Genomic DNA, 71,805 nt, shown 5'->3' with positions numbered 1-71,805 from the left:
GACTCCTTCCCTGCTCCACTGAGGATAGGAATTTGCTACCTCTCAATAGATTTACACCAGCGTAATCCCGTTCACACTGGTGGAGTTATACTGGTGTCAATCAGGAGATTTGGGCCCCTGATGTCATAGGGGCGACTCCATTATGGTCAATGGGAGTTTTGCTTAAGTAAGGATGTCCGGATTTGCTCCAATGCGAGTGATGAGTGCAGTCTGGGTGAGGAAAGGACTTAATTCACAGTTAACTGTGAAGACATCACACTGGCTGTTCTTTGGGAGCAGCCAGCACTAAAAAAGGAACACTCTTTTCTCCATCCTTAGAGTTCCAATGAAATTACAAGCCTGTGGCTTCACTCTTAAAGGAAAATTAAAAAACAAGTACAGTGACCACCAAAATAACCCAAACCTAGGATGTGCAATAAATAACGCAGGGACCAAAATGCCCTTTCAACAGATTTTTTTAATCTCCTCTCCCCTCCGCTCATAATGTCGCTTTATTGTTTTCTGATTTGGTGTCTGATTCTTACGAGTGTAATGGATGCTGACAGCGAAGTAATGGAGTGGTGGCAATTTCATCTATGCAGCCCTCACAGGATTTAATATGTCTGCAGAGACTGAAATAAGGGAAAGGTGACTACGGAGGACTGGGTGTGCTGGAGAAAGAGTTGCCATATAATAAACTGCAAGAAATCCAGGGCGATAAACAGCCTGACATGCAAAGTGGGGCTCTGGGATTTTCAGCAGCAGGTTAGTAGCTTCCTTTGATATAAAGTCCTTACCTAACATTGTAGGTGTCTTCAACATGGCTTTGCATATTTAAAGATCAGATTTCAATTGGAGGGGAATGTGCTAACTGGGTGAAAGTCAATAGGGATGATGGGGCTTCCCAGTCTCTCCCCTTTCCAGTGCCTGTGCATAGCTTCAGCCAAAGAAAGGCCACTTATTGCTGCACCCCCTGGCATGGGATAACCAGCCAGTCTCCACAAATCCCTATGTTCTGGCTGGACAGTCCAGCGTCCCATCTGGCTCCCTGGCTGCTATTTAGAAGTGTTGTTCCCAATCCAGGGGACATTTGGATGTTCCACAAATGCCCCCTCACAGCCAAGACCCAGCTTATTTGGAAAAGCGACTAGTAAGACCCATACTGATCGGCGCTGCATAACGTTAGTCTTAGGCCTGAGCATTGGCCCAAATTTCACCTTAAGGAGATGATGAATTTCAGATGCACTGGATTCTGACAGGCTATCTACACATTTGCCACTGTGAGCAATAATCAAGTAATCAAACCAGCTGGGTTCATCAGCCTTCCATTTGTTGATTTCTTGGTCCCGTTAGACCCTGCTGCCCCAAAGGTTTCCATTTAGATGGACCAGACCTGCAAGGCACATAGAAACAGACTGGATCCCTCTTGACACAAATGCAGGCAGTCCAATCACTTCCTTTGGCCCAGTTCCTTGTTTGAGCTCCACCATGGGATCATTCCAAACTTTCACAGCATCCTTAGCAGGCAAGAATGAGACAATCTTGGCAAGCTTGGAGTTACTGACTGTGAAGAACTGAACAGTATGGTCACAGATGTGGGCAACCCCAGAGTCCATGCTGATGCAGCTCCCTCCTTGACCATGCTTCCTTGTGTCAGACATCACAGAGTTGGTTATCCCAAGCTGGAACAGTCTGGCTGCACACACCAGACCTGATATACCTCCACCCATGACAGCAGCCATAGCGCTGGGTCAATTCATCGTAGACCCCTCCAGCAAGTCTGAAGACTTCTGCTGTATTCTGCAGTGAAAAAAAAAAACGTTTAGGTCTGAAATGCTGGGGATACAAGAAGGCAAGGTGTATTTGGATCCATTCCCTTGTAGCCCCAGGTCTGCTCCATCATGGTAACTTCAGCTCATTAAAGTTGCTTTGTCTTCCCAAACAAATTTTATATGGTCATTTAAAAGTGCCCCAAACCAATTTTGAACAGCGATATGACAGTAGTAGAGGTGAAAGATACTTAAGAGAAACACTTGATGGCAAAACATAAATGAAGAAGAACATGGAATTATGTGCTGCAAATGGTGTCACGTAAGAGCTAAATCATTCATTCTGAGCCTCCCACACCCATGCAAGAGAACATACTTCAAGGGAAAAGATTTCCAGAGGCCACAAACCTTGTACTGTCTGTGTGTGCATGCCCTTTCGGCTGACAGCTGGACACATGACTGCGGCTGGTGTGATAGATGAGGACTGGAGTCTCTTTAATAGTATCTCACAGTGGTTTCCGTAAGTTAATGGAGATTGCACAACACTGCTACCAACTGCCATGCCGGATATATTTTGCAACCAAGGCTGCTGTGCCACATCTGTAGATGATATGCCAGAGCCTTCTGAGGAGGCCTTGAGGAAGTCTGAATTAAAAAAAAAACAAAAAAACCCAAACCTCTTTGAATAGCAGCTTGTTGGACAAGTGGCTTTGGATGATGTGAGCAAGCACGAGCAGACGTCTGATGTGAAGCAGCATAGCAGGTTTGATTACCACATCTCCACCAGAATGTCTAGAGGAAGGTCCACTTTGCCTACAACACCAAGGGTCCTGAGATACAACCGTACCATACATGGTGACATGAGCTACCGTGAGAGAACAAGCCCATGAGGATCATGTGATGGGGACAGCAGAGATGCAAGTAATGGCTTGCATTAAGGAAGCCTCAATGTTAACTGTGCAACACATTGACAACAGTTGTCTCTGAACCCCCTTATGGATGATCTTCAGCTGGCTAATGCTAATGAACTGAATCCTTTAGCTCAAGTAGCTGGGGTCTGTGCTAGAGGGTACAGGTTCTGTCTCTACTAATGTCCCAGCCAGGTGTTGTAACATCAGTGAAAACCCAGGCCAGTGCATCAAGGGGCTGAGTTCCAATCTACCTCCTTCTCCATCTGTCTTCTTAATGAAGTAGTAAAAACAGGAAAGGAAGGCTAAATGAAATGGGTTAAACTGGTTAGTGACGTGTGTTGGCAAAAAAAACCCACACACACAAAAAACCAAGATGAAGTGGGATCTGCTTAACACCTTTGAAGGTCACAAAATATTTTCTTAAACAAATGGTCCTAACAAAGTTGATTGATTTCATCCCCATGCTGTCCAATAAGCAGAGACTTGGAGATGGTAAATTCATTTTAGAAACCCATGATGGTGACCCAATGGAACACAGAGACTTTCAGTTTGTATCGAGCATCTCTTATTAAATCTCTAGACTCCTGAACAGTTTTCAAATACCTGCACAATCACAAATCTAAGTGGTTATGATGCCAACAGGACCCTTAAATAAGACTCTGCGGGTCACAATAAACTCACTCCCTCTGAAGAAGTTTGGGCCTTGCAACATGCCCTGAAACTCAACAGGCAGCTCTGTCTCATCAAGGCACCTAGGGAGAAAGATAACCCCAGAACATCTTTCCCCCAGCACCAAGTATACAAATTGAGGGATCATTGGACTTAGTATTCCAGCTGTTCTCAACTGCCAAGTCAGGACACAAGGAGAAAGGCAGCCTCTAAGATACACAGAACCCAAACTACGAAGGGCCCTATAGGTCAAACCCACCCACTTGGAAATGAAGTGGAACACAATGCAGTCTCTGTAACAAAGGTGTGTGTGAGACACACCACTAAGTAAACAGGCAGCTGAATTCTGCGCCAGCTGAAGTTTCTAAGTATCTGATGTCTCCCCTCACCAGTATGCAGAGACCAAAGTAGAACCATGTAGTTCCAAGATTTATAGCAATTAGTAAAAGGATCATAAGACCTTGGAAAACCATTGACAAAGACACTCCAATGGAGTCTTAGCTTCCAGGGTGGATCTATAAGGCTCAGAGCCGACCTCATTCTTCAAGAATAGAAGGAAGCTGGAGATACTTGGAACAGAAGGGAAACAGAGGGCCAACTTCAAAAGAGCTCAGGGTCAGATTTTCAAGGGCTCAGCACTCAACACTGGGGCTAGATTTTCAAAAAACCCTGAGCGCTTTTGAAAATCTGGACCTGCTTGTGGGTGCTAAGCCATGTTGAAAATTCTGTCCACAGAAGACGTTTACTGTGCTAAGCTCCAGGGCAGCACCATCCAAAAGGCAGAGGCAAGTTTTAATGCAGAACAGTTGCACTGCCCTACAGGTACCCCAAATAGCATGACCTCAGGAACAATGTTCCCTCTAATTTTTTACACTCATGTGCGGAATTAATTTTGTTATGTGACCAATATGGAGGTGATGTGTGGCAGGGGTGGGGCCGAGGGTTTTGGAGTATGGGAGGGGGCTCAGGGCTGGGGCAGAGGGTTAGGGTGCTGTGGGGTGAGGACTCTGGCTGGGGGCGCGGGCTCTGGGGTGGGGCCAAGGATAAGGGGTTTGGGGTTCAGTGGGAGGCGGCTCAGGTCGAGGGCAGAGGGTTGGCATGCAGGGGGTGAGGGCTCTGGCTGTGGGTACAGGCTCTGGGGTGGGACCAGGGATGAAGAGTTTGGGGTGCAGGCTGCCCTGGGGCTGAAATGGGGAGAGAGGACTCCCCCCAAGCCCTCTCCGTGGCCACAGCAGCTCCGGGGCCTGGGCCAGAGGAGGGGCGTCTCTCCTCACTGCGCATCTGCGCAGTCCTTGATAGCCTGCTGCACAGACGTGCAGCTTAGAGGGCACTTAGCTCAGGAATCAAATGCCAGGCCCTAATTATTCAGCACTGCTCTGGTGGTGAGTGGTTTGTTTTTTTAAAAATGAACGTAGTAGTGACTAAAAGTGCTAGAGCAACAGCCCTGGAAACCAAAGTCCCCTATCCACAGGGCACATAAAACATAATATAGCACATAAGCAGGACCAACACTCTGGTTTGCAAAAACATTAGTAGTAATGGAAACCACCACTAAGGGAGACAGGGAGCTCAGATGTCACGGCTCATTCGGTCTTTGGCCCCTCTGCTGAAATTGCCCACAAGGGGGTAAGTCATTGCCAAAACGTGATGTTGAGCCCTGCCCTTTAGGAAATGCACTGAGACAGACTCATTTCCCATCAGAGCATGGGCGGTGGGTGGATCCACCCTTTGGGGAGGTTAGTCCCAGCCCACCCCTGCCCCTTCTGCCCAAGGCCCCCATGGGCAGAGCCCCGAGACCCCCTCCCCATGGCCAGAGGAGACCCAAGTCCCCTGTGGCTGGAGGAGCAACTGAGGAGGTAGGATGTGCTATTCAGCTTCCTGGGTTCATCAGTAATCTCCCTGAAGTCCAGGGAGATTACTGATGAGCCCAGGAAGCTGAGTAGCAGATACCACCTCCTCAGCTGCTCCAGAACCTGCATGACACATAATAAAAACTTCCTCTGGCAGAAGCCCAGCCTATGCAAACTGCCAAAACCCGCTACCCAGCATCCAGTGGCGGTGGCTGCTTCAGGGGAGGCCTAGCCTCCCCTGGCCTATTATACCCACCACTTATGCACCAGGGCTACTAAACAATTGCAAATGACTTTTAAACACTACTGGCTTGGGGTGGAAATGGAACCAGTGGCTTATGGGTGATCATATTTCTGAACTCCCTGAGCTATTCAGTCCCCTTCAGTGTAAATTTTACTATTTCCATAGAGAGAGATTTCCTAGCAATCTGCTTTCCCACATGGGAAATAATGGTGATAGTAAGCAATTCTGACACTTCCAGAACTGTTCTCTAGTTCCTGAATCTGGTGGGTGTTGGTAGTCCATCGCTGTTGATGATATTGTCGCAGTTCTTCTCTATGGCTAAGCATATGACTCCAAAGTCCGAACCCTGATGCACAGAGTCGGCCGCACTGAGCACATGGGAAGTCTGTATCTATGATGTTTGATGATACAGCTCCGTGGCGCCTTTCACATGCCGCCTGTAGATGATTTGGCAATCCTGCTCAAGCCTGTTACATGCTGATTTTGTCAGAGACCGCCAGTAAGTCCTGTTCTGGTGGGTACGGGACAGCTTAAAGCCATGACAGGTGCTAGCTGGCACAGCTTCTTCTCACTCTGGCACTGCAGCATCAGTGTTTCTCCTGGTGACCCAAGAATGTTAAAGGATCCTTCAAAATCAATAAAATGTGGGTGGATTTTAGTGCTCTAAAGTGCTTGCTCGGCATTATGTAAATAATCCCTTTTCCCTATCTCTGCCAATACACCTCGGTCCTGCCCTGCAGCCCCCTTCCTATTCCAGGCCTTGCCTCCACTCTCAATCCTGACCTTCTGCAGTACCTGCTATTCCAACCTTAGACCTCTTCTGAACAGATTGCAAATCATGCTGAATTATACCGAGCTGCATGGCAGTCACTGAACAAGCATACATCAAGAGTATTACCCACATCCGTCTCACTGCCATGTACCTGGGCATCTTGCTTATTTTGGAAGAGATTCATAAACACCATGTTGGGGTAACTGCTGGACCCTGTTTAATAGGGGGCTGTCACTGCTTGCAGGGCTTTAAAAATAGTCCTGAAATATAGCCAGGGGCTGACCCAACCTCACAAGGGCATAACACACACAGCACTGAGCAGCGAAGCAATCTCAGTGTGGTAATGGGGACATCCCCACATTAGCTTCTGGGAGAGGTTTCCTTGGAGCAGAATGTTAATATGTTCCTTAAATCCTGTGCTTTGAAGCCTCTTTTACTCGGCAGTCAGCAATAAGGTGGAGGGGAGACTTTAGCAACCAGGGAGCTAGCAAAAGCAGCTGTTGCTACAGTTGCCAAGGAGCACAGTATTCTCAGTCTCAAATGACTTCCTAGACCTACCTGATTGCTGGATTATCTGCTTTTCATGAACTGCCACATCAGCAGCCGCCCTGCAATCCCTGCACTGCTCACTTGACACAGTCTGGTTTATGCTTTGCAACTGGCAAAGTCAAGACCACAGTAATAGAGGTAAAGGATCAATCCCCTGTTGCAACTATTTTCCTTGCAGACACTGATTTTGAGTGGTGGAATTTGAGAACTTTTTTTTTTCTTTTTTTCCACATAGACTGTCAGGTCTGGGTTCATGCAGAATCAAGCAGCAAGTTAGGGAGTAATTTTATTTTAGTCTCCTGTTGTAGTTTCTGTAGCTGTCCCTCAATGCCTGGCCCTGGTGTACCCCTGCCCACCACTCACCAGCACAGCTGGAAACCTGCAAAGCCTGAGCTTATAGGGGCAGCACCCCAAATATTTAGTTCACTAACTTTAGCTTTTCACTCAGTAGTCAAACTGCTTCCAGACACCAAGGTCAGCTTCCTAACCTGCCCCGTTCTGTCTGGCCTCATTGCTCCCAGAATTCCTTGTTTTGTAGTCTTCACTATAAACTGATTCCTCCTTACTAATCACACACACATGTATGGGCAGAACTTTTTCTAGTCATAGTTTTTCAGGGAATGGCTTATCCTGTACCAAATCAAATACATGATCATCTTCACCTGCTGCTGTGAAGCTCAATCTATACTCTTGCTTCCTCTCTCTCATTTAAATCTCAGCCTCTGTATATCAATCACTAACCGACCCAAGTGCCACATTTACAGAAGTGGCCTCTAATTTCAGGTTTCTCTGCTTTTCGGTGCCTAGTGTTAGACAATTCAGTATCTCAAGCTGATGTTAGAAAGTGAGGCACCCAAAATTAGAAGCTACTTTTGCAAATGTGGCCAAAAATTAATTTTCACAAGTGCTCCTCCCCTTGTTTTTGGGAACCCAGTTTCAACCATCACGACATCTGAACTGACTGTCTTCAGTGGGATGGATCTGTGTATGTGCAGCACCTCTGAAAAATGAGACCACTTCTCTTGGCGTCTACATACGGACATAGATCACTAACTTAAGGCAGACATGCTTGAAAATGTTGGCATAAGTAACTTGCCAAAGGCCACAGAGAGTCAGGTTTAGAACGCAAGTTCCTTTAGCCACAAGACCATCCTTCCTCAGTACAACTGTGCTAATTCCTACCAAACCAACAGCACAATCAACTCAGTGTCCAATACACTGTTCAGTCTGTAATAACACAGGAATCTATTATTATTATTTATTTTACAGTTGGCCAAAGTGTGCTACCTGCCTCCCAGTGCAGACAAGAAGACACAGTACCTCCTGCAAAGAGCATACAGTCTTAAAGTGAATATTTGTAAAGTTTAGCGCAGGCATTAGTGTTTGCAGGGTGGGGACCTGAGCATGCACACACAAACATGGTGACAATTTTAAAATAAAACAGAACAATAGAGAACACATTGGTCTGGAGCTTTTCTCACACATGCAAAATCCATTTTACAGCTTGCATGCAGTAGCCCTGAAACAGCCCTTTGATGACATGCAAGCCACGACATGGAGGTGCTGGTTTTTGCCAGCAGGAAAGGGAGATTTTGTGGTCTACCTTAGTTAATGAAGAATTCATTTTACATATACATCCTTATGGTATTGCCAGGAGGCTATATTTTACAGCTGTGACACTGTACCTATTCAAGAAGGCAGCACTATCTAGTGGTCACCACCCAGGCCTGGAAGCCTGCACTCCTGGGTTCTATGACCAGTCATCTCTGCCATGGAGTCCTCGTGTGGCTTTGGGACAGTGGTGCAGGAAGTGCTCCGTGCCTCGGTTTCCATGTCTGTAAAGCCACGATAATACCTCCTGCCTATCTCAGAGCTGCATTGTGAGGCTTTATTAACATTTGCAAAACACTTTGGGATCCTTGGACAATAGATGCTGTGAGGTACAAATTGTCAAGGCTAAACATGGCATTTTCAAAAAGCCTGAGGAAACCCCCAAACTGTGTGTATAGTGTTCCATCATTCACTCAGCATGATCATCACACCACAGGTTGGTCTGTCGAGCTATCCACCCTTGGCCCCGCAACAATTGCTCTTTTCCCTCCTCTTGTTCCTCCTCAGGCAGTAGATGGGGCAAGACTAATAATTCAGATGACAGAACTAAGCTGATCCTGATTAGAAAAGGCCTTACCCCCAAAGAGAGCCGACTCAGGCTCTGTTCTGCCCTGTAATCCAATAGTCTCTCCTGGCCTCAGCAGCAAACTCAAAACCTGCCTCCAGGCAAAGACACTTTGTCTTGAAATAAGGGAAGTTAAATGTGTCTTAAATGGGAACTTTGACACGCTTTGCTTTGATTTTACTAAAGTTACAAAAGTAGCTGTTAGAAAATATTTCAAACCTTCCCTCCCCCCCCCCCCACCTCCCGTGAGGGACTCACTCCTGATGCATGTCAGCTTTCCAAAAGGAATCAACGATTGGAGAAATTAAAAGCCTGGGTGCCAAATCTCACTCAGCACCCCCTCCCTGAGGGCACAATCTGACTATTTAATTACAGCTTTATCGGGAAACAGGCATCCCACAATCTGAAACAACAGTCGTAGTTTGACAGGCGAAGAAACACACCTGCCTTGGCTCTGAACAGACAGCTGACGAGCTGGCACTGGGGTGCCAGTATCATGATCTCACAGTACACTGACCAGTCCAGGAGCCCACGGGAGTGGGAGAGAAGGGTGGGGGCAGGAGCTGTCAAGTGAAGGTTTGACTACACCATTCCAGAACATCTTGTAAACCTTAAAGGGGCGGTTAACCCAGTGAAGAGACTCCTGGGTCCTGCTACCCCAGAATCATAGAGTCTGTCACCGGGCTGCACACAGAAGGTAACTGAAGACACTGGAAGCTGGAGGAGGGGGAGTGGGCAGCCCAGATTCTGTCTAGACAGAGGGTCCATATCTCCTATGAGACAGCCCTGCAAACCTTAAGTGAAAGAATGTTTCTGAGGCACAGGGAACACCATAGAGGGAAATGAAGCCACTTTCCACAACAGAGATGGGCAGATGAGGCCTGGCACAGCTAGTTCACTGTGTCTAGGGTGGGGATCATGTCAACAAACTGGAGTGCGGGTATGTGCCACTGCCCTCTGCAAGATAGGGTTCGAACCATTCAACTGTGTACATAGGCCTTATACAGCTAGTAGCTAATGGAGAGTTTCCTCTAGTTCAAGTAGCAGGAGGTTTGTCCTTTTGGAGCAGGAGGATCTGAATTTTCACCTTACTGGGGCTGTGAAGATCCCAGAGGCCACAGATTTGTTGCATTAACTTTGTCACTTTCTTACCTGTTCAACACAGGCTTCATTTCACTGTCAGGAATGTCATTTCAGCCTCAGAGAAGTTCCATGAACATGATGACCCTTCTACCCTTGAGTCCTAAAGCAGCATTGCTGATATCACGCAACGTCATGCAGTCTGGAGCAAGGAAGAAGCACACATTGCAGGACAGACCACAAAGACTGTCTGACACCAGAAATATACATATAGAGAGGCCTGGCCCTACAGAGACAACACTTGGGAATATACACATTATGCAGGTTACACAGGATGTTTGCTGCCCTACAATATGCTGATTCCTAGCCATATAGGACTCCTCCCTCTGATCCACTATTTTTAGCCCAACACATCAGTACAGTGTTAGGAGAATTGTACTGAAGCAAGGACTGTCATTGGATTAAGATGAGTTACAAAACCAAGGTCCATGTAAGGTGATCTGGATTCCATGGCATTTTTTGTAAGAGAAAGGGTCTTAGCCCCAGTGCCCTGGCCAATCTCCACTTTGGGTAATTGTCCTCCCTGTCTAACTAACTTCTGCCTTGTAACTTCAAGTGGACATGGGATTTGGCATCATTTCCTTTCGTCATGGCTGTATCGTGTTGATGTCACCCAGAGTGACTGCCTTTCAGAGGTGGGTGAAATGACCCCTCTGTATTGTACAAGCCGTGAAGCACTACAGAATAAATGGGGCCACAGAAATATAATACTTCCATGCCCTGCCCTGGCTATTTTTGTTCTCTTCCTCATTTGGGGTTTCTGATCAAACAAGGGAACCCTGTATCTTGCTTCTATCTTTGGGCCATGGCAGGCCCCAGCGTCTTTGTCTGGGCATATACATGTACCTGTGATTACATGACTAGCAGGCAGCATCTGAATTCTGGCCTGACTCTTCTTCCAAGGTCGTATACTCTTTGGGGTTTTCCATTATTATTTCCAGCTCTGGTTTCTGTGATGGAATCTCTCATCTCCCCCGATCACAGCACAGAGGGATTCAATTTGAAAAAGGCAAGATGATGACATGAGCATGTTATTAATTTCCTGAAGTTTCATAAACTCAGCTCCATTTGGCTCTGAAACAGTGGCCAGTAACCTACCTGTTTTCACTGACATGATCAGTCTTGCACAGGGAACGTGCTGTATGCTGCGTAAATCTCACTGCATGATTCATGAAACTGTTCGTGCAGTGTAACGACTGAATAGCACAAGTCAGTCCTCTATAAAAAGACTGTTAATGATCAGTTGATACCTGGCATTCAATAATTGCATGAATGCATGTAAAGCGAGACTCTGCAGTCTCTATTTTAGATTATCGTCAGCTCACTATTAAAGATGGGCCATGAGCCAAACACCTCTCAGCTCTGGGGTGTTCAAACTTCACCTCCCAATTTTGCAGCTGGGGCCCCTCTCTGACAAACTTATTTAGTCAATTGTAATAATTATCCAGATAAAATTCACCTCTGCAGCTGCTAACCCTGGGGAAGGGATTTCATAGTCTCTAGGGCCCTATTTCACCAAGCTTTAAGCATGTGAGTAGTCTCCTTGGGCACGTGCTTAAGTACCTTGCTGAGTTGGGGCCTACAGTAATAGAGTCAAACAATGGTAGGTAGAATGAAGCATCCCCTCTACAGTCTGACTCCATCTAGTCTGTGACATTGTGGGGGTCAGGTACTACAGTGATTGACATGACACGACAGGATGGATGAATAGAATAGGGGCAGGAGGAGGGAATGAGGGTCTTGCTAAATATGCATAGACAGGGACATCAAAGTAAATAAAACGTTTCTCTATCACCTTCCATTCTGCAAGATTCCAAAGCACTCTTGGGTGGAATGGTCAAAAGGAGTTTGCTTCCTAACTTCTGTTTAGGCAACTAACTTCTGTTGAAATCAGTGGAAGTTAGGCACCTAAATAGAAGTTAGGAAGTGAACTCCTTTTGACCATTCCACCCTTTACAGACTTTCTATCGATCTGTTCATCCGCTGCTGAAATGCAGCCCACTCTAGGGTGGAACCTATCAGGTATTTAACAGTGCACAGCAATGCTACACAAGAGTTTAAGACAGGAAGCGAAGAAGAATCCTGGATCCAATCAGCACTGCAGGGGGAATCATTTTAGGGAGGTAGAATGTAAATACCCAAACTGGAATAAATTAAACAGATAAACAATAAGGGTTCTGAAATTACAAGTGGAGGCTCTTGCACTCATCCGCAAAGGCAGTGTTTACATGCTATTGTGGCTGGTGAAGCCCCATTCTTGCCCTGACACACATGATATTACATTTGTAAGCTATTTTTTGTTGTTTTAAAGCAACGCTGCAATTTTAACCCAGAGTCTCAGATTGTCAAATAGTTTTTCTTTTCTTTCTTTTTTTTTAAAATACAGCTGAACTAATTTGATGAAAGGAAAAAATAAAGCGTAAGCCAGACTAAACATACAGAGTTCCTACCTACAACCAGCGTTCAGCTTCTCACTGCCAAAATCAACATGTGTCAATTTTTAACATGACAGGATTTTAAAGAGGAGGTTTGATTCCAGGACAAGGGGTGGCTGGAAAACATTAATAATGGGCCCTGTCCAGGCTGATATGACAAGCTCTTACAAAGGGTTTGGACTTTTATTTGGTGAAAAAATTATTTATGAACTTTGTCTATTAAGCTAAAACAACAGCATTTTCTAGCCTGTACACACCTTGTGCTGGCCAGCGGGGTAAACGTACCTGTGTGTGTACGAGTGTGCATGTCTTTGTCTGACTGTGTATAAATTCTATGAGAATAGATAGAGTGTGTGTCTATGTGCATCTGTGGTGTGATGTGTGTGTGTGTGTAGATGTATTTATATTAATGTGGCTGTGTGTGTTGTGAATACTATATGTAAGTAAAAGCATGTTTGGGAGAGTGTTTGCCTCTGGGTGTGTAAGGGGTGATCTCTCTGTGTTTGCAAACACATTTTTCTCTCTCTCTCTCTCTCTCTCTCTGCAGGAATACTTATCTCTGCTTGTGTCTGTATCTTGGACTGCTTGGGTCTCTATGCAAGTATGTTTGTGTGATGTGCATGTATGAGCATGAATCTCTGCGAGGATATTAGTCTCTGTGCGAGTGTGTCACGTGCGGGTTTCTCTGCATGGCTGAAAATTTTACGTTTGCATCACATTGCTAAATTAAAGAAAAACTGGTTATTTATTTAGGAATCTGGAGAACTGACTGGTCACTGAGAGTCAGGAGTAAAAGGTCAAGGATGAACTTTACCAAAGCTCATATTCCTGCCCATCCCATGCCACGCACCAGGCCATTTTACCTGATTTTGTCTGGACGAGATGAGCAACGGGCTGGCTGGCCCAGCTCACTTGACAAGCCTGTCTTGTCTTGAGTCTGCCTTATCAGGGAGCATCAGTGTCAGCCAGACTTCATAGAATTTATTGAGCCGAACTGACTTTTCCAGTGATGTGCCTGTCACATTGGAAATGGCAGTTTTGGGTTATAACGAAAAGCCACTTTTATCGGCCATGCAGAAATAGCGTATCGCTTCTGTGAACGGGGTGTGCTTTTCATAACAAGGCATCCACGCATATTTAAAATAGGTCTGAAAGTGAATGAAAGAGGTGGAAGCTTGAATGTCCTTGAAAAGTGTCTATTAAACTATACGGTAGGACCAAATATACTGAAATATGGAAACACAAACCTCATCCTAAGAGATGTTAACATTTGGCTGGTTGGCGTTATCTTTCAAATACGTGGCTTGGCATAATTCAGCACAGGGCCTGATTCTCCTCGCTCTTGAATTGGGGAGAATCAGGAGTTAACATCAGAATAAGACCAGTTCTTCATTACCCTGCCCCTTGTGCAGTCACCTAGACACTGTAAAAATATGAGAGATCATAGCCCTCTTAAAGATCAAGATGACACCCAACATGGGGGACAGATGATCTCACACCGGACAACTGAGGGATTCTTACACCTTCCTCTGAAGCATCTGGCACGGCCGCTGGCCGAGATAGGCTACTGGGCTAGATTGACATCATGTCTGATCCAGTGTGGCAATGCTTATGTCTCTCTCTCTCGGTAAATGACTTTGTGCTTTGCTAGGATATCTGAAGAGATGATTCACTTCGCTCAGTGTGAGGCAAACGCAGAGTCACAAAGGGAAGACAAGTCAGCTAATGCCCCCCACTTGCTGCTGTGCTTCCCCTCCTCCCACGTACCCCTTCTCGTGGCAATGGCAGCATTTACAGGGGCATCACCCCATGACACAGGCTGAGAGGTGCCTAGGATTTTCCCATGGAATTAAAATAAATACAGAGGGTCTTTTGAAGGTGTTAGAAGATGGCTAAGCATCAAGTTGGTTATGCTTTTAGTGGGACTGTGACCCGATATGTTTCTTTCTTTTGTATTTCAAGTGTGTTTGTGTGCAAACTTAATGCTGCTGTATAATGCAGGCAGGTGCTAAGCAAGCTTCGTATAGATACAGCTTTGCCAGCGCATCTCAGTCCTGATCCGCAGCACCGCCTGCTAGTTCAGGCCTGGGCTCTCATACATTCAGCTTTGCCAATGCACCACATTTCTAACCTCCAGGCAGCCCCCCGCTACTCAGATATTCCAGCCCTGGGCTCCCATACACACAGCTTTGTCCATACACCTCCATCCAGACGCGCAGCAGCCCCTGCTATTCCAGTCCTGGTCTTCCCATTTAGCTCTGCCATAGCACTTCAATCCTGAATGGCAATACCTCCACTAACCTGAATCTGGGCTGCTTCTTGCCAGAGGCTGTTAAACATGAGGCCTGATTCTCTGTTGTGCTGACCCAGTCAGTGTAAATCGGAAAGGTCACATTGCACCAGAGTAAATGACTCCACAAGGTGCAGGGTAATGGTGAATCAGGCACATTGACTTCACCAAAGTTAACGCCCGATTAGCACCAGTGCAAAAGAGAGATGGATCAGGCCATGTGCACGTGTAAACTGTTGTGAGGATTGGATCGGGGGTTAGGAGGTTAGAGAGTTACCTTATTTGTTACTTTTCTCACTGCCACAACACTCAACTTTATTTGGGTTTAGGGCTTTGTAGGGAAGATCTTGGTTTCACTTGTACACATGCAAGTAAAAATTCTTTTCACCGTTACACACATTAAAAGGACAAGATAAAAAAACTGGTCAACCATTTTTTAAAAGACCATCTTCTTTTTAACAATCCCACTTATTCCCTCTTCCTCTATTTCCCCCTTTAAACGTCTATATTGGGGTAGTCAATAGGCAGAACGTGGGCCAAATGCAGACTGCCAGATGCTTTTTATTTATTTCTTCTTATTATTTTTGTATTATTTTCTGTGGAGTCTGGGCCTTGACTATACCTTGACCAGGAAATTTGATCTTGACAAAAAAAATAATTGACTACCCCTGCTCTATAGGAATAGAGGACGAGGGAATAAACGGGATTGTTAAAAAGATGGCCTTTTAAAAAAAAAAAAAAAGTGCGATTAGTTTTCTCCTTGTCCTTGTAATGTCTGTAATCCTGGAAAGAATTCTGGATTGCTAGTGTGGACAAGGCATGTGACATATATATATATATATATAGTATCATGGCTAAACTGCTCATGTTAAACCTAAGCCTCCCTATAGGCTTTAAAGCAACCAGTTTAGTAGATGTTCAAGGCAGCATGCCTATACTTTTAAAATATATTAGTTAACTCCTCAGCTAGACCAGGCCTCAGGCCCTGTCTTGGGCAGGCCTAGGCTATAACTCGCTCTACTATATCAAGTCATTAAACTGCATCCACATTGCTGTTATGTGGGATTTTAAACTGAAGTGGGAGTTTCAGCTAATTCAGCTGAAGAAAGCACCATTTTCCTGGTCTAGACAAGGCAAAGGAGTGTGCTTTTCATTCAAAATGAGCTAACATGACTGAAAATACACCCTTTTTGCCTATTAAAACAGGGCCTTACCAGTCAGCTGCTCAGGCATTGGGATTCGCTTGCCATTTGGTCAGAGTGGAGTGTCAACCAGTTGCTAGGACTGCTGCCAAACAGAGAGAGAGAGAAAGAAAAAAAAAGACGTAGGTGGAAAATAGAATGAGGAGGAAGGTTACTCACTGGGGATGGGCTAATGGAAGGAACCTTACATACATCTCTCAAGAGTTGCTGAGGACACAGCCATGGAGACAGTGATGTTGTCTGGTACCCTTCCTCTCCTTTCTGGTCAGAACATCTTTCAGGTCCAGGAGATAAATCCCCGGTGCCTCCCAGTGTTTGGGATGGTGACAGCCATGAGGACAATGCTGGTTGATGCTTTTGGCCATGCACAAGCAATTTGCCAAGTGCGCCCAGGAAGGAAATGTCTCAAAGGAGGCAGCACGCATGTCCCATCAAACGAAGAATCTGATGCTCACATCTGGGGACACTTCCTCTAACCTTAAGGGATTTTTAGTGTGTTGCTATAACAATTCCATAGGCTCACAGGAGCTTGGGAATGCCCTAATCTCCAGCTCTTTCAATTCAGACAAGCTCACTTCACGTACTCCTTTGGTTCTGTTCTGTGCTTTCTTTGAACAATAATTTAATTAACATGTTTATAGATGACAGCGATCTCTCTGCCACCTTCCACCCACTCTGGACAATTTACAGCTTCATCCAAAGGTAGGATTCAACACAACTAGAGGACCTGTGAGCCGGTAGATGCAAGTATTTTCATGTTCAACGTAGGACCACCTGTGAGAAGGGACCAGCTGTTTAACTTGAAATTTGGAGCCTCAGGCAGCATTTACACTAAATATTTCCCACACAATTGCCTATCATTGCTACCTCTGGTTGTAGCAATGGTGGGAGTGACCGTGTGGATAGCGCTGGCATCCACCACCATGTGATCTAGACCTTCTCTGAGCAGGGTTAGTGACATGGTGTTAAAATGCCAGCTACCAAGAGATCTGTGTCTACACTAAGGCTCCCACCATTGCAATCACCCATGAAGCTGAACCAGTGCGAAATGTTAGGCAAAATGGTTAGTGTAGACGCAGCCTTAGGTTTGGAATGGCCATGTCTAGTGGGTGCAATAGAGGAGATTTAGCCTTTTGGTAGGCAAAGTTCTTGACTCAACAGCTCAAAAAGTTATTTGATGTCAGTGTTCTGTGCCCATAGCTTTTAGAAAGCACTTTACCAATGCATTTTGTGAACCTCCTGCCTACCAGCCCTATGGTAACCAAACCAAAGTCATCTCTGTAGGCAGCTGCCTAGTGCATGAACTGGAAAACATCACCCCCAAACAATGAGAGCACCTTGTTCAAAGTCAGTAGTTACTGCTTGTTCACTTTGAGGCAGTCATTTAAATCATTAGCTCCTGGTGGTTGCTAACAAACTCCATTCTCAGTAGCTATGTAATGGGTGAATGATTGCTGTCAGCAGTCTGCTAACTCAACATTCCTCAGGACAAAATCAGGGCTGCTCCTCCTGGGAGGTGGGGTAATAAGTGGGGAAGGTATAAACACAAGCAGATACAACCTAGGCTGATTTATTGGTTTTCAGCCAGCCAATGTATTGGTCAGTCTTGGTCTTTTTACATTTATGTAAGTACAACTCAGTGAATGAGGGTGGGAGTGGGGACAGAGCTTTCTGGTCAGGCATAAGGGAAGATGGGCTCTAGCTGCTTAGGGCAGACAGGCACTGTTCTCGCTGTCCCACATAGTTCTGCCAATACATCACAAGCCTGATCAGCAGGTCCTCCCCTCCCCTGCTGTTCCAGTCCTAAGCCTGTGACATAGTTCTGCTGAAGTCCCTCCAGCCTGATCCAGCAAGCCCTCCTTTTATACCAGTGCTAGAGCTCTTCTGAGCAGAGACTGGGAAGCACATACTCAATTCTGCCAAACTAGTTAGTGTGTTTGTGGTGTAGACACATGCCCTAGGAGTAAGATTCATACCTCCCAAAACAGATTTCAAGTGTGATATCATCTACAGACAAACTAAGTTCTCCACTATGGAGAGGCTAGTGCATTATCCTACTGCATGCCTTAGCTTCCTCTCTGTCTTTATGCTGGCTACAAATGCTACCATTCCCAACTCAATGTTTGCCTAGCAGGTTCACAGACATTGCAGAAATAGGCCTTTTAAATTAAGTCATCCCCGCACCGCCCCCCCACCCCCAAGAGAGGATAATTGTCCCACTCCCTGTTAGAAAAGACATCTCAGGTGCTAAATTCATGCAATATTTGATCACAGCCAAAGAAATCAAGATTATTTACAGAATTCATTCATCTTTAAATGTAAGCCATGCTATTATTCCTATTCTGAATGGTGAAATTACTATATTTCCCCATTTTCCTATTAGAATAGTAGATAAATAGTAGATCATGTAATAGGAGACCTTTCCATTGTAGGACTACTGTAACTTCATCAATCTGAGACTGAAGCTCAACTCAGCAGAACCCAAGGATGGAATTCTCTTGTTAAATATATATTATTACTGTAAAATAGGGAACTTCTATTTACATTCAGTGGATCATATTCTGCTCTGTTATACTGATATAAATCTGGAATGATGCTACTAAAGTCAATGGAGTTACTTTAGATTTACCTGGGTAACTTAGAGCGGAATTGGGTTCAACTTGAGATCATTCAGAGTAGCATGACTGTGTGGTACCATGGTGTGACTGATTAAGAGTATCATGATGGTATGATGCAATAGGTAATAAAATTGAAAGTCTCAGCGCTGCATGGCATCATTGTGAGAGAATCTCAGGGCTCTATGAAATCATGGCAGGACTAATAGGACTTATCTTGTCTGCAAGTCTAGGTGAGTTTTCAGACACAGGTGAATTACAGAAAGAAGTTAAGTACCCCATATATACTAAATATGAATAACTAGCACTCGGAGGAGAAGTGGAACTGAGAGACTCAGCTTCCGTGGCATTTATCTTACAGAGACTTTGTTTTCTGAGGCTTTTTAATAGTGAGGTTGATGCCTTTCATCGTACACTACCATCCTCCAGCTGGGCCTCTTCCTGGGAACTATGCGTAAAGTGCAGATGCCACTGAGACAGAGAAACAACTGAGGACTAACCTGGGGCATTTAGCCACAGTGCTGCATCCAGCACATCATGGAGCCATACCCTCCCACGCCCAGCAGTGGGCAGAATGCCTCTTGGAAAGCCTAGGTCACGCCAGGTGCCAAGCAATTTGCTGCTCTCTTTCAGAGGTGTAGTTCTCCTGCTTGCACAGCCAGGCAGCTCAGCTGAGCGGCAGGAGATGGGGTGGAGCCATTTGTCAAGTGCTGCCCCATGGTAGTCATGCCTAATGGTCAGAGCAGAGGTATAAGCCTCACTTAAGGTTGGGACTGGCCTGAGGGTGGCACTAGATTCTGGCGACAGGCTGGGGTCAGAACAGAGATCAGAGTTCATAGACAAGCCAAAATCAGTACCACAGCTGAAGTCCAGGTGCAAGCTAGAGGTCGAAGCCAGGCAGTCAGAATCCAGGGACAAGCCAAATCAGTATGGTAGCTGGGGCAAATACAGGCCGAAGTTCGAAGCTGGGTAGTCAGAGTCCAAGGGTCCACGAAGGGTCAAGAAGTGGAGGCAAGGCTGGATTGGGTCAGTAACAGGGCTGGAGTGAGTCAGTAACAGAGCACAGACAAGGCTGAGGCTGGAGCAGGATCAAGAACAGGCTGGAAGCCTGGAGAGTCTGATACACCAGGAGGAAGGTTCCTGGCCAGATAATACTGTTGCAAAAAACTGATCTGCAGCTCTAGTGGGGTTGGGGAAATACCTGGGCCTGAGGGTCATCTGACCCAGGCTTGGCTCAGCCATAGGCTGCTGCCGCATGCCTGAAGGCTGGGTCACTGCAGGCATTGTGGGAAGGGTAAGTCAGTGCAACTGGGTCCAGGCTGCTTGCCTGCGTGGTGACTCAGCTCAGCTCTGTTGGAGAGGCACCTGTGCGAGTAGCCCGCGCTTGGCTGTGGGTTTGCCTCCCATCATGGTTCCACCTATTCCCTGCTGCTTTTCAGGTGTATTGCTCCTGGGCAAGAGCTGTGCACGAGCAGCCCCTAAACATCCCGGAGCTTTCCCCAACCAATAAATAAGCACCCTCTGTAATTAGTGTAAAAGCTTGAGTCCCAAGCGTCTGTTACCAAACTGGTGCCAGGCCATGATATACCACCAAAAACAAAATCAACCCAAACTCTCCATGCTAGCTTGCAAAGGCATTGTGACAGACACTCAGGACCTGCAGTTCCCCCGAGCTGAGAAACATCAGCTAATGCAGAATGTGGTTGCAGCCAGGCAGGGGCAGCAAGAGCACAGAATGTGCATGCTCCATATCCTGCACTGGCTGCTAGAAACCCCCTTGGCGGGGACATTCAAAGAGCTAGGCTGGGTCCAACTACCATTTCTTGCTCTCCATCCTGGCACACAGCCTGCTTTCAGGCAGAATGCTTATGCCAAATGTCTCAAGGGTGCTGGGCTCAGGGCATTCCCATTAGCAGACCTTTCCTTCTGGCAGCTATTGACTCTAGGAGTTTGCCAAAGCCCAAGACAAATTACAATGAGAAAATACTGTAAGACTTACCTATTGGTCCAGGCTTTCCCCTAAGTGTCAGCTCAATTTCCATTATGATCCACCCATTGTCAGCATCCTCATCATCTCTATCCTTTCCAATCATGTCATGGAGCAGGGAAGCCTAGGAGTATTAGCTCCCTATACATGGGAAATGTTTTTCTGCCAACTTAAGCCTTATCTAGTTCACTCAGATACTATGGTGATGGGCACCATATCAGTGCTAGTAATCAGCTAGCTAGCTAGAAACATATGCTTTAATACCCAGGCTCTAATGACAGGGTGAACTTTAACAAGAGAGGAGCTCTGATCCTCAAAGTATTCCATAGTTATTTTTGTTACCACTCTTCTTCTGGACTTACGCAGCTCCAGGCCAAGCTTTGTGGTGCTTCACCACATGAGCATAAAACATAACTAAGTTACAAGGAGAGAAATTCATTCCCAAGCCACTAAAACCTGAGCAATAACAGTATTTTTAAGGCTCATTCCTACAGCTTTGAACCCAAGGGTTCAAAAAAATCATGAGCCGATCCCCAAAATCATGGCAGTGGCTAAACAATCCCATGAGACTTTTTAAAAAAAATACTAACTATAGTGTTCACTTGGTCTGCCTCTCTCTTTTGGAGCCTTCAGGGTGCACGCAGATCAGATTCTCCAGCTTTTCTCTGCAACCACAAGTACTAGAAACTAATGCAGTTGTAAATGAGACCAGACACTGGCCCTGTGGAGGCCCACACAAACAACTATTACTCCATTTCAGGCCAGAGAGATCTAAGAGTTTCATTTCAAAGGAGGTAAGTGACACACACTCAGAGCACAAAAGCAGAGACACAGCACAGTGGAGATACTGTAATGTTACTAGGCTGGTGTTCCTAGTCTGTGCTGAAAGCCTGCTGCCTGGCCTCCAATACGCTGCTGTCCACCTCCTAGCCATTCCCACCTTCTGTTGCTGCTTCCAGGGCTGCCTGCCGCCCAGTGTCACTATTATCACCGCTATCTCCTGAAGAGAACCGACACCCATAACAAGGGGGCTGGGAAAGTTTGGGGAGGGGGGAAGAAATAGAAAAACAATTCTTACTTCTCCTCTCTGACAGTTCTCCAGCTGCTGTTGCTTTCCCACACAGATATTCCCATATTTAAATATTCCAGAATAATCTCAAGAACAGCCCCTCCAAGTGCACAAAACATCATGGTTCCAGACAACAAACAGGCTTTTTGTACATCATGAGCTCACCTATGAGTGTGCGCACACACTCCTTCCCTCTCTGCCAGGCTCCCAGCAGTGACCATGGAGGAGGGAAGAGCTGTAGTTCTTCAGGTTGTAGAGAGAACATATTTGCCACCAAGCTGTCTAAAGCCTGCCCAGGTTTTATTTTATGGCATTTCCAGGGGTCACCAAACCCCTCCCCGCTACCTGCTTGATAACAAGTGACTTTGTTTTACTTCTTTATGCCAGCCTGGGCCGGGTGGTTTAGTTGCAGCGATTCAAATCTGTCAGCTTGGAAAATGGTGGTGTGTATATAACACAAGGCTTTTTTTTTTTTAAATACGTATTTAGCAGAAACCTGCAGTCTTCACGACAAAACCACCATGTAAATAAATAAATAGATAGAACGTGGATACCATTTGTTGCAAAGGTAAACGCATAGTGAGCCATAAGCACTGGAAAATGTGAAGTTGATCTTTAGCATATTATGAGAAGCGGTAGAGAGATCACCGTTGTGAAATCAAAAAAATATTTATTTACTCTGTGCCATTACTGTGCGGGTGTCTGCTCTGTTTGGTGATCAGAGACCCTCTGCAAAATTTCCTAGCCAATAGGAAGTTAGAGAGTTCACTGAGATAATCAGGCTTCAATACACCCAAGGATTTAAACCCATGATTAACTCTAGCTGCATATTTAAATCTGGTTGACTTGAATGGGATTTAAACATATGCTTAACTTTAAGTGTGTGCTGAAGTGCTTTGCTGAATAGACATGGACTTCTGAACTGGGGCATAGTTCTTAAGGCTCATTACTAACACATATTAATGGTTATATAGAACACTATAGAGAAGGCAGTTGAAAAAGCTAACGGAATGTTTGGAACCATTAGGAAAGGGATAGGTGATAAGACAGAAAACATCATAATGCCACTACATAAATGCATGGTACACCCACACCTTGAATTCTGCATGCAGTTCTGGTCGCCCCATCTCAAAAAAGATAGGCTAGAATTGGGAAAAGCACAGAGAAGGGCAACAAAAATGATTAGGGGTATGGAACAGCTTCCATAGGAGGAGAGATTAAAACGATAGGGACTGTCCAGCTTGGAAAAGAGAGGACTGAGGGGAGATTTGATAGAGGTCTATAAAATCAATAATGGTGTGGAGGAAGTGAATAAGGAAGTGTTAGTTACCCTTTCACATAGCACACGAACTAGGGGGTCACCCAATGAAATGGATAGGCAGCAGGTTTAAAACAAACATAAGGAAGTACTTCTTCTCACAATGCCATCAGCCTGTGGAACTCGGTGCCAGGGGATGTTGTGAAGGCCAAAAGTATAACTGGGTTTAAAAAAGAATCAGATAAGTTCATGGCGGAGAGGTCCACTGCTGGCTTTTAGCCAAGACGGTCAGGGATGCAACCCCATGCTCTGGGTGTCCCTAAACCTCTGACTGCTAGATACTGGGACTGGACAACAGGCGATAGATGATTCAAACTGCCCGGTTCTGTTCACTTCCTCTGACACATCTGGCACCCAGCCACTGTTGGAAGACAGAATACTGGGTGAGACAGATCCTTGGTCTGACCCAATGTGGCCATTCTTAAGTGCTTAAGGTCTCATCTCTTGCGAAACTGTGCATGTCTAGTGCTATGACTGTGAAAGGCAGCAGGATGGTGAGGATTTATCCCCTAATAAGGTTGATCTAATTTCTTCCTACTTTAGCTCATAATTAAGCCCAGCTTTTGCTTTTCCCCAACAGAGTGAGTGAAGTGCTAGGCAGGTCTGTTGCTCGTGGCCTTTCCTTGAATCCACAGTTATCATGAAGTGGATCAACCAAAAAAGAAGGGACAGGACACATCTACTTTTTATGCAAGATAAAGAAGAATCTTTATTTTACACTGATCGAATCCACTAGCTAGTGCAATAAATATTACAGCCACTGGCTAGCCTGACTGCACCTGAATGTGGGTCATTTTGAAAGTGAGAAGGCTAAATAATCCCAGCCACAGAAAATGGGCCTTACCTTTCCAATCCACAAGCTGGTCTCTTGGCTTTCTGGCACATGATGCTGTAGCAGAACAACGTTAAGTGCAGCTTTCTAGCCTAGTTGGCCATGAAATGGGTTCTCCTTCCCGCGCTTAACTTCTGAGACCTATTGCACCATAAACAAACCAAAAGCTTTTGCTTAGGAAACTCGGATGCTTCGCCAATGCTGGCCAGAAGGTGGCGGCCTTCGCCTGCAAATCTCAAAGAGCCCAATTAGCTGTTCAATATCACTAGAAATCATTGCTGTTGATAGAGATAAATGGGTAATACACTATCTATGTAACAATAGTTTAAAAAAAAAAGAAAAGAACTTTTCATCAACGGCTAATCATGTTTTTTATTGCTTTGCTTTGCATTTTCTGGGGAATAAAACCTCAGAGGAGCCCACTCTGGTGGAAAATGAAAGGGCATATAAAAAAATGAACGTACATGGATTCTAAATATTTCAGGTTGTATGACTTTGTGTTTGACCTTAGCAGAAGATGAACTAATCCTGCAATATAATAGACTTTCATAGAGATATGGAAAATGGCTGCTTTTTTATCTCAGTTGCCATGGGAACCATCAGAGAGAAGGCCTAGCTGAGATGCAATAGAAGGTTATTAAATGTGTGCTTGTGTATATTGGAAAAATACAGCTTTTTGTCATCCTGTGTCACTCATAGGTCTTTAATACCTAATGTTTAGGTTATTAATAAACTAACAGGTCCATTTTTTGCAGGGAACAGCAGTGAATGCAGCTGTAAAAAAAAAATTAGTACAAGTTGGACATTTGCAAAACTCTTTCATAGGGGCAGAAGCCGTTGGGCTGGTTTTTCTGAGCTATTATTTCCCTCAAGTTTCCACCAAAGTTTTCATTCCTCCCTTGAGGGAAAGCGAAGGAATACAGGAATGGAGCCCACCTATTCAACAAGGCAAAGAGCCCACGCCTCCCCTCCTCTTTGTCTTGTACTGGCATGGAAGCCAATGGGACTAGAAGGTGGTGTGGGTCTCACATAGCTGCTTCAGCACAAGGCTGCCAAGGTGAATCATACTGCACGTTGGCCACGTCTTTGTGCTGGGTTAAGACCTAAGGGGGGAAAATTTTTAGGAAATATTTCTTGGCTAGAAATGTTCCCCTTTTACATTTTTTTTAAACCCAGGCAGCAAATTAAAGTAACAGTCTGCAAAGAAGGAAAACAAGATGTAAGGATTGATGGCGGAGAACAGCAAAGGAGAGCCAACATGTCTCTCCAGGTGAAGGGATAGTTTCCCTCTCCCCAGCTCTCCCTGGAAATTGGAGCTGGGGCAGAGCAGAGCAAACTCTCCCTGCTCTGCCTGGGCTTTGGGGTCAGGGTGCTGGGGCGGGGCGACCCTTCCATGGGCACGTGGCAGGCCCCGCTCTGGGGAGTCAAGTGACTGTGCAGGAGGCATTTTCCTTAGGCAGATGTTCGCAAAAGCTCGGGCTGCTGGTGCCCGTGTCCCGGGCTGGAGGGAAGCGCAGTCACAAGGCGCTGTACCCGGGGCAAGACCCCCTCTCCTGCGAAACGGTGCGGACAACAAAATACCCCTGCTCTGGGCTCCCCGCCGGAGCGGGCTGTCTGGGGGGCCAGGGCTGCGGGGTGAATGCTGCCTGCCTGAGCCCGGGACATTAGAACCAGGCCCCCAACCGCGACCGGGGGCAGCGGGGATGCGATCTGCTCCCGCGATCAGCCCCGGCGCCCACCTAGCCTCCAGCTCGCACGGGAACTCCAAGGGGAGCCCGGCCTACCTGCCCCCGTTCACACTTGTCCCGAACCGCCTCGCCCGGCCCCCCGGGGAGAGGAGGGACTGAGGCAGGGCTCCCCACGCCTACCTGCCCCGGGGTCAGCCGGGTGCCTCTGCCCCAGCAGCCCGCATGTCCCTGCAGTAGAACCCAGGGCACGGGGCGCTCCGGAACGAATCCGAATCAATCTATAAGCGACAAATCCGGAGCTAATCGCTTGGGGACGGGACAACCCAGCCCCGCGCGGGAGCCGTTGAGCGCAGCAGAGGGGCTGGCTAGGGATTATTGACCCAGCACTAGCCGATAAATGCCCAGGCGGCCGCGACCTGCTCCTCAGCCACTTAGCGCCCTAACCCGGAGCCGGTGTGCTGGGCTCTGCCTGGGAGTTAACCCCTTCGCTGCCTCGGGCCAGCGCGGGGCGCCCTGTGCTGGCAGCGCATCGGAAAGCTAGGTGGCTTCCCGGAGCGGGGAAGCTGAGGCTGGAGGGTTTGAGGAAGAAAAGGGCGAACCAATGAGTGCCAGATCCTAGCGGGGGCAATTTGGTGCCGACTGTCCTCAATCAACAGCCCTCCAGCTGCCTGGCGCCAGCGACCCCAGGCCAGGGCACAACAACCGCCCCGAGCCAGACTTCGGCTTCGGAGCTGGTCTGAAGGCAAGCGAGCAAAGCTGCTTATTTCTCCCAGGCAGGGGATCCCCAGCATGTCCGGACTGGAGGCAGTCCCTGCGCAGAGGCTGGGCACCTCCCAGTCACAAAAAGGGGGACCAGATCACAACTAGAAAAGGAGTACTTATGCTCAAATAAATTGGTTAGTCTCTAAGGTGCCACAAGTACTCCTTTTCTTTTTGCGAATACAGACTAACACGGCCGCTACTCTGAAACAGATCACAACTGTTTGTCTTCATTTGGTTTCCTACCGAAAAACAACCTCTCCCACACCCACCTGTGTGTAGATATAAACGTAAGGTAACGATCTCTCTCCCTATGATCACACCCTTGGGGGGGAGGGTCTGTGTGTGCCGTTAGATATATATTTCTATTCAGGCAAGTTTGCCATCTCCTAAGTGGTCCAACCAAATCTAAAGGAGTCGTTACAACGTGTGTGTTCCCCCCCCCCCCCGCATATTCTTGTGCCATTTTTCTCGCCAGTGTCAGAGATGGTAGGAGCGCACTTTGTTACACAACGAATATAACAGTGAATAAATGAGGAGTGCTAACAAAATAGGAGCTGTTAAAGATACCAGCCTCACGAATAGCCCATGCATTGCACACACACACACACACACACACACACACACACACACGTGTGTATTTCTAGACAATCGCTGGCTGGGCACACACATGCAGGGCTCACACACAAGCATGCATGCATGCTAAGTCAAGCAAAGAATACATAGATTTTGCCTATCTGCCGATCAAACGCGGAGATCTGCTCTGGTAAATGATGCATTAGATGCGGTGGCTGTATTTGTTGTGTGAGTTTTGAAAGGGTCCTGATAATCTGGAAGCGAGAGATAAGGAACACCATTTATTCAGCAGCACTTTGGAACCAATTTTCAACCCTGTTCAACCCCATTCTCCAGCAGCCTCCAGGAGCCCAGGAGATAAGGATTGGGCTATTCATTATCTTCACAAGGAACAAAGATTAGCTAGCAGAGATGAAAAATTACCCCTGGATAGTAATAAGGAGGAGAACCTCTAGAGTAGTGGAGCCTATATTCTCTCCGCTGCTACTACTGCCTTTAAATTCTCTCCCTCTCTTTTCTGTTAAATCGATATTGAAAGGGTTGGGCGATTTGTTAAACCTACTCACTGTCTATCATATTTTTCAATATGCAGAATGTGGTTGTTACAGTGGAAGAAAACGGTACGGGGTTTTCCCCCCCTTACCCTCAGACTTTAAAATGACATCTTTAGCATGAAACCTAACTGGTGCAGGCAGAATAAACCTTCATTAGCCTATACTAAGCATTCAGCAAAATACATTTTTAAAACCTGTATTGGGTCACGGTGGAGTTTGGGGATTACTCTGTACAGACATCTGACCAGCCCGGCAGATAGCAATGCAGTTCTCAAAGAATAGACATTTATCCGAAACTCTGACCTTTCTACAAAATTAAAGAAAAAACACCACACACACACACACACACACACACACACACACACAGCCTCTGGGTTCAAATCCCCATCTCTATTAAAATGCATGCGTAAGAACCCCTCGGCTACTAACCCTTTGAATTACACAGGACCTTCCATGTTAGGGGACTTTTTTTTTTAATTCAAATATCTGGATTTGCAGTAGCGCCTGGCTTTTGCCTTTAAAATATGAGCACTTTTTAAAAAATAACACAGCCTTTCTTTTTTTTTTTTTTTACCCTGAATAAATCTGGTTCTGTATCTCATCTCTTAGGACGAAGGGTGATACAGGCGAGTAATTAAAACAGTTACTTTGGAAATGGGCTGCTGGGGGCTGATAAGAATTATCTTTAGCATATCAAGGACCTTCCCCCCCCAGCCCAGAATCATATCACAAAGACAGACAGAAAATGCCAGCAAAATAGGATTTTTAGTTGTTTTTGTTGCTCACATATTTTTTACAGCCATTATGATAATTCTTCTCCAATATAACTTTTCTGCTTCCTTCTTGAAACACATTTCTCCCTCCTCCCCACCCCGGGATTTTTTTTACATTAGTGTGATCATTTAAATTGGGAAAGTGGGGTTCCCCTTGCCCCCAAAAGGAATTTAAAATATTTGAAGTGTTGGTATTGTATCCCATCCTTTTCTAATCGAAGGGCAATATTCTCTCTCACACGCTGCCTTTTGCCTGAAGAGCGGATATACAGTTTAGACACAGCCCTTGCTGTGTAATGTACCAAAGAAGTTATTTTGCTAGCTGTACTATGGAGGGTGGGGGAAATGAGGGGGGACAAGGTGAAACTCCCTATAAACCAATAAGAAAATAAAGAGCAAAGGTGAAGATTTCCAGCCTTGCGCTGAGGCTAGTTGCTTGCAAACATTTTCAAACACATTAGTTCTGGCTGACTTGCCTAATGGGCTGGGATAGATGCATTTTAACATTTCTTTCTTTGCGCACAACGACTCGCTGGTTGGTATCTGCTTTTTAATTCCTTCCTCCAGCCCCCTCCCCACACACAGAGCTAATATTACGTTCAGGTGCATAGTCCAGCAGATTAAAATTATGGACAGAAAAGTAGGAACGATTATAAAAGGCCAGCATGTTAAATGCAAGATTTACTCCCCTCAGCAGGAAGGGAAAAGAATACAAACTGTTCTCCTTTCTTGAAAGAAATAGGAAATAAAGGAGCAAATAAAGAGGGACTGCAGCTATATAGACCTTAAATCTGAACCCCATATTTCTTAGGAGACTGTAGGGTCTTTGTGTGTGTGTGTGTTGTTGGTGTTAATATCAATTCATTTAAAAATATGAAAGTCAAGTCGCGTAGACTGTGACAGCGAACACAACAAAAGGTGCAAGCGGCAGACAATGGGATGTGCTTGTACAGATATTGTAATGATGCAAATGAAGTTGAGGGGACGAGCTGCCTTATTATGTACATAAATACACACCGGCTCGCTGTGCCATCCGTGAATGCAGGAGAGGGAGAGGGAGAAGGGGAGGGAACGGGGGAAAAAGACCAGCTCGAAAATTGCTGCCAGGTTTAAACTGCCTACCCCTGGCAACCCCTCTGCTGGCCTGCTTATGCATTCACCAGCCATTTAGACCCTTTCCTTCCTCTTTATTCACATACATGAAGGCGAGCTAGGCAGAGGCGAAAGTGTGGTCACTATTAGCGGCTCCAGATGTGCCTGCGCCGCTGTCAATGAGCCCAGGAAGAGAGAAGACCCCCAGCCCCCCAGCAAAGAACGCAGTGGAAGGAGATCAAGAAGCACGAGAAGAAAAGTCACTGTAGGGAAAAGGTAAGGGTATTACAAATAATAAACGCGTGACAAAGTGCCCTGAGAAACGGGGCTGGGGCTCTGCTTCCTCGGGCTGTAGATTAAAAACCTTTCATTTCGGCAGAGGGGGGAAATGCCAATTGAAACAGAGAGCTTTGGCTGCGGAGGTGGGGAGCTTACTGCATCTCTTCCTCACCGGGGCTGCGATGAACTGGAGAAAGTGGACACAGCGGGGCTCCCAGGGAGACAGTGCACTTGGACAGGGAGAGATTGTCCTTGCAGCCAGGTGTTCTTAGCAAGGGGAGATGGAGCGTTGTTTATTACAGACTCTCCCCTAAACCGCCCCTATGCATTTGTCACTGGCCGCTTGGATGGAAATGCAGAATATTTTGGGTGCTGTTCCCAAGCCACTCCATGAGGGACCCGTCTATCTAAAGAGTGGCCACTGCCCAGTGACAGAGAACAGCTTGGCGTGTCAAATAAAGAACTAGTGCTCGGCGTTTTAAATAAACCAGTCTTGTCTTTGCAGATGATTTAGGAGTTGTTTTTCCTCTTCCAGAACAAATCACAGAATTTGTTATTTCTAAAAATATGCAGATCTACTACATATCTGGTGGGGGGAAAATCGTTCTCTTTGCATGGTTGCTTTATAACACGGCTGGTTTCTTATTTGAACTAGCTGCAAACAGGTAAAGCCATCCTTAGAAAATTTAATAATTTACAGACCAAATTTACTGACCAAATGAAGCGATGCTTCAAAGAATATCTAGAGACATACAGCGCGGAAGAGTAAGCTCCTATGAAATAATCTTGTTCTCATTCACACTGGAAATGGATGGTTTTTATCGGTTTTGAAAAACATTTCACCCCTAGCGAATAGCAGGCTCAGAGATTAAAATAAACCAAGAGGGTTGGAAATTGAGAAAGAGCTGGTAGTTTTCTGTTTATAATGTAAACCTTGTGTCCCCAAATTATCTTGCAACTCAGGTATGAAAGAAGCGATCAAAGATTCAAACTGCTTTGCTGGTATATTTATATATTAGATGGATCTAGGTCGGAAACTGATTTCTAATGAACAGTGTTTTTTCATTCTTAAACTCGCAGTCACTTTAGAATTCCCAGATACTTTCTCTTCTAATAGACTGGCCCTATTACAGCTAAAGAATGAGAGCGTTTTAAACGCCACATCATCCTGCCAAACTATTCCTTTCGCAAAGAGGGAAGAACACGGATTATTGCGATGGCCCAATAAACAAACTAAACCAAACCACCGTGAATTAATAGCAGTGAATCTCCCAGAATTAAGTATGTGTCTTTATGGCTTATCATTTTTTTAAAAAACAAGCTCCACTTCGGAACCTTTATTTCTTTTCACCAATGGGGGGTTCAATGTTAAATTGACCCTCCTCCCACACGCCTGACCCCGTCCTATCCTCCCTCTCTCATTGTTGTCAGATTTGTTAATAAAAAGATGCGAGGGTTTGTTCTCCCCTGGAAAGCCCCGCATCTCCGCCGGCCCTGGGTTCTGCTCCGTTTGCACCTGCCTAACCAGGGAGCCTTTGCAGCCCCAGTCCCGTGCAGCAGATTTACACAGCTTTGCATGTTTTAAAATTACCCAACTATAGGCTTCAACCGCGTTTTTTTTCCCAAGGCAGCTCTTCCACCCCCACCCCACCCCCTTTATTCTCCTTTTGCTGTGGGGTGCAGAGACTGGGAGAGAAATCCACCCTGGAGACTGAATGGCTTTGAGGCGATTTCAATAAGAATAGTTCGGGTGCAGGATTTGGAGCCAGGGTTGGCTAGTTTGGTTGGAGAGCGAGAAGCTGAAACAAGGGTAACATCTTTATTAATTTTTTTAACTCAGATTTGGCCATGTCCAAAGAAACTGGCAAGTAAAACAGCTGCCCAAATACATAGTATCATTCCAATCATTAGTTATTTTAGATAGATAGATAGATAGATAGATAGATAGATAGATAGATAGATAGATAGATAGATAGATAGATAGATAGATAATCAGTTGTCGCAGACAGCTAATCGTACCAAAAACTAAATATCTGGGTCTGAAACTGACATCGAATCGTTCTCTTCCAGGGCCCGATCTTGCAGCCTTAACTCAGGCGATTTCTCCATGGAAGTGTTGTTGCCTGAGCAAGAACTGCAGGATCGGGCCCCAAATATCTGACACCCGAATTGACATCGAAATATGCGTCCAGAAAATCGAACCCTGCAACGAAATCTTTGGTATGAGAGTCCCATAGACCGTCTACCATTACAACAGGGGAAGCAGTTATTAATTGCACGTATTAATTATTAGTAGTACTATCCTCGTTATCACTGCAGTTGCTGCATTTTGAGCAGAAGTAGGTTTGGCAATTTCCAAAGCTGTGTGGTGGTGCTGGGGTTTGGGGCTGCCTGGCACGACCAGGTCTGGGGCAACAGACTCTGGGCTGGAGCATACACAGTACTAACCAAGGTGGCTCAAGTAAGGGATGCCCTGCAGATCGTTGTGCCCAGCGCCCGGGGTGAGGAGAACTGGGGAGCCAGTGAGGCGACCAGGGAAGCCAGACAAAGGTTCCAGGGCTGGGGAACTTTACCGGGATGGACAAATTGCAAACAAATTTCAGGGGAACAAAACGAATTTACAAGTTGTCAGGCGCGTCGAGAGGACAGGATCCAAACAACCAAAAAAGCCAGGAGGGAAAACAAGAGCCAGGAGGGGTGACCCAGTAGGGAGTGAAAACTCCCATGGAGCAATGGGCAAAATATCCGATCTGAATCACCTGGCTGGGGGGAGGGGAGGGGGGCATCTAGGCAAGGTTTTTACAGTAGTTAAGAAGAGTACGTGGTCGGTGATTTATTCCCTAAATCGCTCTGTTTTTATGCAGCTTAAATGGGGGCTCGCGGTTAAGAGGTAACTGTGTCATTTTATAACCTTCTTAGCCAGCATTAAAAATGTACTAGTCATGCAGGTCGTATTTTAAGAAAGAAAGCAGGAAAGAAAAAGAAAGGAAGAGGAACACTGGGAAAAGTCTGGAGAGAAGGGCTGGAAAGTGACTGCTCGTATTTCTAACCAAAGACTCCCTGTAGCGGCTAGGCTCTGAACAATGATTAGTATTTTAACTAACAGCAGAGGACATAATCATGACAGTAACAAACGCGGCGGTGCCTTGCTCTGCCTGGCAGACTCTCGGTTTCCCCTCCCCGGGGTGCGGAGCCGATCCGGCAGGACCGCCACCGGCCGGGCTGCGTGTGCGCGCGGGCAGGGTCCCCCACTTCCCCGGGCCGCGGGGAGAAAGGCTCTGGCGGGCTCTGTACCTGCCGCAGCAGGCTGCGGGGCTGCTGGCTCGAGGGCTAACCCGGAAGAGTGTGTGTGTGTGTGTGTGTGTGTGTGCCCCTTTCTGACGCCAGTCATACGTGTTTCTATTTCTGTACCTGACTTAGCCAGATTGCTGGAAGACTCGGGGTTGCAGCAGCCCCGGCGAGCAGCGAGGCGGCTGTGCGTTACATCCACAGGCCTGCTTCTTCTCCCCCCCCCCCCCCCCCAGCTCCAGCGCAGCCGGCTTCCTCTGCCTCCCCCCCCCCATACACAGACACATCCCACTCTGCACCCCATGCTGCTGGCACTGAGGATCTGGCTTCTGCTGCTGCTGCAGGGGACGGGCGTCGCGGGAGACCACCAGCGGCCCTCTCAGCAGTGAGTACCTTGCATTGCGCTCCGCCAAGGTCTGCACGGCGACGCAAAGGCGCCCCCGAAGCCTGCGTGCCCTCCGACAGGGCTCGTGCCGTGTGCAGCCCCTCTTATCTCAGACCCTGTAGGGGTTAATTAAGTGCGCCTCTCTCTCGCTCGCTCTTTCCTCCGTTTTTGATGGCTGCACCAATTAGTTGCACAGAGGAAAGGACGAGAAGAATAGGGTTACAAAGAGAGGAAAAACTTCTGCTGCCCCTGGGGTTTGCAGTCAGGGTGAGTGAAGTTTAAACAAAGAGGAAAGTCGATGCGGTTGCAATTCGAACAATACATCTGAATGGGAGAGCGACAAGGCGAGGCTAGGAATTTATGCTAAATCATAGTCTGTGCTGTGGTATGTTAGATGACATGTTAGTGTACGCCACTGTACCTAGCACTTCACCCCTGTGAAGCAGGATCGGGGCACAGAGATTGCAGCTCTGATGGCTGGGGCGGAGTTGGGGCGAGAGATTTCTTGTATTTACTTCGCGGCGGCGTGGTCTGGCGAGAAACCTTGCCCGTGAAGAGTTTACAGATTGCGATAATTATTATCCGTTGTAATATTTATATCAAAGGCGTGAAAGGAGGTAGGAGACGGCCGGAGTTCCCTCCTCGCCTAATTAACAAGATAAATGATAGGAAAAGTCCAAAACTGCCAAAAAGAAAACTGTCACAAAGGGCAAGGCTGAATGTTGTCGGGTACCGAACCGCTCCCCATCCGCACGGACAGGCCAGGGATTATCAGACAATTAGCTCCGCCACCGCTTTCCTCCCCAAACGTTCAGTGTCCACATTCTGTTACAGCAGAGCATGGGGATTTGGTTATTTCCCTGTTGAACCTTTGCCCACTTCTTGTTGTTTTTAGAGTCTGGCATAAGGTCTCTTAAATTGAGATTTCGTCAAATAAAACAGGGGCAAACCTTGAGGGCATGTAAATAAACAGTCTGCGTGTAGGTCTGGGCACATATGTTTTCTGCCTTCGAATATATTTGCGCTTTGATCACAGACACAGGTGTCTTGCTACATCAAATGGCCCCACTAACTGTTGCTAAAACATGTTCCATCCCCCCCTTAAGGAGATGACATCACTTGTCAATCAAATTAAAATAACCAGCTGTGCTTCCAGATCTGGAAGATCTCCCTTTAAAAATTACAACAAAAAATTAAGGTTAGTAAAACTGTTGTATAAAAAGAGATAAAAAAGCCAGCCCTGAGAGATAGACAGCCAGTCTGAGGAGAAAACTTTATAACTCATAAGAGGCAATTCTGTTTTACCAGTTTTCGCTCTCACTAGATAAATCCACACAGATCTAATCTATCTATCTATCTATCTATCTATCTATCTATCTATCAGAAAGCACAGATAGCTGATTTATCGGCTTGTCTGGAAAATATACAGAGAGACACTTGAAAATAAAAGGTGGGATTTGATGTTTGGAGTTCATCCTGACACAATTCTTTCTTTTCTTTTCTCAGTTGCCATACCTGCAGACTATGGTATGTGCAAAGAAGGAGGGCGATTTGTAATGCATTTGGCGTACCTTGTGTTTGCATATAACAGCCAATAAATCTAGCAATCTATTGGAAGAGGCTATGGAATAGAGATGGGGGAATGCAGGGCCCACGGAGTGACTTCAGGGACTGGAGCCGGCTGGCTGCAATCCTGCAGCTCACCGCCCGTTCAGGCAGATTCTCTCCAGAGAGGACTTTAATAAAATTGACAGAATAGTTGTTTAACCAGCCGTGTGAAACAGGCTGAATCTCAGCTCCAGAAGATTAGTTAAGCTTCTGCGCCGAAGGTCCTTGTGCGGGTTAGTTTATGTTCCGATGAGCGCATTAATTAAATAAACGTCCCCAGCATGCAGCTTTACTCCTTTGCCCCCACGGTGTTGCTGCAGTGGGGGCATTTAATAACAAACCCACCCTAACAAACAAGACCGAAGCACTGAACTGCCCTCAACGAGCTGAACAAGCACTTTGTAAATCAGCGGAGATCACTGAACCTGGAGTTCTCAAAACACGTTTGGAATCGAATTCATAATGATCTATTAAAGCACAATTTCCACACACCCACCCTGCGCTCAAGTAAGTATCAGTGGAGGTGGATCTGTAATACAGACAGGAGTTCTACGCTGTGTCGAGCGATTTCACTGGAAAGAATTAAACCGCCTTTGAACTTCTGTATCCCACGGGGAAGGGGTATTTTGTTTTTTTAAAAGGGAGGAGGATTTTATTTGCTGTTTATTGTCAGGAGTTTAAAGAGAAGAGCGGGAAAGCGCGATTGGGGGGTCATCCCGAGGCGGCGGAAAGTAGTGCATGGGAGCAGTGCCCTGCAGATGCTCAGAAGACATAATGAAACTTAATAATACATAGAGACACTCATTAACAATAAGAACCGGCCGATGGGAGACCGTGACTTTCCAGGAAAATAAGAGGCTAGGAAGAAGGTGCCCAGAAGCCTGGGCGAGGTCAGTAAGAGTGTCAGAAATACCCCGAAACCATTGGTGGCAAAGGAAACCAGTGAAGGATTTCTGTTAGCGACACGATCCAGTCCCAGAGAGAGGCGGCGGAGGGACGGACAGGCAGGGCATTCGGCTGGATTTTGTATTTTCATTTCTGCGGAGGAAGCGGCACCGTGTATTTCCCCACCCCCAGTGTATCCCCAATGCCCCGCGGACGGGTTGGGTTTTTCCCCTCCCGCTCCTTGCCGGCATGTGGATGTTGTAGGCAAGATCTGCAGAGGAAGCAGCGAGCTCCCCTGGCTGCAGGGAAGTGGCAAGAGCCGGCTGCAGGGTAATCTGACACGGGGGCTTCAGGGAGAGTTTCCCGGGCAGTTTTGGGGTCTGTAGCTCCATAAATCAAGCAGCCTGATTAATCTTTACAATTTGTCTTTTAAAACAAACATGAACGAATTATCAGCTCGTTAACTCCGATTTTATCACCTGCCTAAAACAAACAGCCCCCCCCCCCCAACGCCGCCTTGCCCATTGCAGCGGGGAAATAATTAAAAAGGTTGGTATTAATTAGTAAGAATGCATTCGGAGCGCATTAACGCCGGTGTTAATACGATCGCATTAACAGCCCAGCCATTGCGGCGAACTCGGATTCTTCCCCACACTTTCGCGGGAGCTTTTGCAATCACGTTCTGCGGGGAGCTTCTGGATGATCTGTGATTTTTCAGTGTGAAATGTTTGTTCGGATCTGTTAAAACATTCTCCCAGCAGCCCCCTCCCGGTCAATTTTGCAAACGGGGGCAGGAGAGCATTTATTTCTAGTAAACAAACGCGGTGAGATTTGTTGTTCCCCTCTGTTGTTTGCAGTTTGATACTTGGAAGTAAAAATACCTGATCTGAAATCGCCTTATTTTCATTTAACAGATCGATTTGGGTGTGTGAAAAAATATAGATAAGTTTTAATTATTTTTTTAAAGAGGTTGTCACCTCTCTCCCTCCTTCACACCCCAGGCCTGGTACAGAGCCTGCGGTCTATACAGCCTGATATTGGAAGATCATATCTGCTAAAGCGCCCTTACACCAGAATCCGAATAAATCATCCAGGAATTTCTAATGCTGCCGAGTTTATCTTTGGGTCTATACTGTACTAAATCCGGCACAGGGGGCTGCAGTGGCAAGCTTCTAATTCAGTCTGTATCTATGTCAGGGTACGTCTCCCCGCGCCCCGATTTCACCGGAGAGTGTTTGTGTGTGGGGACGCTGACAGACTTCCTCGTACGATCCCTTCTCTCCTGTTTTAATCCCTTTCACTGGCTGAAAAGAAACGGGAAGTGTGTGAGTGGGGGGAGGGCGGGCTGGGCGAGAGGGGTTCGGGGAGGTCCCAAGCCTGGGGACCGCGGGCAGGCAAGGGGAAGCCCGGAAGGGGGGAGAATCCGAGGACATGGGGAGGTGGTGGTGTGAAGACGGGGTTAGGTTCAGGATTCTGGGCCCGGGTTGTCGCACAGGATGCGGGCTTGGGGCGAGCTCCCGGCCGGCCTTGGCTCAGAGCCGGGGCACAGACATCAGCAACCCCCCCTCCTCCCTCCCCACCAGCAGAGCTGGGCTGGCTGAGCCCGCGGGGGGCTGCGCTGTGTTGCCCCAGCTAGCTCCGAGCAAGCCCAGTCCCGGCCGGCGCAGCCAGACCTCCTGTCTCCAACCCCCGACCCCTCCCGAGGCCGGGCCAGCCCAGCCGGCTGCAACTGCATCGCGGCTCCTTTCTGCGGCTCCCACCCCGCCGGGGGGCTGGGGAGTGCAGGGCTTCCCCTCTCCCGCAGGGGCCGGCGGCGGCACATTCTCAGCCCGGCTCCCCGGACCAGGGTGCTCCCGGTCCTAAAGACCCCGAGCAGAGCCCGGGACCGGAGCTTGCTGAGCTCCCACGGATCCCCCACGGCCGCGCGGCGCCCACCTCCCGGTCTCCGGCTGCACAAGCTGGGGCCGGGGCCGGGGCCCGGGGTATCCTGGCAGCGGAGCTAGGGCGCAGGAGTCCGGCTCGCCTTAGTTTTCCAAGAGGGGCAAGGAAGCCCGCCGGGGGGGGAAATCCTAGCCCCCCCCCCAGTCCCCGCAGCCCCCTGCCCCGCAGCCAGGCCCAGCCTGCAGCCAGCAGGGAGGAAGATGCCAAAAACGGGGGGGGGGGGCGGGGAGGCTGTTCAGTGTCTGGCCCCCGCTTGCCTTGAAAATCTGGACTTGTTTTGTCTGGGTGGGAAGGTGGCAGGGATGGAGGCAGGAGCAGCAGAGGGGGCAAGGCAGGAATTGGGGGTGTCCGGGACCCCTAGTTCCCAGGGAGAACCCGCCCCGATTCGAGGAGAGAGGGGTTTGTCTTGTATTATTATGATTATTAAAAAGTTCATTTCCTGGCGAATTTGGCAGCGGCGGGTGACGTCAGAGCCCCGGCGTCTCAGTGACTGGGGCCGCCTGGCTGGGGAGAAGCAGCCTCCTATTACCCAATTACTGACTGTCAATCCTCCGAGCCGGCCCCCCTCCCCTCTGCAGGGAGACCTTCCCCTGCACACCCAGCCCTGCCCTGCGCTCCGTGCGGGGGGGGTTATATAGCCTGGTCACCCCAACACCCCCAGCCCTGCCCTATCCTCGTGTGTGGTGTGGTGTTTTGTTTTTTTTTTGGGGGGGGGGGGGCGTTATAAAACCTGGTCACCATCACCACTGGCCTACACTCTGTGTGTGATCATATAAAGCACCCCCTAAAACACACTCCTGCCTTACATTGTGTGTGTGATTATATAGTCTGAACACCCCCACCACAAGACACCCTACATTGTGGGTGTTGTAGGATTATATAACTTGATCACCCTCCCAATCCTCCCCTAACCACCACCCCCATGGGGGATTATATAATTTGATCTAATCAAACAAATAATCCCGAGGGGGCGGATATCCCCGCAGGACAATACAACCTGATCACAACCCCCACCCCAACACACATACATCAATTTTGCCTTACAGTGAGGAGGATCTACCCTCCTTCCCTGTCAAGCATATTACATCCTGCTCACAACATCTCCCCTCTCCCCCAACACACCCCTCTGGCCTGGTGCAGTGGGGGGACTCCCCAGCCCATGATATAACCCCATCATAACTCTCCCCTGTCCCCCAAAGCACGCAAATCTCGCCCTACAGTGTAGGGGAGGTGAGGAGATGTACACCACCCAGAATGATACAACCAGATCACACACACACCTCTCCAAACCAGCCATCATCCTCCACCTCTTCCATTGTGACCTCGAAATGAGTTGGTAGAAGGAATAATAAGTATGGAACTTACACATAAAGTAAGGAATGTGACAAGACTTGGGGCCAATCTCAAAAACATCTCCACAGGGTCCCCATAACCCACTTTTCTTCCCTAGCATAGTCTTCATTTCTGAGGTGGATGGGAGAGAGAGGCATTTGTCTTGCTTTGATTCCACCACTGAAATCTATTCATGTCAACAATTATTTTTCTGCATCTAGGAGATAAGAGGATTTACAATAAAATGAAAACAGCTTTTAAAAAACAACCAAAACCTATCAGTCAATTAGTTCTTTTTTAATATCAATATTTTTAGGGGTAGGTAGGGACCTGGCCCACACCATGTTAGTCCTAGTTGTATTTTCCTGTGGCCCTGTTGTTCTTTGCCGCCTCTCCCTTCTTTCCCCCTCCTCTGGAGTCCTTTTCGCAGTACACAGGCAGTCAAAGTGGGACCTTCAAACTGTGATAAATTAATTAGCTCCCTGCATAAAAAGCCTGTTGATTAGAACTGCACTTCTCATCCGCCCTATACCAGGCGGGTTGAAAGCCTCCGCTGCTTCAAACGGACAGAAATACGTCAAAAAACCAACCCAAAACAAAGAGAGGGTTTATAAAAATGAGTTTTAAAAAGGTTCTGGATGAAATAGCACTGTAGGGTTCCGAGGGCCAGGACTGGTCCCCTGCGCTTCAGGCTGTTTATTGTCTAGTACAAACATACACTTACTTAAACAAGGGTGTTTTTTCCCATTATCTGGGTGTTTCCTAGATTTGTAACGCTGTAATGTCGCTTTGGGCCTGACCATGCTTTCGGCGCGCAGCCCAAACTCACAGGCAAGTCAGCGAGCCCAGCGCCCGCATTACTCAAGAGATTTCAGAGAAGGGTCCCAGGGAAGTCCGGGGGGCTCTGCGCGAGAGACAAGTCGCCAGGATCGGGCCCGAAAATAGACAACCAACGACTACCTATAAAAGAATGACTCAAATGGATTTTTGGGCTCCTAATCCCTCTAGTTTACACGTCCACCCCAGGTGGGCTCCAAACAGGCTTGTGCGGGTTTATTTTCATTTTAATCTTATTTTATTTTGCTGATTCAGTTCTTTCGAACTAACAGGACGGTAACAATCCGGGACAAATCACACATCTGCTAACGGCCCGAATCCGGGGTTTTCGAACATTTAAAGTCCTGCTTCGGGAAAACTAGAGTCCTGGTTAAATGAGAAACGAGTCCTGTATTAATGCAACTGGCTAAAATAACCTGCATTCGTTCCGAGCAAACAACCAGAGTTCACTGGGGCAAACGCATCACGCTTAAACGTTTAGGAAAGAAAACGAGCATGTTCCTATCAAATCTCTACCTATCAAATACCTTTTCTGTTCAGGAGCCGGTTCCACCGTCCTTACTCACACAGAATACCCATTCACTTTAATGATTTTGTCTAAGGAGAGCCTGCACGATCCGATTCTGTCTTTACAGCGTACTCCCGATTGAGGTTCACATTCCAATCAAATAAACAGATAAACATAATTTTGCCTTAATTGTTTTTTATAGATTTGTGAGGCAATTAGCAACTCAGTTAAAACGGGTTTGTGAGCGTCTTCTAACAGGCTGCTGCCCGGGCATCTTTCCTGGGAGAGCCTCCTGATCCATTTAGGTGTCCCCCCTTTCACTCCTTTGGTGCATGTATTTCGATCCCCAAAACTGGTTGGAATAATTTGTTCATAACTTTATTCTGGAGCGTGGCGGGGTATTTAACGTTAGCCGCAAACAAACACCAGCTCTGCAAGACAGGCGGACCTGGATGCTGCTGCGGGGAGGGGAGAGTGGAAGCGGGGATAGCGGGAGGTGGGCGGAGGGGGGGGGGTCTTTTCTGTCCTTGGCGGGTTCAGCTCTTTTAAGATGTTTGGAGTAAATTAGGGGAATGTGGAGTTCTGGGGCCAATGGCTGCGCGAGGCTGGGCGCTAGGACGCTGATTGGCTGGGCGGAGGTTCTTAGCCCTGCGCGTCGCCCCTAGTTCATGTCTACTGAACTGAGTCCAGCTGGCGCCAGGGCTGACATAGGATGCTTTGGGGATGTTACAAAAAAGGCCAGAATAAGTGGAGCTTGCCATCTGAGTAAGAACCTCCATCCAATCCTCCTCCTCCTTCTCTCTCTCTCACTCACTCTCTTCTGCATTCGCATCCTCCAAACAACCATCCTCACCACCCCTCTCCCACCCTCTAAACTTACAACCCCAGAAAGAAACTCTGCAAACATTTGGAATTAGATTCACTCCACTTGGAAGGACTTTGTGTAAGTATGTTGGGGGGGGGGGAAGAAGAGCTGGGTTTATTCTGCAGGGAAATTGCCTCTGAGCTGCTGCTGCTTTTTCTTCTTCTCCTTCTCTAAACATTCCTTTCACTTTTCCTTTTCCCCTTTTGCTTTTGTGTCAATTCGAGCTGGTATAAGTAGATGACATGAGACCTCCTGGCTTTACTCCCCCCCCCCCCCAAGGCAGCTGGAAAAACTCTTATTGACGTTTGTAGAAAAGAGGAAACCTTTTTAAAAAAAGCTCTTGAAAACAGATGCTGTTTATTTGGGGGGCGGGGGGAGGTGAACCCAGGGTAAGAACTTGTGGGGGCGACGGAGCACAAAGTGAGACTTTTTTTGAGGGGGGGCACAAAGAGGGACTTCTCCTACCCCCGTTTAGCTGCATGTTGGGAATTGCGGAATTAGATCAAACCAGATGGAAAATGCAGAGGGTGACGCGCCTCCCTTGAATAGCCATGTAAAGTACTAACCACTCCTTTCCTCTTACAGGTGGTGTCCCGGGCGTGTCGCAGGGAGCCTCTCGCCGCAGCTTTCCAGCTAAGAGAGAGGGACACGTTGGCTTTCCCCCCCCGCCCCCACCCGTCCTGAGACAAACACGAGCCACCTGCCGTTTGTATCATTCTGGTTTTAGAACCGACCCATCACCAATCCGTGCCGGCTGGGGGTGGGCTGGGGGATTCAGCGCCGGCATGGAAGTCGCCACCGACCAGCCTCGCTGGATGGCTCACCACGCCGTGCTGAACGGGCAGCACCCGGAGACGCACCATCCAGGACTGGCTCATAACTACATGGAACCGGCGCAGCTCCTACCTCCGGATGAAGTCGATGTCTTCTTCAATCACCTGGACTCCCAGGGCAACCCCTACTATGCCAACTCGGCCCATGCCAGGGCCAGGGTGTCCTACAGCCAAGCTCACGGTAAATCTGCACCGGTCTCTCCCTCCCCCCCCCCCCCCCCGCAGTTTACTTTCTCCCCGGGTCCTCTGTGGGCTTGTGCCGGGCGGGGAGTGATTAGAGACCAGGTTTGTCTGGGGGCTGCTTCAGTATCACTGGAAAGGGAGAGCCGAGAAAAGAGGCTCGAAAGGGAAGCCCGGGTGGACTTTAACCCTAGACATAACCGATGGGGGGAGGAGGGGGAGGAAGGGGAAATAGACTGAGAGGCTGGGTGGGTGGGTGGGTGGGTGCGCGCATACAGACCAAAGAAACTTCCTAGTCCCGAGACACGGGCACTTCCCGGATATGAAATACAAACTAATTCAAATCACGGGTAGATTTTATTTTGGGGGGACCGGGGTATTAGTAGCAGCTGAGAAAGTGCTCCCCGAGCCTGCAGAGCCAGTGGGTTTTTTCTTTTTTGGGGGGGAGGGGCTGCTCCCCCCGACACTGTGCTTTGGTCGCTCCCCAGGCTGTGGCTGCTGCTTTCTTTGCTGTTAAATCCAAGGGGCAAGTGGGTTGGGAGCCTTTCGGGGCTTGCAGGGTGTTGCTGGCGCCTGGATAGGGAGAGGAGAGGCGGGCATGGGGAGCCTGCGTTGTCCCCCTGTCTCGTCAGGGCACGTCTGCTGTGAACCATTCACCCCAGCCACAGCGCTGCTCCGTTGGCTTGGGGATGGTGGGTGTCCTTGTGCGGGCGCTGGATCTCCCTCCCCGGCGATCTGGCTCTGGCTCTGGGCGCGTCCCACGCGGAGAGCACCGGAGCTGAACGGCGAGCCGCCGCTGGACACTTCCCCGGCCCCCTCTGCGCAGGGCAGGCCTTCAGCCCGCGCCCCCCAGCGCCCGTCTTCCTCGCCGGGCTGGCCTGTGTGATAGTGAAAACTCCCCTCTCCCCACAGCCCGTCTGACTGGGAGTCAAATGTGCCGGCCTCACCTGATCCACAGCCCCGGGATCCCCTGGCTGGACAGCGGCAAAGCGGCGCTCTCGGCAGCCCATCACCACAACCCGTGGACGGTGAATCCCTTCACCAAAGGGCCCCTGCACCCTTCCGCCGCTGGAGCCCCCGGGGCCATCTCCGTGTACCCGGGCAGCAGCACCTCCAGCACGGCCTCGGTCTCCTCGCTCACCCCGGCCTCGCACTCCGGCTCCCACCTTTTCGGCTTCCCACCCACCCCTCCCAAGGAGGTGTCCCCGGACCCCAACTCCACCAGCGCAGCCTCGCCCTCCTCCTCCTCGGCCGGGGCCAGGCAGGAGGAGAAGGAGACCATCAAGTACCAAGTGTCTTTGTCGGACGGGATGAAGATGGAGAGTGCCAGCCCGCTGAGGACCAGCTTAACCTCCATGGGGGCCCAGCCCTCCACCCACCACCCCATCCCCACCTACCCCTCCTATGTGCCGGCTGCTCATGAGTACAGCAGCAGCCTCTTCCACCCGGGCAGTTTCCTCGGCGGCCCAGCCTCCAGCTTCACCCCCAAGCAGAGGAGCAAAGCTAGATCCTGCTCAGGTAAGCCCTGCCACTCCTTGATCTCTGCGGCGCCTGTGCGGTGTTTGCCTGGGGGGTTGGTTGATGTCGCGGGCAGTAGGGGGGTGTTGTAGGTCAGGTTTGTGTATGTGTGTTTTTGAGGAAGGCTGGAATGCGTGTTACATGATTCTAGTTTGGAAAAAAACCCCAAGAGGACAGCTTTTTACATGCACTCCGACGAGGAGGTTAGGGTGGATTTACTTTGTTGGCACCGAGATACATCTTAATCTCATCCCCCTGGATTTTTTAAACACGCTGTTGTTGGGGCAGCTCTGAAAAATGGACCTAGCTTTTCTGTGATTAACTGCTGGTAGGGCAAGCAGCCTCCTTAAAGGTCTAGTCGACTGGCTCTCTGCTCTGCATCAGTCTCATGGCAGGGCCTAAGGGACGCAGTAATCCCTACAAGAAAAAAAACTGGCAGATCTAAATTATGCAAATACCGGTTTATAGGGCAAAATCTCACACAGAAAAAGAAAGACAGTGGCTGGTTCTAGTCACTGGAAATTCTGGGCCAGATCCTGCACTCTTTACTTCGGTGAAACTCCCATTGACTCCATGAGGGGAATTTACTTCTGTTTCCTTGCAATAAATTTGCACCTTCATTAATAAGAGAAAAGGCCAGTCGTGCGCTTTTAGCATTGAGCACACATTCACAATTGAAATTACCAAGCCAGTTGCTTAAAACTGAAGAGGGCTTGATTTCTTTCAGATCACACAAGGAGCAAAAGTTCAATAGTTTACACACCAGTACTGAGGACCAAAGACCTAGTAAACGCCAACTTAAACCAACTCAATAAAAACTAGAAAATGCGATCGGACATGATTGTTCTCTGCCTCAGACCCATCCCTGTTTGCTAAAAACGGATCGCATAGCTTCACTCCAGTTTCACTCCCTCTTCACTCCAGTTTTCCCTAAAAGTGTCTTCTGAAGCCAGCTCGTTCAGTGTTGGCTCAAGTTTTGATCTCACTTTCAAGTGTCCCCAGCTGAATATCTAGACGAATTAAGTCAACTGTATGTTGTTCTATTCACCTAAATCATCTTCCCCGTTTGTCTTCCCATCGGTGGAACAAAATAAAAGTATATATTTGGGATAGCGTTTTAAAGCCACCTTTAAACAAAACTAAATATGTGTACACACACACACCTCTATTTGCTATTTTGAAAGCAGCCATTAATTAAGAAACCTGATCTCTTTTAGGAATTTTGCAACAAAAAGATCAGACATTTTACAATATCAGCTCTATTTCAAATTGCTCTTTTAAGGGATTTTTTCTCCAGTGTTTGAAATGCGGCTGCTGTTTTCTTTTTTTTAAACCGTGAAAAGAAAATTTAAAATAGAGTTGCCCCCCGCCCCCGACTGCTTTTAGAAACAGCTCGAAGAATCACTGCAGAGAAATGGATCCTTAATGGCCTTTTTTGGATCCCTTAGTTCTCGAGGATTTTATTAGATGGGGGAAGTGAATGATCTTGATTTTTTGTTTTGTTTTGTTTTGATGGGAGCCCCCGCGCATGAAACTGGGGAAAGTTCGTGACCACTCACTGTTTTTGTAGGGAAACTAAGACTCACGACACGACGACTCCTGCAGCTTCCTGCCCTAGGAGGGACAAAAGCTAGGAACGCAGAACTCCCCTCATTTTTCACTGCAGACTGTGTTGTTTAAAAGCCACCCACTCCCTAGATGGAAGGAGACACAAGCCCTGCTGAACTCCACAAGGCCTGCTCCAGTTACTAGCAAAAATAGTTTCCTCTGCAGTTAAATACTGTACAATTTGCATAAACCGTGTTAAGAGAATTTCCTATATTAAGCAGACCAGCCCTCAAACCATCAGGGGCAGTGAACTTTAAGCAAATAGCTTTCTGAGGCCAAAACAAAAAGCAACAACAAAAAAGGCAGCAAATATCTAAGGGATTATATGTGGTATTCTAGTTGGAGATACAAGATGGGTGAGCTAATATCTTGAATTGGATTTTGGGTATTTTTAAATGCTAGTTGGGCCACTGTAGAATCAGGCCTGTGTTGCCACTCACCAAAAATTAAAGTATTCAAACAAATGAGGAAAGAGTAGGAGTCAGATAAACCTCTCCACCAAATCAAAATTTTCCACTTAAAAAGTAAAGTACAGAAAAAAACCTGTTTTTATAAGTTCCAGAGTGCCTGCTTAGATACAGTTTTTTCAAGTGTTGCATTACAACCAGTTTTGCTAAATTAAAATAAAAATAATGATTGAACCATTTAGATGCTGTATCCACTTCCAAGCTGCCCTGCTTTATTTTAGGATATTGCAGCACTTGCAGCAAAGTGTCTTTTGGCCCAGATACCCCTTTTCCTTCAAAATTTTCGCTTTGTGTGTGTGTGGCGGGATATATGTGATCTAGCCATAGAGGTGCAATAGATATGGCAGGGGAATGGTGCACATTACATGGTAAGGGAGCTCTTGTTGTTACCAAAATGATACAAGTGCCATTTGACACAACAAGAGTGTCCCTCTTTCTCACCTTGCAGAGAGAGCAACTGGTTTTTGATCACAACATAGAGTGCTAGTTTGTATTAGAGACACTAAGGAGAGCCTTGCCACATGTACTGTAAATAATCAATGCTGTCTAATTATGCTTGAATAATGCACTGTTTTGACTTCTGGAAAATGCCTAAAGGACAATGCAAAAAGCTTTTGTGAATTTGTTTTTGAAGAAAGAAATCCGGTTTCTTCGTGTTTCCATTTAGAAGGCAGAGAGTGTGTGAACTGTGGAGCTACTGCCACCCCTCTCTGGAGAAGAGACGGCACTGGGCATTACCTGTGTAACGCCTGCGGGCTCTACCACAAAATGAACGGTCAAAATCGACCACTCATTAAACCTAAACGAAGACTGGTAGGTGTCTGTCTCTGCTGGGTTTGGGGATAAATTATACAAAGGGACCACACGCAGACCCACCCATGGTGTGTCTCACTCATCTCCTGTGCTTCAGACCCCGCATGGATGCTAGATGTTGTATTGTACATGAGACTCATGTCACTCAGAGGTCACGGCATAGCCTAAGGACAGATTGCAGGGACTCCACCCATAGCAGCTACATGCCAAGGTATAGAATGTAAGTAGGCTAGCAATCTCGATTATATTCCTACACTCTGTTCCTATTGGAAGATATGGGGCATGATGTGTAGCTGTCTTTCTCCTTATGAACACACACTTTGATCCTTAGATGACAGCTTTCATTTGATTTCTCATTTATTTGGCCTCGTGGGGCAGTTCAGAAGTGAAAGGGTTACAAGCGTGACTGGACTCCAACATGTACTAAAAAAAAAAAATTCCAGCCCAAAAAACAAAACAAAAAAATCAAATGAGTCAAACCCACTGCTCCCTACTTAATAATTATTTGTATAAAGGCCATGAAGTAATTTTCACTCTTCTATTCCATGACAATATTAATATTGGTTCCCTCCTCAGACAATCCCCTAATGTGTTTTTTTTAACCCTATTATTTTTCCATGGAGTCACCTATACTTTGTATTTTCATTTGAGTGATTAAAAAAAAATGTCCTTTCTAAGCTCCTGGTAGTAGTTTCCTATCCGGATATCTGTACGTTAAAGATAAGGAAACTCTGTGTATCTGTTTCCTGACTCTAAAAGCTTTAGAGAGTTTCTATAGGCAAGGCATGCCAGTCATGCTTGCTGTTTTGAAATTTCTAATACACTTTACTCCACAAATAATGTGTAAAATGCTAAGAATAATAAATATATATATTTTGGAGCCATGTGATTTATAGTCCCTAAATCTCTTGGCAATTTTGGGGACATTTTACTGGCCTGGGAGGAGGGAAGGAGAGTTGGTTTTAATGATATAATGCTGGGATGGGATAAAGAGGATTTCTGTAGTGAGCCAGAATTTCAACTATGCAAGCTTCTTAATGACTTGCTTTCCTTCTAAAGTGACTGACACATACAGAAAAATGTTAAGACAACAGTGTAACATTATCTGAAATGCTTGCCAGACTGAATGGGACAGGCCACAGAGCTAAGCAGCATAGTTTAGTATCAATAAGCCATTTCAAATATGCAAACATAGCTCTTCACCTTCGAGTGGGCTGGGAAATTGCCCGACTTAGCTCACTGAAAGGAGTTTTGGGGAGCTAGATTTTTTTCAGTTGTGTTTTTGTTAAATGTTATATTTCCCCTGTGATTCACTCCATTTGTTGGGACTGGAAGAAGACTGTCTTCATTTACGGGTTTATTAATATTAGTTTTTTTATTGCATGTCAAAATGACATTGTCAAGGCTTGAAGGCCTAAAGTTAGTTGTGTTTTGGTTTGCTTACATGTGCATGCACTAGGGGGTACAAACTGCCTCAGCTCTGGCTTTTGGCTTTGTTCTTGCAGGCTGGCAGGGGGACTGAAATAAATAAATCTCCATGGCCTGATTCTAGTCTCACTTTACTGAATACTCCTCTGCCTTCAGTGGAGTTACTTCTGATTTACACCAGCATGTACTATAAATAAGAGCAAGATCAGGGCCATAATCTTCAGAGCAGGGCCAATCTATGGTTTGATATTTAGCCAACTCTCCAGCAGAGCAGATGGGCAGAGGAAAATGCATTATGAGGTGCATAAAGCCCTGATCACAGAGAAAACCCAGTGTTCTAGGATGTTATGTTGTAGATTCTCCCAGAAGCTCAATGCCTTGAGAGGAGCATTGCTGGGGTGCAGGAAGGGATGGGCAGTAGCTTGTCCCTAGGATTTTTGTAGCCAACTGTAAAAATCCTTAGGGAGCAGGGCCCCCAGAAAATTAGCACAATGTAGGTGTTTTATAAATAAATATTTAATTCTCAGAATTCTCTGGGTTGTACAAAATGGAATGTATTCTAAACATTTCCTAGAGCATCTTTGAACCTTCCTAATAAGGATGTCGCCCCAAAATACGGGGTGCATTTTGTCTATTCCTAACATCTTCTGAAATGCCACCCTTGTCCAAGGATGTGTTATTGTAGGGTCTCTCACTCAAGTGCTTATACTGAAATCCACTGGTCTTTTGCATGCGTTTACATTTTTCCTATCTTGCTGTTCTCATTTGGGAAGGCTGAAAGGTTCCCTCTGCCCCACCACGGGTCAGCAGAGCAATCTGATTAAAAGCATCAGAGTTTAAGAGAGGATATTTTTGGGGCTTATCAGCCTAGAAAATGAATAGGGATAGAGGCAGTAGCAGGGGCAGCACAATCATTGCTGAAAGGCATGAGACTAGGTTTGCTAAATATTTAACAAAAGTTGGAGCTGGTTTTGTTTTCTCTTTCACTTGTAAATGGAAACTGACATTTTAGTGATGGCTATGATAAATACGGCACCCATCTAAGTAATGTAGCTGGTTTTCCTTGCTGGTCACCTTTACAGGGACACGATCAGTTTAAAAATCATCGTCTAAACGTCCTCCTTTCTTGTATTGTGCTATAAACACTGTTGGTGCTTAACAAATTCGTAATAAGAATATTTTAAAAATCAAAGTGATCTTGAATTTATGTGGAGCATTACCAGGGAAAGCTTTTAAAAACAAATGTATTTCCCCCACTCCCCTCTGCCCCTTATTAGTGCTGTTTAGCTTTTGCATTATTTTTGTCTTGGACAAGGAAAATAAACTACTCAGCTTCACTGTCTGGTTTTCATGCAGTAGCCAAATGTTCCAATATTTGGGTGGCTGTTACGATGGGGGACCATTTAAATACAAACAAGCAAAACCCGAAGGGGGGGAAAAAAAATCAAAGCAACACTTCTCTGACCTTTCTGTTTTGTAAACAGATTTGGGATTAGTTACAAATCCTACATATTGGACCTAAATTGACCTTTAAAATGGGCTTGTTCCAAGTATACGCAATAATTTTCCCTCTCTTTTGGTTAGTCAGCGGCTAGGAGAGCAGGGACCTGTTGTGCCAACTGCCAGACAACCACCACCACCTTATGGCGACGTAATGCAAACGGAGACCCAGTTTGTAATGCCTGTGGACTTTACTATAAATTGCACAATGTGAGTATTTGCTTGTCTTGTGTGTCTCTGCTTGCTTAGCTGGGATGGATGCTTTAACTGGATGGCATGCACTGGCCTTTTATTGGTTTCAGGTTTTTTTTCCTCCCTCCCAGGTTCCCCTGGGGACTCAGAGCCATTCTTTGTTGGCATAGTGATGCTAAGTTCACTGACATTACAATGTATTAGCTTGGCTTCTAAAAGCTTGGGCAAATCAGGCAAAATAGGGTTACAACACTAGTTTTAACTGAGCATGTTGTTTGCGCTTTCTCTCTCCAGCAATGCAGAGGCCATTTGAAATGGATTCTGTGCAAAGGTTAATCCCAGGGGGAGGCATCCTCTGTGCAGAATTGTCAAGTTTTTTGTTTGTTTGTTTTTAATAGTAAAGATTGTATTTTTTTTAAAAAAAAGAATGAATTTGGAGCAGGAATCATTCAACACATTAGAACATTATTTAAAATGTAAGTAACTGAGGTTGCAGCTTTCCTAGGAAGAGACCACTCCCATTTTAGAAGTGAATTCAGGTCAGTGTGTGCTGCCTTGTTTGATCTCTTCTATTAGGAAATGAATGGGGGGCAAAGGGTAAGCATAAGGGAAGGATGGCCATCAGCTGCCAAATTCAGTCCAACTCGTTTTCATGTCTGGGGTTTGTGTGTGTGGCTTCATTAAATAAATCAATATAAACAAGAGAGAAACACCATTTTGTTTGGCCAGAAAAAGTTCTCTGTCCAGGAAAACACACGGGGGCTGTCCAAATATTTTCCTTTTTGCACAATAAGGTCATTTTGTCTGCATGAGCCTGATTTTCTCATTTCTTGCAGGTGAACAGGCCATTGACCATGAAGAAGGAGGGAATTCAGACCAGGAATAGGAAAATGTCCAACAAATCAAAGAAAAGCAAGAAAGGCTCTGAGTGTTTTGAGGAACTGTCCAAGTGCATGCAGGAGAAATCCTCTCCATTCAGCGCCGCTGCCCTCGCCAGTCACATGGCACCAATGGGGCATTTGCCACCTTTTAGCCACTCTGGACACATCCTACCAACACCTACTCCCATTCACCCATCTTCCAGCATCTCATTTGGACATCCACATCCATCCAGCATGGTTACAGCCATGGGATAGAACCTGAGTATCAAGAGACCCACACAGAGATTAAGAACACGGGGCTCTGTCTAAGATGACACTGAGTAAGGAAAGATTCTGCCAAGAGGAGAACATAGGGAAGGAAAAAGGGGACCTTGCGCCAATGTGGTTGAACTCTTAGGGTTGGACTAAAACCCTGCAATGATGAGTCTGCTGCAGAAATGCTTAATGGTGCCTGTTATGCACTTTGCCCCTCAGGTATAAGGAAAACGAAGAACTCACTTGTTTGATACCTGCTGGCCCAGCAGAAAGCAAAGGTGGCAGAAGCAGCAGAAGACGGATGCTGGAACTGGCTCTCCTTTCTCTGTTATTACTGTGAATATTGTAAAGAGATAGCAGCCTCCAAAGGCGGAGCAGGCTGGCTGGTAGCCACCCATACTGGATTTCTATGGTGGACTTTGTCTGGGGGAGAAGGGGTGGGAAACCAGGACAACTTTATAAAAACTTAATTTTTAAAAGGAAATCAGACACAGAAAGTCATCATTTATTTTGCTCTTGTTTTCCAAAAAGAGCCTCAAACCTTCTGACTTGCATGATTTTGTGCCTTTTTTGGGGGGTGGGGCGTCAACCCTGCTAGAATAAACACAGCTTTATAATGGGGGGGAGGGAAGTGTGCGCTAACCAGCCACCCCTTGATTGTCTTCATCAACATTACATACAAAAAGATCTGTTAGGGAAGGGATGAGAGAGAGGGGAAAACAAAGCAAAAATGTACCTGGAATATGGGAATGTAATGGGCCCAAGATGTGGATTATTTTGACGTAATGCCTGCATTCTTTTTCTTAACATGAAAGATTTTATTTAAAAAAAAATGCTATTCCACAAACAGCGAAATAGGACAAATCACTAAAAAAAATACACTGTAGGGAACAACTCTGTGCCAGGTGGAAGTAGCTAGAGGAGGTCTTATTCATCTGTCCCATCTAACTTCTAGGAGTCTATCAGCAACCAGGGCAAGGCAGAAAAAATCCCATTCAAACCCTTTGGAGGTTAAAGCGTTTTGTTCTGCCTTGTGGGCAGCTGTTGCTTAAGAAACAGACTAGCTGCTTTGGTAAACTCACCGTAGTTTGGCTACCACATCCATGCAAAGCCAGAGCGCGTGCTGTCTGTAGGCATCCAGGCTACGGCACAGTTCACATCTGGGAGTGAGGAAGGGCAGAAAGTGGATTAAGATCACTGGACAAGAGAAAGAGAGAGATACAATCAGTTTCAGCTTCACATACCCTTCAAATCCAAGAGGAGGCAACAGCTGAGGCGTTGAGGGACGGTAACGTTCCAAGGGGGACAACTATTTCCCATAGCACATTTTATATCTAAAAAAAAAAACAAATAAAAAATGAGTCTCCCATTATTAAACCATATTGTACGTAAACAACTGAAAACAGCTATTGCCAATGTGAAGTGTATTCTATTGATTGTTGTGACCTGATGACTCTCATGAAAACAAGCTCCAGTATAACATATGATGTACATATTTAGCTATACTTCTGATGAAAATGCCCCAGTGAGCAGAGGGGTTTGATAATGTAAACTGCGTAAGCTTAATTCTGTGACAAGCTTTTTCTTTTTCTTTCTTTCTCCATTTTTTTTTTGATCAAGCCAATTGTATCTTACTGCAAAAGTTCTGCTTAAAAACGAACCCACATAAAAATGGATGTACATTTTTTTCCTAAATAGGTAATTGAGATATTTGATAATGAAGTAAGGACCAAGCAGCCATGGAAATCCTGCTTTCCTCCTTTTTCTGGTCTGTGTAAGGTGCACTTTGTAAAAGTGGAAATAAATGAATGGGGCGGGGGAGGAGGGAATTGGTTGGGAGATGCTGTAAGAATTTTTAATTTACTGAGTCAAAATTTGGTCTTTTTACTTTTTACCTGTTACTATGGTACAGTTGTACATTATTTGTACCCAGCTCAAATTTCTGCAGGATTTGGGGGGTGATGGGTGGGGGGAAAAGGAGTGGGTTACTGATACAGTTGACAAAGTGCAATATATTGTCAGTCACTGCAGCGTAGACAACGGCAGTCAAGATTTAAATTATTTTGTACTTGTATCAGCATAAAAGTTCTGCAGTATTTTCTGTTTTTATTCTTAATTTTTTATTTTGCTTATTTTTGGATTAGTGAATTAAGTTATTGTTAATTATGTACAACATGTTTATATATTGTCTGTAAAAAGTGTATGCTTTCCTCATATTCCTTCAAGGTGAATACTGCTAAAAATAATAAAATACCTTTTTTGTGAAAGCAGTTGTGCCCTGTTTCATGCAATCAAGTTGGTGTGTGTGTGTGTGTGTGTGTGTGTGTAGGGCTAAAATATTACAAAGGTGATTATGACCAGTGGAATGATTAGTTTAAAATTTGTGAGGCTAGATTATCAATATGTTTTAAAAGCTAATGGGTTTAGAGAAATAAAAACAAACTTTTGAATGTTCACATATCAAGGAGCATTCTCAGGGTTGTATGTTATCATAAGGAGTTCAATGTATTATAGACTCTAAACCAGTTTAGCACAACACCAGTGTTTCTAACAACAAACTGATTTTTAAAGTTTAAAATAATAAATCCTTTTAAAAGTGAAATTGATGCTGAAGAAGGGCAGCATTTTGCTTCAAGAATATCCAGTGGTTTGGTTTGGTTCTTTTGCTATTGACTTAAATGGGAGCAAAAGCAGGGCCTAAGTTTGATAGCCCTAGATACTGAAGTTCTGTGTCCCTAGAACAGGCAACAGAGGGGGACGCTTCCCTGAGATACTGCTCTGCCCCGGTGCCTCACCCCTGCCCTAGGGCTGCAGGACCCCACTAGGGATGGCAGGGGAGTTCAGCCTCCGGCCTGTTCGGTCTATGGACACTGCTAACTAGGGGCACAGTTATTGCCAACTGTGATGATGTGTTGGGAGGCAGGATTGGGTTTGTGTGACTGACCCCTGTGCACTAGGACTAAGGCAGTAACACATTTCACCCAGGCCACCAACCAGCTGTCACAAGGTTACAATTTTGAGGGCTGTTCTAATCCAGTTAAGTACTCCTTTTCTTTTGACATACCTAAGGCACTCATCTGGGGCCTTACAGCATGACAGGCTGAGCGTCTGCAATCCCCTTTGACTTCCGTAGGTGAGGCAAGGAGGGTCAGCACCCCTCCAGGTAAAGCAGAATGTTAAAACCAAATGAAAGATGTGCTCCTGCTCCTGCTGAGGCTGGGGGAGTTTTTGGCCCTACTTTCAGTGGAAACAGGCTAGGGTATAATTGTTTACAGTTTAAGAAAAGTAACCTTTTTAAAATGCATATATTTCCCATCAATGCTTCTTTTAATCTGCAATCTCCCCTCTGGCTCCCCAGGGAGGCCATGTTAGTAAATAAAAAATGACAGATGATAAAAAGACACTAAATTAGGAAAATTAGACAAGCACAAGTAACAGATACAAGGCTTTCCTGCATCATTTCAAGTGTTTTAGTCACTTTTCTAACTTGCTTAGCAAGGGTTAATGCAAACACCAATAAAAAGTGGTTTACGGGCACAGATACAATTCAAGTTTACTTTGCAACTTCTATTTAAAATAAAACAAGCCAACCATAAAACAGGTCTAAAACTGGGTTATATCTAGAAGCTTTTCCCTTTGAAACCATAACACACTCATCTTGCTCTGATGTCTGCAAGAATTCAGCCAGCTGATGATGGTTAGGCTGAGGGGAGAATGGGAAGAGCTAATATTATTTAAAACAACACTTTACAATTTAGAAGCACTGAGCTATTAGCTTCTATTGTTTGTAACATACCCTTGTTGTTTCTTAGGACTTGTCTACACTATGGGCTGGCTTGATGGGCAGCAATCAATCCAGCGGGGGTCGATTTATTGTGTCTAGCATAAATGCGATAAATCGACCGCCGATCACTCTAGTGTCGACTCCAGTACTCCACCTCAACGAGAAGCACAAGGGGAGTAGCCGGGAGAGCATCTCCCGTCGACACAAGGCAGCGAAGACCCTGCGGTAAGTAGATCTAAGTACGTCGACTTCAGCTATGTGAAGTTGCGTAACTTAGATTGACACCACCCAATAGTGTAGACCAGCCCTTAGACTAGGGCCTGGTTCAGTAATTGACTCCGCACAAACCAATCCCTGTGCGTGCCCTCATGGATCAGCTTGCAGAACCCAGGCCTCGATTGTAAACTCTTCAGGAGAGGGCCCACGTTTCCTATTTTGTAAAGTGCATAGCACAAGAGGCTCCTTCTCCTGACTGGGGCCTTTGATTGTGACTGTGACACAAATAATAAACAATCCTGTTTCCATAAAGTGGCACTAATCTGTGAAAGATCAAAATGTCTTTCTGTACCATGATGTCTTCAGATATTTTACACAGTGAAAGAAAACAAAATAGCAGGGAATGAAAACTGAGTAAATATGTAAAGTTAGATACAAAGTATAAACACAGAGCAGATATCAAGGCAACAAATCTGGATTTAAACTCATTTCATTTCAACCGAACACTGGGGGACAGCTTCTCATTGATGGGGAGCCCTGACATTACTTGCCTTTGGTTCCCATTGTTGGGATTATTGTTTTAAGCCGTGCTTAATTGTCATGTCTCTACGGCCACATCAAAAGTCAAGGAGATTAGGTTACAGGGAGTGTTTAATGTCAAAATACAAAATAAATAGAATGGAAGCTGGAAAAGGTACCCTACTTCCTGAGATTTCTGCTCAGACTTTTGCCTCAAACATTTTCTATTTTTAAAGATTGCTTTTTTAATGATAGCGTTTCTTTGATTTAAACTTTCCTTTCCCCAAATGACTTCACTGTTTTCCTATAGCAGCACAAAAGGGTTAATATTCATTCTCTAATGTCAAATATGGTATAAGTTATGCAAGCTTCTTAAGTATCTTGGTGACCTGTAGATGGCTACAGGAGAATTTTATTATTTACTGGCTTGCCAAACATTTATCGCTTATAACTAGAAAACTAGGAAACAGATATTAAGTCTGACGTCCTTATCTGTGATTGTATGGAAAGTTCCTACCGTACAGCATGTATATATCAATCACAATTAAACATTTCTCTATTTATTTATTTTTAAAAATGGATTTCATGTTGGTGAAAGGTGTCAGACTGACAGACCTGAATAATGAAATCGTCTCTGCCCACAGAGCAGGTTCCACATGGCCAGTGACAGGATAAACTTCCCCCACGCTGTGACCTTGACCTGGAGGGTAGGAAAGGAATTTAGTTTCCATGGTCCGTTCAGACCTCTGCCACTCTGCTGGTGTTGTCAAAAAGGGAGCCAGTCAGTGCCAACCTGTGTGCATAGATTTTGTGGTGAATTCCTATTCACTAGGAACTGGGCTGAGAACCCCGACACAGGATACAAAACAGCCATCAGGTGATAAAGTTCATTTATTACCAGCCTGGACTGGATTAGAATGCATGACCTAGAAATGAAATTCTTTGTTATACCAACTCCCTGAGCCATCTGGTGCCTGCAAATAAACATTTCTAAGTGACATTAAATGGTTGTTTTTTAAGTACATTGATATGACTGAAAACAAGATTGTGCTGGATCTAATGGCTCTGACCGCAGCATCAGGATTTCTGTTCTGTGCCTATTTAGGAACTTCATTGACTTTGAATAGCCTTGAGCTGGATTCTCATCTCATTCTCAGCAGTTTTGCACTGGTGTAACTCCATTCACTTCACTGGAGATACACCAAATTAAATCAGGAGTGAGATTCCCAGAACTTTATGCAGTATTCTAGGTGCAGTCGGTGGGCCTGCTTTCTAAGAGGTAGAAAGACATCAAGAAATAAGAGGAGGAGTACTTGTGGCACCTTAGAGACTGACCAATTTATTTGAGCATGAGCTTTCGTGAGCTACAGCTCACTTTATCGGATGCATACCGTGGAAACTACAGAAGACATTATATACACACAGAGACCATGAAACAATACCTCCTCCCACCCCACTGTCCTGCTGGTAATAGTTTATCTAAAGTGATCATCAAGTTGGGCCATTTCCAGCACAAATCCAGTTTTTCTCACCCTCCGCCCCCCCCCCCCCCAAACTCACTCTCCTGCTGGTAATAGCCCATCCAAAGTGACCACTCTCTTCACAATGTGTATGATAATCAAGGTGGGCCATTTCCAGCACAAATCCAGGTTCTCTCACTCCCTCACCCCCCTCCAAAAACCACACACACAAACTCACTCTCCTGCTGGTAACAGCTTATCCAAAGTGACCAATCTCCCTACAATGTGCATGATAATCAAGAAATAAGAGGGAATTCAGGGAAGGGCAATAAAACTGAGGACAATCCTGGAAGTACTGAAATGAAAAAAAACCTACATTTTTTCCCTCCAGAAGTTCAGTTATGCACTTGTGCACCTAAATTTTGCATGCATTTCTGTGCTGGCAGTATATGCAATTATTGCACTTGCAAAACATAAAGAGCTAACTGAGATGTGTCCTAAATGATGGTGTAAGTTGCATGTGGTTAAATCAGCATCAATTGACCAAATCTTGGTCCTATTGACATGAAATGTAGTTTTGCCCTAGACCTCAATGAGTGAGGGAAAGTCTACACTTAAAACACTGCACTGGTGCAGCTGTGCTGCTGTAGAACGTTAATGAAGATGCTCTAGATTGATGGGAGAGAGCTCTCTCGTCAGCGTAGTTAATCCATCTCCCTGAGAGGCAGTAGCTATGTTGGCGGGAGAAGCTCTCCCCCCGACATAGCACTGTCTACCTGGATGGCATAGGCACCGACTTTCTAATGTGCTGAGGGGTGCTCCTTCCCCAGTTCCGCCCCAGGCTCAAGCCCCACTCCACCTCTTCCTCCAAAGACTCACCCCATCTCTCCCCGCCCCCATCCTGCCTCTTCCTACCCCGTTCCACCCCTCCCCTAAGTGCACCGTGGCCTTGCTCCTTCCCTCCTCCCCCAGTGCCTCCTGCATGCTGCGGAGCAGCTGATCCACAGCAGGAACCAGTATTCCACAAAAGATTGGTACCACTAGGGCTTCTAAACAAAAGAGAAAAATTAGAAGAGTATGAAAAAAACCCCAGTATGACAACACAAATGAGAAACCAGTGACCTAAATATATTCTGCACATGTTTTCTCTGCATGGTTTGGTTTTTTTCACTGTAGTGTACTTCGTGAACAGCAGTTAGCTCTGGCATAAGGAAATTTAAATCTACAGGAGTTGGGCCCATTTATGCCAGGGATGAATTTTGGCTCTTGTTTCTTCCAAACATTTCTGCTCCTCATCGTGAGTCTCCTTCAGCTTCTTTAGTGGTGCCCGAGTCTGCTTTGGAGTTTGACTCTGCTTTGCATACTGGTTGCGGAGGAGAAGCCTGAGACTCTGCTATGGCAGATTTCTTTCCCCGGGGTATAGAGAGTTGAAGAATGGGATTAGGTTATCTGTTCTGGTTGTCCATCAGATCTTTATCTTTAGCCATCTCATCCATTCTCCCACCTGGCCACTCTGGCATTTTGCTCCCTATTCCAGCAGAATATTTTGCTGGAATCTTTCCAGGCTCATCCCTAGCATGGTTTCACTCTAACATTTTGAATCATTTACTACCTCCATAATATATTATTGGCCTTAATTTTGTTCTTTCCCTTTCATGACCTTGTATAGTTCTATGATAAATGCATCCACATTTTAAGGGCCACAGTGGCAGGTAGCTAGAAGGGCTACAGTGAAATTGAATAAAATAGAGCAGACTGAAGACATCCTAGAGTGCAGTCCAGGGAAACTACATGTCCCAGCATCAGTGGCTCCATCTTTAGCTGAGCAGCTTTATACAGCTTTCCTCACACCAGAATAAATGCTTTTATTGCAGAACTCTTTTCATGACTAATGTATGTTAGGAGAGAGCGTGCGATCTGGTTAGTCCAGGTGACAGAGTCAGAACTCCTGGATTCTATCAGACTCCAGCACTGGCTTGCTGTATGAGCTTAGGCAGTCACGTCACCCCTCTGTGCTTCAGTTTCCCCATTTGTAAAATAGGGATGTTAATAATGACCTACCTCACAAGGTATGTGAGTGACTTCTTATATGTCTGAGTGTCTAAGCATACTTCTGAGCAAGTGAAAACAAACAATAAATAAAAGTCCATAGGATGCTTTGAGGTATTCATCTGCCAGGCACTAAAAAAGGCACAGTATTAATATTCTTAGGCTAGTCAGGCTCCTCCCATGCTTCCCTGTATAACTGTTGTACTGCCGTTAGCCTTTCTGTACAGCTGTCTGTGGCAAAAGTGACACATCAGAGCGATTAGTCATTGGAGTGTGTCAGCCTCCACCACCCCATGTACCTGACCCCCCAACTGCTCCAAACACGCACAGTAAAATATTTCAGCCCAAGCCCATTGTGAAGTAGCCCTGTCTCCATCTCCCATGCTGTCACCCCTTGACCTTTCTTTCACATGAGCTGGTGGTCACTATAAAACCCTGAGCGAAAACAACATCACTATTAAATAGCACTAATTTGTCTCCAGCCTCGCCCTCCCCCACCAATTTAACGTTTAAACCAGCTGAAGTTTACAACAAATCAAAACCTCCCTATAGACTCAGATTGTCTAAATACAGAAAACAGGAAGTGAGTAACCTTCAACAGGAAATAGTTCAGCTGATGGAGGCCAAGACCCAAGGCCCAGTGCCTTTCAGGCCTGCCCGGAGCAACGCCAGACAAAGTGTGTGATCTATTGAAACGGACACTCAGGGTTTCAGATGAGGGAGTGGCTCGGGGAAGGGCCTCTTTTATGATTCTCTTGTGGTTAAGCTGAGCCTGTTTCAAGAAAGGGGATGAGGTTAATGTCTGTGACGAACAATAGATGGGTAGATGTTGGGCTTCAGTGGTGGGGGGATGGGGGGAGGAGAACCCAGGAAGAGGGGGAGGAGGAGAAAAAGGTGACTGGAATTGAAGTGACTGCATATTGCTTCCTATGGAGGTGATAAAGTAAAGCAGTGTCAGGGACTGCATTGGGATGTTTCCAGCCTACAGGGGTGGGAAGGGTTTTTGAACTCAAGCCCAATCAGTGAAAAAGGAGGCTATTTCATTTCTTAGGCAGATATAATTTTAAAAAAAAAATTTTTTTATAGAAGTTTTTTCTTTCCAGGAAGAATTCAGAAGTGATTTACAGACTATATATGTAGGGATCACATTACCCACCATTGAAATACAGCCCTCTCTGGGGTGGAACATGGCAGCTGTTTGAACACTGCACAGCAATGGTTTTTAGGAAGGGAATATGAAGAACAATGTCTCTAACTGAAACTGAAGAGGTAATTTCCGGACACAGGCTAGACTCCATCAAGTTTAAGCTTTGCTCAGATTCTAGATTTGCAACTCCCTCAGCATCACAAAAACACAAAAGAAATTGGGACACAGACACCCCTCTATCCCATCTGCTTTTCTTCTCCAGGACTGAAGAAAACTGAGTGCATGTTATCCCTCCTTCAGATATAACCCTGCCATGCACACTGCCAACAGGGTTAATGGAAAAACACACCAGGCGTGGCAGCTGGGAGCTGGACACGTCCTTTACTTGCTCACTGTAGTCTACTCTATACCCATACTCAGATGGGGATTTCACTCTGTCCTAATCACCACTGGGTTGGAGAACCATCAGCAGCCTGGGCCACACAAAATCACGATTGAAAAAGGGAAAAAGAAAAGGAAGGCATGCCGTGACCTGTGACCTAAAGTTTAGCAATATCAAGTGGGAAAGCTGGGTTCGAGTGGTCAGTCCTGGTGCCTTGTCCCTGGGTTGGGGCTGAGGGTTCTACACAGGCAAGTACACTCATCTGCTGATGGGCAGGGGAGAGAAAGGAAAGTCTCCTAGAAGTCTGGATTAGCAAGAGGGATTGGCTGGGATGATTTAATTGGGGATTGGTCCTGCTTTGAGCAGGGGGTTGGACTAGATGACCTTCTGAGGTCCCTTCCAACCCTGATATTCTATGATTCTATGAAGAGGTGGTATAGAGGGGCTCTGGAGGATATCCATCTTGAATCCTCAGCTGGACTGGAGGAAGCTTTATCTTGAGGCCTCAAGGGAAGAGGGATATAATATGGGGGATTTGGAGTCCTTACAGTTCAGTCAGGAATGTGAAGATTGCTTCTCCACCTCATCCTCAGAAGAAAAGTGTTAAATATAGGGAATGGAAATGTTAACTCACAGAATAAAGTCCCCTAATCCCAGAGCGATGAGTGTCGTCTAAATGCCAAAATAAAGATAAAATGCACGCAGGATCTCTGCACTGAATGCCACATTTTCAAACTTTGATGCCTGAGAAAAATGTGCAGGAAATGGCCATGTGCACTGGGGGATGAGGGTAGCACATTGCCGGGGGTGGGGGGAGAGGGGGGTGGAGGAAGGAAAGTGAGAGGTTAGGCAAGTTTTTGCAGGTGCCCTCTTGCATTCATTTGAATTACTGGCCAAAAGTTACATTATGTTTGAAATCCCTCCTTAAAACTCTCCTTTGCCTTGATGCCTACAAAAAAAACTTGACAACAGTTAGGTGGCTGGTGTGCCAAGATCACACCTTATCATGCTGCCCACTGTTGTCTCATTGTTTCCTTGTAACTCCCCTGTCTGTCTGTATCCATCTGTTGTCTCTTGTCTTATATTGAGATTGTACACTCTTTGAGACAGAAACCATCTTTTTATTCTGTGTTTGTGCAGCACCTAGCACATGGGGTTCTGGTCCTTGACTAGGCTTCCTAGCTGTTATGGTAATATAAATAATAATAATAATAGCACACAACTGTTAAAACAATAGTACACGACTGTAAAAAATAAAAGGCAGATTCTCCTCTCGCTTACACTGTTTTTTCACCACTGTATCTTTGCCAATTTAAACAGATGTCCTTCTAGTTTGCATGGGCATATCAGAGAGCAGAATCAGACCCAATACATGTGTTTCTCAGTGATTTTGTCATTTGCACTGACATGGCTTTTTGTTTGTTTTTTAACTAACAGTCAATAAATTTACGGCTGGCTGGCAAACTAGCTGGGCAGAGGAAGAGGCTCTCCAATCAGAAGGGGATTCCCTGCCTCTCTGGGGAGAATTCTGTTTTTTCCTCTCACATCAGGTTTCCCCTTTGTTCTCTAGTGGGCAGGTGTCGTCCCACTGAGATGTGGAAAAGGGCAGGCACTGATCTCATGACAGATACCCCCACTTGTAATAGATCAAAAGGGCATCCCTAGCCTGTGGGATAGTCTCAATTCACTGGGTAGTGAACAGTAGAGCTGGTTATCGGGGCAGATCCAGGGTTTTAACCGGGGTCCTGTTCTCCAGAGGCATAATGAAAGGCAAAGGAGCCTGAAGAGGGAGGGCTGCTGACAGCATTGCCAGAAACTGCCTTTGGTCCTGCAGCAATGAGCATGCTCGTCGAGCTCAGTCCCGCTAGTTACAAATGATATAAAGACGACCCCATCTCTACACTATGTGTATTACGTGTAACTATGTGTTACACTTTTTCTATTTGCTGTCTCCTCCATAACAGTTTTATTTTAATGGTTTCAAAGCAAATTTTATGTTGGTGAAAGGCGAGGAACTAGCAAACCTGCAGATCGGTGTCCTCTGTTTATTCCCAGAGCAGGTCTAGCACAGGCAACAGCAGGGCAAGTTTCCCCATACACACTACCTCTTGCCAACATGCCTCAACCCATCATTTGAGGGATCTTCACTAAGAACTAGAGAGGAGTTCAGTCTCCGTGGCCCAATCAGCGGTTGGCCTCCCTGCTGAGTTTCCAGCCATCTCTGGGTGTTTCCTGTGTTGTTGACACCTAGCTCATTAGTAATGGGATGATGGCAGGTTTCAGAGTAACAGCTGTGTTAGTCTGTATTTGCAAAAAGAAAAGGAGGACTTGTGGCACCTTAGAGACTAACCAATTTATTTGAGCATAAGCTTTCGTGAGCTACAGCTCACTTCATCGGATGATGGCAGAGATCAACAGCTCATTTAATTGTCTCAGAGAGTCTAAAGCAATTCTAAAGGGGATTCTACTGTGATCTAGACTAGAGCTCAGGTCTGCCAGTGTCTTGCTTCTTGGGCAAGCTACTTAGCGTCTCTGCTTTTCCCCTCTGTAAAATGGGAACAATCAATACTCGTCTACCCCTTCTCCCTTCTGGGAGTTGGACCAATTAGTTAGTTCAGGTTAGTGCAGTGCTTTGAAAATGTAAAGTCCCAAGGATTTGAGCTTGAAGCTGTGTAACTGTAGCAGCCATAATAGATAGCTGAGCTTGCACACTGTGCTACATGGATGTTACTAAAGTCTGTTCCAACCCTGCTGGCCAGCAGATTGTTTCAAACAAGTTTCAGAGTAACAGCCGTGTTAGTCTGTCTTTGCAAAAAGAAAAGGAGTACTTGTGGCACCTTAGAGACTAACCAATTTATTTGAGCATGAGCTTTCGTGAGCTACATCCGATGAAGTGAGCTGTAGCTCACGAAAGCTCATGCTCAAATAAATTGGTTAGTCTCTAAGGTGCCACAAGTACTCCTTTTCTTGTTTCAAACAAGGCACTTACTCCTACAGGAACTGTGTTAGGGCACAGACTTCTTGCACTCTCTTGTCCCTCTGCAAGGCCACGGAGGGCCAGACACAATCCATTCCATAACAAGTGGTTACATGGCACAGTAGTGCACTGATCTAGCATTTTGTAGGGAGCAAGGGCCTGACTGGGTGATGCTTAGTGTGCCTCCTTTCAGGTGCCGAGCACTCCAAGTTTCCAATTAATCAAAGGAAAGGCTAGGCACTCTGCAACTCACAGAGTCAGGCCTCAAACTCAGCCCCCATATAAATGAACACACCTACTGAAATCAACAGCAGTTGTACCCGGTTGTGCTGGGCTGAATTTCATCCCAAAAGGGCCGGAGATGGTGGTGCTGGCACAAGCAACTGTGTCAGGAAGCGTGCTTTACTTCTCTCCGCTTAGTTCCTTTTCCTGCTACCCCCCCCCAGTTCCCTTGTTATACTCCTTTTGCACTCTCCGAATATAAAATGCTTGCAAGTCGTGCTGCTCTCTCATTTGCATCCATTGTCTAGCCAATGTACTCCCCGTGTTTTACGCCTCGGGTCACATCACTGCTGAATTTGGCTCAGTGGCTTGTAGGGGACTTGCCCTCCCTTACTCCCAGCTATGTTTACCTGAATGTGGCCTAACAAGACCGATCATTTTTTTTTGCAAACCCATCTTTGTATTCTGCCCCCTAGCGTAATGTGGCCCAGCCGCTGCCACTCCCGTCTGAATTCACTGCTTCCACACTGCCGTGGCTGAGGCCACTTTCACTTTTAGGCCTGACTCCAAACAAGCCCTTGAAGAAAACTGACTATATAGAGAGAAATATATTTTGCAAGATTTAATATTCTCCGAGCTCTGCTGTGGACTCTTTCTTCCTCTTTTGTCATAAGTCGTGGTTTCAGAGGAGGCTTTGTGGGTTTCAGTGAGTCCTTGGACACCTTGGGAAATGTTCTGTAAAAGCAAACATGCTTTCCAAAGGTTTTGGGCTCCAGCCGCAAGGTCCTGAACTCTAGCACACTGGCCCCTCCCCCACCTGGATTAGCACAAAGTCTATTTGTCATTCAGTCTTATTTTCCTTGCTTTACTAAGGTAGGTTTGTGCTGCCCCCCCCATCCCTTCAGTGCCATGCACAGAAATGGGAGACTGAGCTGGATTCTCTTCCTGCACCTACATCATAGAATATCAGGGTTGGAAGGGTCATCTAGTCCAACCCCCTGCTCAAAGCAGGACCAATCCCCAATTTTTGGCCCAGATCCCTAAATGGCCCCCTCAAGGATTGAACTCACAACCCTGGGTTTAGCAGGCCAATGCTTAAACCACTGAGCTATCCCTCCCCCTCAAGAAATGCAGCTCGACTTTGAAATCCTAGGCTGAGTTAGCAGGGCTGGTAAGAACTGGTTAGAAGCACCATCAAATTACTTGCAAACTAAGCACATTTTATCTGGCGTCACTGACGGAAAATAACCATGGAACAACACAATACTAGTTTGGTTGAGTTTCAGAGTAGTTAGTTTCAGAGTATGACTATTTTAACTGATTCTTTAATTTCTTCAGTGGGAAGAATAATACACTACCTACACTGCACAATTCATTAATTCTATATGAATTGGCCTCTAAGTACCAAATACAGTCTGCAACGCACAACAGAATTGTGGGCCAGCTCCTCTGGATGGCTGGAGGCAAGGAGAGGGATAGTTTCAGGGCAGCAGTGGTAGAGCCAGAGCACAATATGCTCCAGTGATCCTGGCAGTGGAGTGGCTCCTTGGGAGCAGTTATCAGCCATCAAGAATTTGAGCAGCCCAGAGGTTGCTCTAATGCTAACAGATTATAGGTGCCGACCCTGTGGGTGCTCCAGGGCTCAAGCACCCACCAAAAAAAACAATAGGGGGTGCTCAGCACCAACGAGCCACAGCAAGGGCAGTGGGTAAAGGAGGTTTGGAGAGGCTAAGCCTCCCCCAAAGGAGCAAGAAATGCTGGATGCAGCACAGCTCCCTTTGGAGGCAAGCTGGCCCACTGCCTTTGGAGCGGCGCTGCCAGAAGCTCCCGAGAAGTGGGGGGGCCACCGGCATCTGGACCATGGCCCTGCCCGTGCTCCTCCCCATGGTCCCACTCCTGCTTGCAATCTGACTTCCCCCCCCTGGCCCAGCCCAAACTGCACCTCTTCCCAACCCTGCTCCGCCTCTTCCCCCAAGGCCCCGCCCTTGCTCCGCCTCTTCCTGCTCCCGCTCTGAAAGCGCCCACCAGCAAAACCAAAAGTCAGCGCCTGTGTAATGAATGGAAAAGTGGTGTGACCCCTTCTCAAGGCATGTCAAGTGCTGTTGTGGTGACCTAGTCCTTTCTGTTCAAGTTTCAGCTTGGAGCCTTGGTAATGACAGCAGGGTTGGCAGGCTGGGACACAAGAGGGGAAAGGGAACTTCCTGCGAGGTAAGATATTTAGCTGAGGAATTTGCAGCCTTATGGTCCCTAACTCTCACCTCCTCCCACACAGCTAAGGAAAGAAATCTCTTTTGTGAAAGTGTGATATAGGGCGGGGGGGGGGGGGAGAGAAAATGTGAGAATGTGTGTCTGAGGTTATATTAAAGGGCTGTGGGCCAGCCTAGGGCAGTTTCTCAGAAGTCTCCTCATGCGTGTCTGGAAAGGTGGATCAGGCGGCAGAAGCCATGAAGCCGCCAACATGCTCAGGCCCCAGATGACTGCATTTTCATGTTCGTTTGTAAAGCAACTCCCCACGTCCTTCTTCCCTCCCCGGCTCTGCCACTAATGAACCACAGTGCAGGAGCCAGACAACAACGTCTGAAGTAGGGGTCTATAAAGAGGCAAAAATGAACCTAGAGGTTGAAAGGGGCAATTATTGCAATAAAATAACCCTTCTCGTCATGAAAAGCTACCAAGCTGAGGCCTGGTCTACACTGGAAAATGAGGTCGGTTTAGCTACGTCAGTTAGGGGTGCAAATAATCCATACCCCTGAACAGCATTGTCAAGCTGACCTAAGTCTCCATGTAGATAGCACTAAGTCGACAGAAGAATTCTTCCATTGACCTACCTCCTCCCTCTCAGGGAGGTGGATTATGTAGACCGAAGGGAGAACGCCTCCCATTGGTGTAGGTGGTGTCTACACTGAAGTGCTACCAGTGGCAGCGTAGCTGCTGCTGGACCACTGTAGCATTTAAGTGTAGACATAACCTCAGACAGCTCAGTGTCAGAGCAACTTCACCCCTGCCCCATCAAATAAAGAGTTAATCTCTTCTCCCACCCTCTTCTGTGTGGTTTCAGAGTAACAGCCGTGTTAGTCTGTATTCGCAAAAAGAAAAGGAGTACTTGTGGCACCTTAGAGACTAACCAATTTATTTGAGCATGAGCTTTCGTGAGCTACAGCTCACTTCATCGGATGCATGTGTGTAACTGGTGGACCTAAAGTGAGTTTTAAGCTCAGAGCATGGGCTAGTGATTTGAACAAAGAATAGGGAGCCAGGAGCTCCTGAATTCTTTCTAATTCTGGCCCTAGCATGGACCTGGGCAAGTCACTGAATCTCTGTGTGCCTCTGTTTCTCCATCTGTTAAATGGGGATAATGGTACCAACCTGCTTCCCAAGGGGCTAGTGAGGACTAGCTAATGTTTGTAAGGTACTCTGAAGATTAAAAGGGCTAAGTATTATCATCACATGGGAGCAAATTGATTGTGGATCTCTGTGAGAAAGAGATCACGAGAGAGAGCATATAATATGATGAAGGGGAGGGAAGCAGCACTGTACACCAACTCATTCATAAACATAATTTCTTTCACCCAGAGTCTTGATGTCTAAGCAGCTCAGCCCCTGAACTCCTAGTGCATCAACTCCAAAGGCTGACTGGAGTTGTCTGCTCTCTCTTCCTCCATTTATATTTATAAGTGGGCTGAGTGCTCAGCACGGAGTAGAATAATTACATTAAGGGGAAAAAATAGATGCCAAACTCAGTTCCCTTTCTCTGCTCTTCACACCAGAGAACAAGCCAGTTCTCCTTTCACATGGGGCCTGGGAGAGCAGAATGAAGTGCAGGGTGGGCTGAAACTGGGCCGCTCTCCGCTCCTTCGTGGGCAGGAGGGATAGGCATTGCATCTGGAGACAGCCCCTTCCTTTCACACAGCAGGAACCCAAGAGGCTAGTGGGCCTACAACCCTGACAAGAAGAAGGCTTGTTTGAGGGAAATTAAGGGAGGGTTCTGGCTGCCAACAGCCTGACACAGTCACCCGCAATTCACCTTTAATGGGGTCTTTTTAGCATCTGTTACCAAAATAATGGGGACAAAAGAATGAGCTATTTATCACTATCTCCACCCACCAAATTACCCTGTGTACCTGCAGGGCCCATGCTGCTGCCCTGCTCTCCTTGGAGCCTACTCAGGAAGCCAAGGAAGAGCTAGAGGTGGGAGGAAGGCAAATAGGAGGGAAAGGAGAGAGAGCCCTGGTGGGCACTGATGGAAAATCTCATTTGTTTACACCTGCTGCTGTTTCAGTGTTCATTAACACCAAGCCACATCATCATAAGGTCTGGCTTAGTCCTGCCCTGTACCATGTGCAGTGCACCCTCGTTGCCTTTGTTGGGAGTTACACCTCAGGGCACAATGTGACAGTGATATAGCTCTTATAGCACTATAGCCCAGTGAATGGAAACGGGTGTCCACGTCCCCTAGGACCTAGCTGGCTCAGAGAAGCCTAGCCTACATTTTCAAAGCATAACAGGCACATTAGGTAGTTAATCCACACGACCCTCCTGTGAGATAAGTGACCTAAGTATAACACGGCCATTTTCCAGAGAGGTCAAGTGACTGGCCCCTGCCCACCCAGTCACTAGCAGAGCTGTAGGGCTTAGCACTGAGGAGTCCCTGGCCCCAAGAGCTCTAACCACTAGGCTGTGCTGCTATTAAAGTGAAGGACACAACACTCTGGGATAAAAGAAGAACTAAACTGAACCTTTGCCCTGAATGCAAATTAAACCAAGTGGCCTTTTTTCAAAAGGTGCAGAAAAGTTTGGTTGTGCTGAAGAGCACAGAAAAGGGCTTGTGGGAGTTCCTGGATGGACAAGGAATTCCTGGGAACTACTAGAATAATCGAATCGTAGGATTGGAAGGGACCTCGAGAGGTCCTCTGGTCCAGTCTCTTGCACTCATGGCAGGACTAAGTATTATCTAGGAGTAGGTTTGGAGCTAGGGATTCAAATTTGTCCTTCCTGAAATATGACTGGATTCAGATTCACTCCTCTTTTCTGGCTGATTCATGGAAAAAAACCTATCATTTTTACCTTGGATATTTTATGTAAAATAAAAGAACTTTAGTGAAAGAGAAGAATTGGTTGAAAATGTGAGAATAATAGGGAAGCTTGGAACCAGAGACCATGAACTACATGAATTCAGCATAGCAAAGAATAAAAACCACATAATACAGCAGAATAAGGGAAAGTAAATGATGGGGAATTAAAAATCTCGTGAGTAAAGTGCAATGAGAGGAAGTACTGAAATCCACCAGTGTAGGAGGAGGCCGGGAGTCCTAAATGGCACAATAATTTATGCTGGATAGGGAAAAAATGAAGAAGAATGCAAGAAATAAGAAAGCACAAGGGCTGCTAAGAGATCTAAGGATTAAAAAGAAAACCTTCAGTGGAAATGGAGAACAGGGGAGGCAACCAAACAAGAATATTCAGTCAGTTAAAGCTTGCAGGGAAAAGATAAGGGCAGCAAAAATGCAGAATGAGTTAATTATAGCCAAAGGGATTAAGGAAAATGAGAGGCCTTTTACAAATATATCAGAAGAAACAGAAGTACTAGGTAGAAGATGGGTCTGTTAATAGGTCAGAGGAAGAGATGAAAATAACGAAACAAGTAAGGCCATTTGTAGTACGGACATCTTCCCATTAGGAACTGGTCTGAGACCCCCAAAGCATTTCACACAAGCCAACAAATAGTTGTTAGACTATTGTGACTTTCATCACCATCAATCCAGACTGGTTTCAATCCACTGACCTAGCGGTGCAAGGCTTTGTACCCCAGTACCAATCCACAAAGCTACCCAGCCTTATGCTTTGCTAAATTAAATTAATAGGCAGCAGGTTTAAAACAACCAAAAGTATTTTTTCATACAATGCACAGGAAACCTGTGGAATTTATTTCCAGAGGAACTTCTTGTCTTGAAGGCCAAGACTATAACAGAGTTCAAAAAAGAACTCGATAAGTTCATGGAGGATAGGTCCATCAATGGCTATTAGCCAGGATGGACAGGGATGGTGTCCCTAGCCTCTGTTTGCCCGAGGCTGGGAATGGGCGACAGGGGATGGATCACTTGATGATTATCTGTTTTGTTCATTCCCTCTGGGGCACCTGGCATTGGCCACTGTTGGAAGACAGGAACTGGGCTAGATGGACCTTTGGTCTGACCCACTACAGCCGTTCTTAAACATGAAACCATTTAAGCCGTCCTTTATGTTCTTAAACATGAAATGACAGCATCAAGGCAAGCTATGGACACATGGCCCAAGCACTGAGCAACTCTCCCTGTGTAGGGCTGCATCCATAGCCTATAGAAGTCAATAGAAGTCTTTTCATTGACCTTAATGGACTCTGGACCGCCGGGCCTTAGCTACCCAGAGTTCTCACAGTAAAACAGTGTTAGGTTATTAAGGAAAACAATGGAAGTTGCTTTAGAAGAAATTGCACTGTCCATTCACATCTAGAAGGGTTAGGTGAAGGGAAAGGTCCTCTGGGGTGAGTTACTCCCATCAGACACCTTCCATATGTCCTGCTTGGAAGGGGTCTTGGAAGAACTGTCTAGTGGTTAAAGCACAGCAATGGGCCACAGAGGATTTGGGCTCTCTTCTTATCTGTGTCACTGACTCAAGGTACGTTTACACCACGGAGACTACACTGGCATAGCTAGGTCCCTGTAAGTATGCTGGCATAACCCTGCAGGGACACAGCCTACACCAATGGAAGGGGTTTTTCCATCAGTGTGGAAACACCACCTCTGTGACTCATGGTAGCTATGTCAATGGAAGTGTTCTTCTGTCAACATACCTGCATCTACACTGTGGGTTAGGTTAGCATAGCTACATAGAATCATAGAATATCAGGGTTAGAAGGGAGCTCAGGAGGTCATCTAGTCCAACCCCCTGCTCAAAGCAGGACCAATCCCCAATTTTTGCCCCAGATCCCTAAATGGCCCCCTCAAGGATTGAACTCACAACCCTGGGTTTAGCAGGCCAATGCTCAAACCACTGAACTATCCCTCCCCCCATATGCTCAGGGTGTGCGTATTTTTCACACTTCTGATCGACTTAGCTATATCAATCTAACTTTTAAGTGTATCCAGGCCTTACTGTCACTTGGCCAAGCTAATTTTCTTCTCCACCTCAGTGTCCCCATTTGTAAAATGCAGATAATAATAATAAACCTTGATAACACACTTTGAGATCTGCAGGAAACAGCGGAGATGGGAGTGAATCAGAACCAGCCACAGTCTGCGTTTTGCTGTATAGTGGGCCAGGATTCAAACTCCACAAACTTTAGGAAAGTTTGAATTTGGATTATAAATCTTCAGGCCAAGTGCGTTTGGATCTGGTCTTTTGTTTCTGCCCATTACAGAGATAAAGTCTGGCTCCAGATTAAGGGTCTTGATACAGGCCTATTTGCTGGACAGTGCAATAGCAATATCATCAAGTATTATTTTAGCAAAAAAAAAGAGGCAAAAATTAAACACAGTTGTCAGAACATGGAAGCTGTTTTAAACCCAGCCTTTCACAGGAGAAGGAGATAGTACCCTTTCTGGATTCAGTGGGTGTGTTCTGTATGCTACTGCTGTCTTTGTATGAATAGACATACCCTCAGGCCACCCCCTGTGTGCTTGGGACTCACAACCCGAAACAAAGCTCAGGCTGTATTGTCCCAGGAGTGAAGGTGCCAACAGGTCTGGCTCTGTTTACTACACAGAATAATGTTGCTAATGTGGCAATGAGGGGCTGTGATCACTGCTGGGGTGTTGGCCTTTTGTCCTCCCTCCCAGCTTTGAGAGGCTTTCCTTTCATTCCTGCCGCCTCCTCTTTCTCCCTGCAATTCTCAGATCTCTCCTTCTTCTCCTCTTCAGCTTGACTTTGAAAGTTTTATTTTCATCAGATTGAAAAATGGTTCCATTTCGCTGGAGAAGTCAAGGATTGTTTTTACAGTCAAAACCAGAACCAGCTGGTGCCAGCTCCCAAGTCCAGGGACCTCCCTGCATCTCACCCATGGCTAGGATGAACAGCCAGGATATGAGTGGGTCACCCTCATAAGTCCCTCTTCTGGAAGGCAGTATCCAGAAGAAAGATGTTGCAGCCAGTCAGCAGTTCTGATGCTAACTGTACCATTCCAAGAGATCCCATTCTCAGGACTAGTACTACAAACATGCTG

The 71,805-nt window shown here is 46.3% G+C and overlaps 1 protein-coding gene across 5 annotated transcripts; it reads left to right on the top strand.

Annotated features, from left to right (window-relative positions):
• Positions 1–29,199: 29,199 nt before the first annotated feature.
• Positions 29,200–53,119, top strand: GATA2 (GATA binding protein 2). Of its 5 annotated transcripts, none has more exons than XM_048858442.2 (6): positions 29,200–29,525; positions 41,763–42,191; positions 43,103–43,708; positions 46,418–46,596; positions 49,609–49,734; positions 50,553–53,119. In XM_048858442.2, the coding sequence occupies exons 2-6, from the start codon at positions 41,963–41,965 to the stop codon at positions 50,850–50,852; spliced, it is 1,440 nt and encodes a 479-aa protein (XP_048714399.1). In that variant the 5' UTR covers positions 29,200–29,525; positions 41,763–41,962; the 3' UTR covers positions 50,853–53,119. The 5 variants fall into 5 exon arrangements, with proteins under 5 accessions (XP_048714399.1, XP_048714401.1, XP_048714398.1 ...); XM_048858444.2 differs by lacking the exon at positions 29,200–29,525 and adding an exon at positions 33,091–33,201; XM_048858441.2 differs by lacking the exon at positions 29,200–29,525 and adding an exon at positions 40,977–41,077 and having other exon boundaries at positions 46,451–46,596.
• Positions 53,120–71,805: the final 18,686 nt, after the last annotated feature.

Source organism: Caretta caretta, chromosome 7, assembly GCF_965140235.1.
Source record: "Caretta caretta isolate rCarCar2 chromosome 7, rCarCar1.hap1, whole genome shotgun sequence".
Taxonomy (NCBI): domain Eukaryota; kingdom Metazoa; phylum Chordata; order Testudines; family Cheloniidae; genus Caretta; species Caretta caretta.
The sequence above is the reverse complement of the archived record's forward strand: the minus strand, read 5'-3'. Positions and strand labels throughout refer to the sequence as shown.

What these genes read in the sequence shown, in the direction of transcription:
- GATA2 (XM_048858440.2), top strand. Translation starts at nt 40,981, where the DNA reads ATGTCTACTGAACTGAGTCCAGCTGGCGCCAGGGCTGACATAGGATGC. An exon ending in GTCCTACAGCCAAGCTCACG is followed by an intron (nt 42,192 to 43,102) that starts GTAAATCTGCAC and finishes CTCTCCCCACAG; the next exon opens with CCCGTCTGACTGGGAGTCAA. An exon ending in TTTACTATAAATTGCACAAT is followed by an intron (nt 49,735 to 50,552) that starts GTGAGTATTTGC and finishes CATTTCTTGCAG; the next exon opens with GTGAACAGGCCATTGACCAT.